At 48.0% G+C, this 71670-nt stretch overlaps 1 protein-coding gene and 1 non-coding gene across 2 annotated transcripts; one reads left to right on the top strand and one right to left on the bottom strand.

Moving 5' to 3' along the window:
- Positions 1-47870: 47870 nt before the first annotated feature.
- On the top strand, positions 47871-47996 carry LOC142832072 (U6atac minor spliceosomal RNA). Its single transcript, XR_012907163.1, has one exon. It is a non-coding gene; the product is annotated as a U6atac minor spliceosomal RNA (small nuclear RNA).
- Positions 47997-59612: 11616 nt separating this feature from the next.
- On the bottom strand, positions 59613-67252 carry Aipl1 (AIP like 1 HSP90 co-chaperone). The gene is made up of 6 exons (XM_075942387.1): positions 67157-67252; positions 66400-66579; positions 61884-62072; positions 60883-61059; positions 60668-60809; positions 59613-59815 (listed from the first exon to the last, which is right to left on the bottom strand). Exons 1-6 carry the CDS (start codon positions 67250-67252, stop codon positions 59613-59615), a joined length of 987 nt encoding a protein of 328 aa, XP_075798502.1.
- Positions 67253-71670: the final 4418 nt, after the last annotated feature.

The following is a 71670-nucleotide window of genomic DNA, read 5'->3' as shown; positions in this document are numbered from 1 at the left end:
GAGAGAGAGAGAGAGAGAGAGAGAGAGAGAGAGAGAGAGAGAGAGAGAGCACTGCAGTCCACCAGCCTGGGAAAGTCATAACACGTAGCTGAGGTTTCACTTCCTGATATCCTCTACAGACTAGCCCCTTGCTTTGCCTGGCTCCCCACTACACCCCAGCTATAGTCTTGGAGACTGAAGGGGGGACCCTTGTACTACTGCTACATCTCAGCTTAGAATGTTTGCCACCCTCCACAGGCTGGATGAAGCCTGCTTGTCTGTTAGCACTGAGATGGCATGTTACATTCTCCAGGCAACCGTCACTGATCCCTGCCAAGACCCGAATGGGTACCACACCTCTGCTCACCAATAGCGCCCCAAAGGGACCCACGCTTCTCAGTGCTGCCTTGTAGCTCGAGTGCTTATCTCCCCACTAAACCGCAGATTCCATAGGTACAGATCGCCAGGCTCCTCTAGAATCCCAGGCCTGTGCACCATGCCCAGTACATACTCAGATACTGAGGACTTCCCAGCATGTGGCTAGAGGAAGACATGTAGAGCGTACACTATCACCACAAAGAGAGCTTGGCAAGGACCATGTGTGCCAGCTGTCCACTTCCTGCAGTGTTTAGTCCATCCTCCAGCTCCTGAGCACTCCACTTTCTGCCTTAGGCTGTGACTTTTTACATTTACTGCGTTTTTATTTTCAGTTATATGTTCGTACACAGGGACAGGAGTTATACACGTGAGTGCAATAGAAGTGGGGGCCATCATCTCCTCTGAAGCTGGGGTTTTATGAGCACCTGTCAGACACCAACTCTGGTACTGAGAATCAAACCCTGGTTCTCTTAACCTCTGAGCCTAATCGCCAACCCTGAGTTTTGACTTTCATACCCTTGAACAAAAGACTGCTTCAAAGGCCTTAAGGCTGACGTTGGCCCTAATCCCCTGGCTGCCAGGCCCTCAGTCAAACTCAGATCTGTCTGATCCAGGACCCAGAGCGAACTTGTAAGTGCCCACCTCCGTCTCAGATGTGCACGGCCTGAGGTGCAGAAAGAACTCCAGGGACCCTCGCTCGTTGTCAATTGTAATTGCTCGCTGCAACTGTAAAGTAGCCTTTCTTGGGTACATCTCATCACTGGCTACTTGCACCCCAGCTTCTCACCAGATGGGTCCTGTGTAGAGGTTTGTACGCCCAGCCCTGTTAGAGCCCAGCTTAAGGATCTGGTTGTCCAAAGCAGACTGATAGGAGCTGCCAGGATGAGAATATTCGGATACTTCACCACCTTCCCTGCTCTGTGTGTCACAAACTGCCTCCTGTCGAAAGAGGAGCTCCGCATCCTCTGCTCTCGAGACACATGAACTCCAAACACCACATCGTAAGCAGTTGGACCCACTCTGCCCATGACACAAGAGACCACCAGGCCGGAAAGGTCTCCTGTCCAGCCTTCACTTCTCTGTTTGCTTGTGGCACTCAGCCCGCCTCCCATTTTCCGATTGTGGCAGTGGGGGGGAAAATCTTCAATTCAGACTATAAACGCTGGTTTCTCTCTGCTTCTAACATTCTACCCGAAAATGAACCATAATTTGAAACACGCAGTAAAATGTAATCTTGGCTTTTTAGCAGTCAGACTCCTTCATTTTCAAAGAAAGCCAATGGCTGGGAGATTGGATTTTGTTTTTGCCAATTATACATTTTTGCCTCGAAAGCTGCCAGCAGTACAAAAAAAGAAGTGAGGGCGTCCATGCTTTGAAGATGAATCATGTTCAAAGCTGGCGTTAGAACCCGCGGTGTTCACAACCCCGGTCTTGAGACAAATGCACTAGTCATTACTGGGAGCGCGAGAGACAGCGTGGAGTTATGACTAGCACTTGCTCACCGCAGTAAAGAATGTCCTCTATTAATGACAACAGCTGTCGGTTTAATAACCCCAGAAAAGATCATTACATTCCTTCACATTTCCCAGACACAGATGGAAGAATGGCAAAGAAGGTCCAAGCATATGGGAAAGCAGGTTGGATTCAGCGGCTCCAAAGAGCAACCAGAAATCCCATCTTCACTGGGTCATTCTGGCCACCTGACCCGTGGGTGCCCAAGAGGAAGCAGGTGTGCTCCTGGCATTGTGGGGGACATGAAACATGATGGGAGTGGTGGGGAGACAGGCGAGCCCTCAGTAAGCCAGGCCAGGCTGCAGAATGGCTGCCGGGGTTGTCAGGTTCTAGTGAAGGCTAAGGACAGCTGTGGCCAGCAGCTGTGACCTGCCCCTCAGTGACTTCTGGTGGCACCGTCTACTAACAGAATATCGCTACAGCCACTCCCCTTAGCATGTTCTCGCCACACATTCATTCCAGTATGGGTAGACATGCCTGGGATGTCCTTGGCCCTTTCCCATGCCTGTACAGGCACACTCCTGGGACTTGCATCAATTCGCTTACTCCCCTGAAGTGACCACTCATGACCCAAGCCTGGCTCTGCTCTTAGATTCACAGTCAGGAGTACCTGTCCCCTTCACAGTCAGCACAAGAAGGCATTTCCGGACCTCCAAGCAATTGTCCTGATGATTTAGATATGTCCATCTACAAAGAGAGATGGGGCTTACCCAAGGAGTAAATCCAGAATGAGAAAGAAACTTTCAAATTGATAAATAAACAAACGTGAAGGGCAAAGGCTGTAAGGCCTGATCGTTTTACTGGTGATTTCTTTTAGATTTTCCTCAGAATGATTAATTCGTATGCTGTGAGAACTGTTCCCATGCATAAGCAAGTACAGAAATCTAAGCTACATAGTGTATAAAGAAACCATACAATAAAACCTTTAGTTTAAAACAAAAATGAAAGACCAAGTTCACTTAAGAACATAGATATAAATCCTGTATATTTAACAGCAACACAAATTTTAAATTATACTAGTGGATAAGTAATAAGTTTGAGAGGATGGTTTGATTTAAGAGAATGGTTTAATGTTACAAAATTAATTACTTTAAAACACATATATATTCAATAATAAAAACACTGAAAAGATTTCTGTATTATAATTCTCAAAATAATTAATGGCTGTGATTAACTGATAGGTTGAACCTGACACCCCGTGCACACCCACACTCAAAAATTTATAGAGCGTACATTTCTTCTCTCTAGAACTCAGAATGTGACCATATTTGAAAATGGATGCTGCAGATACAGTATGTGAAAACGAGGTCATACTGGAGTAAGGTGACCCATGTCCTTACAAGGTGACTATCTGAAGACACAGGCACAAGGAGAAGACCACCTGAGGACAGACACCAGGAGCTGAGCAGCAGAGCTTCAGACGAGGACACCACAGGAAGCCAGAAGTCCGCCATAAGCTAGAAAGAAGCGAGGGAGGCCTCCCCGCTGTTCTATAGGGAGCTCTGGTGCTGCAGATGCTGTGGCCTCAGACTTCTTGCCTCTAGAACGGTGGAACAATAAAGCTGTGTTGTTTTAAGTTGCCATTTGTGAGTCTTTCTCCCAACAGTCCTTAGCAACAAGGCCCAGCAACCTTTGACTTGTCCACAATTCAGTCTGCAGATGCTCGCTACAGCCAGTGAACTAAGAAGCTTTTTTTAATCTACTTTACAAAGGTAAACAGAGAGGCAAAGGAAAGGAGGGGACAGAGATTCATCAAGAAGAGCAAGCCAGTAAGCATCACTCCTCCATGGCCTCTTCTTCCGTTCTTGCCTCCAGGATCCTCCCTGATTTCCCCAGATGATGGAGTGTAAGCTATAAAATAAACCATTTCCACCCCAAGTCGTGGTGTTTTATCACAGCAATAGGAACCTAACTAAAATACACTGCGAGATTTTCAAGCCAAGACTAACATAATTAAAGGAGGGGTGGACTGAGAAAAGCTCTGGCTGCAGGTCTGTGGGATAAGAGGCAGCATTCTTACACGGGCTTGTTTGGAATAATGAAGTTTATATAAGAACAGAAATAATTGTTTAAATGCTGGGGAAATTTGCAATGTGAGAGTAAAAATTCCTGGATCATTATGCCATGTGTAAGAATAAATACTGAGCTGACTTGAAAAGCTAGATATTAAAAAAATGAAATCATTTAAAAGTCTGGGAGAGAATATGTAGAAATATGTAAGTGAGTGCTGAACAGAAAAGAGCTATCCAAGCAGAAAAAGGATGGACGAAAGAGGAAAGTAATGTGAGATCTGATGACAACATTCCAAACTCCTGAACTTCAAAAGAAATGGGAACCAAGACGAAACGTCAGCAAGAGGCCAACAAAAACCTAACTACAACAACGGACAAATCACCATCATATACAGCAAAAGATCAATAAGAAAAACACAATGACTTCAATAGGAAAATAAGCAGACAATCTAATAACTCATAGATGATGTAGAATTGTTGACAGAATATGTAAGAAATAGCACACACCAGTAATAAAAATTACATATTGCAAAATGAATTATCATGGTTGGTGGGAGGGGGGTTTCCTGGTTAGTTGGGGGTTTGTCTGTTTGTCTGTTTGTTTGTTGCCAACTTGGCTCTTGACATAAATCAGGGCTACCTGAGAAGAGAGAATTTCAGTTGAGAAAATGTCTGCATTAGACTGGCCTATAGGTAGGTCTGTAGGACATTTTCTTGGTAATTGATTCATGTGGGAGGGCCCAGACCACTGGAGATGGGTGCCAGCCCTAGGTAGATGGTCCTAAGTGATTTAAGAAAGCTTTCTGAGCAAGCCAGGGAACAACCATCCTTCCTGGTCTCTGCCTCTGTCTCTAGGTTCCTGCCTTGAGTTCCTACCTCCAGGTTCCTGCTTTGAGTTCCTGTCCCAATTTACCTTCATGCTGGGCTGTACCACCTGTATTGTTTGCCAAATAGCCATTCCTGTTCCTACTCTTATTGTTTTCGGTCATGATGTATTATCACAACAATATAAAGCAAACCAAGGCAGGAATCTTTGTTTTTTCCTTAATTAAAAAAAATATTTCTAATTGGCACATAGTCATGCATACTTGTGGGCGTGATGTGAAGTTTCCACAAACAACATATTGTGTAAATTTTAGCATATCCATTGCCTCATACATTAACTGTTTCATTGTAATGGAATAATCAAGATAATTTCCAACCATTTAAAAATATTCAATATAGTATTGATCTATTGAATTGAATTAGCAATAAAACAAAAATGTGTGTTTGGCAATTAACAATCTTGGGTGTCATCCTTAAGAACTCTGTTCACCTCCTCTAAGACAGGCTCTCTCACTAGCCTGGAGTGCACCATTTAGCCTAGACTGGTTGACCATTGAGCCTCCGGGACCTGCCAATCACTGCCACTGCATTCACATGTCACCATACCTGGCATTCTCATGCGGGGTCTGGGGATAGACTAGGGTGCTGATACTTAGAAAACAAGTGTTTTATCTAAGGAGCCATCTCCCCAGCCCTGAACTGACAAAATTTAATAAGGTCTAAGCACTCTGTTATGTAGAGTCCTTGGAGACTTTTATGCACACGGTAGAAATCTAAAGGAACAATCCCTCTTGACACCAATTTTGCATGCAATCCTGTCTGTCTTTCTACAGCACATGTTTCTGCAATGAGAACAAGGTCATACATAATGGGCACAAGAAAGAAAGGCATCAAAGAGGCCAGAGGATCATTGTCCATTGTGCTTCCTGAAGTCTGTGTTCTAAGTCTGTGTTCTGTGAATCAAGACCTCATACAGAGCTACAAAACTGAATGGGACTGGGCATTAAAAACTGGGCAATGGTAAAAATTTCCTGAACGCCCCAGAATCAAGTCAAAATCCAACACATAATGAATCAAAGTATTTTCAGCAGTACTTGTCTGTTGTATCTGCAATTTCACCGCAGGCTTGGTTCCGAGCATCCAACATGCATTGGGCCATGCTTGGCACTGTGCACACGGACAGGCTGTGAACTCCAGTACACAACATCTGAAACGCTTCACCTTGGGTTTGAGTCTGAGTTATGAGTACGTTCACGGTACATCCTTTTTTGCCCTTAAAGCCAAATAGTAGTCTAATTATAAAAAAAGCAGAGGTTTTTAAAGTATTTTCCTATTGACATTTCTTAGCTCATAAGTATCAGATTAGTAGATCTTAGGATCGTATTACATTAGACAAACAAACACACCCATCCAATAAGTTTGTCAGTTTTCTTTCATCTTTAATAAGAGGGAAAGTTGTGTGTATATCAAAGAAGTATTTTAAAATATACTTTTTCATGGTTTATTACTGTAGTAAACATTTGGTTTTATACATAAATGCCCAGGGTCACATAAAATTTTCTCTAGAAAAGTCTAGCAAATTGATGAGCAGAAACAGCCACGTTCTACCAAGGATGACAACTTCAATTAAAGCCCAGGACCCACGTGGTGGAAGGACAGAGCCAACATGCGCACACACTGAGTAAATAAATAAATGTAATATTTTTAATTTTTCCAGCAAAAAGGCTCATGAGTAGAAAAATGTTTAGGAAGTGCCATTCTAAGCCACCAGGTAGCAGGTGCTGAATCTGAACCCCATTTCCGACGGCCTCCTCAGCATGATCTGACCTCAGTGGCTCAGCTTCTAGCTCTGCCTTGAAGGCTCTTGCTGCTGACTGCCCACCACTCTATAGACCTGCCCTTCATTTTTCTGCACCACCTTCTGGGAAGAGTCTCGTCATCAACCCTTTCTTCTACCTGTCCCAGAAAGCCACCTGCAAATGTAAAAGGCCAATAATTAGTAACGTAGTTACTTGATTTATTATGAATATAATTAATTTTTAAATAACATTTTTATTAGGACTCTTATTTTTTATTTGTGCCATGGTCACAATCTAACATAAATTTTGAGTGATCTGCCTCAAACACATTTTCCCATGAGCCATGTTATTTGTATTGCATGGGTTTTCAAAATGTAATATTTCTAACGTTTATGTGACATATACACATATACTTCACATTATTGTAGAATACATTACTTTGATTATCAAAAACCTAAAAATGAGCCAACAAATTCATTTATAGAAATACATACACAGGGAAAAAATCAAACTCAAACAGCAAAAATAATATCCATGGAGACATTTATCAAAGACTTATTTATAAAACTGGAATAACTGGAAGACATCCAAATGCATGATACAATTGAATACCTAATATTCCACATACAGAATCTATGAGCCATTAAAAATAATCTGTTCAAAAAATATTTTCAAAGATACTTAGAATAATAAAAATTATGTAATAGATCATTAAGTGGGGAAAGAGTAATCTCTAAAAACCATGTCACATAATATCATCCAAATTTTATAATACAAAGTACTGAATTATGTTTTTACTATTTTACCTACAACAAATAACATAACTGCACACAGCAAAATATAAATAATGGATTAAATACTGGTAGATGGGATTGTGTTTTTCTATGTTTTCTGTCATGAATTTTAATTTATATTACATCCATATATATAAGAAAAACAAACATTATTTTCTAAGAAATAAAATATTTAATGGGCGCTTTAACGAAAAGGAAAGCAGATAGGCACAGTGGTACACACTATGACCTCAGTACTCAGGAGGCTGAGACAGAAGGATCATGTGTTTGAGGTCAGCCTGGGCTACATAAGTAGACAGAAAAAAAGGAAAAAGAATAAAGGGAGGGAGGGAGGAAGGGAGGGAGGGAGGGAGGAAAAGTTGGAGGGAAGGAAGGGAGGGAAGAGAGGGAGGGAGGGAAGGAGGAAGGGAGGAAGGAAGGAAGGAAGGAAGGAAGGAAGGAAGGAAGGAAGGAAGGAAGGGAGGGAGGGAGGGAGGGGGAAAAAAAGGGAAGTGGAAAAAAGAGCCAGAAATAAGGGGAAGACAAATAGGGGGAGACTCCCTGCCCCTCTAGAAATTAGTTCCTACATATCCTTGGATTAAGCCCATAAGTCCTTTAATACTGCATCTTGGGGCTCAGGTGTAGCTCAAGAGGCAAGATCTTACCCCAGAATACAGATGATCAAGGCCAGGTCCCACAACAGAGCTACTGGAGGGGTCCATTCCTGTAGCCTACCCTATCTCTGTGATTTAGGGAGGAAGTTGGAGATCCAGGCCATAGTGAATGGTACTGAAACCATTGGGCATAGCATTAACCACAGAGAAGAAGCTGGTTCCCATGTCTCTGGACAGATGGATGGACTGTATCTACCTGTGCCACATGCAGAAATGAGAGTCTGATCAATACACACTGCTCCCACACCCATGCCCTGACATGGCAAAGCTGCTACCCATTCCTGACAGGGAAAAAAGAGAAATCCTGACTGACACAGGTGGAGCTGGTGATAATTTTAATAAATTAAGTTATAAAGAATGACCCAATGGCCTGTTTCCAACCACAGGGTTGGATTTGATATGATTTGATCCCTCTATGGGGCCTTCTGGGGTAAAACAACTAAGGAATTGTATAAAACATGTTTTAACTCTGCTTAAATACATTACTGACCTGCACAGAAGAAAGCCGTGCAGAGCTCTCAAACCAAGAAAAGTAAGACTTTGGAAAGGAAGATGAATGTTAAGGCTTCCTTCTCCCAGATTGCTTCTGTTAGGCCCTCCAATCCTTGAGATCTTTATCTGAGATCACCTGAGATATGGGGAAAAGAGGGCGACCTCAGTCACTGACCAGTGTCCCAAGGCCGGAAGCAAGACTTGAAATCTTCACATAAAGCAGAGAACTAGAGGACCCACGTCTGCTCAGTGTGACCACAAAATATATCTGGGCCCCCACAAACAGGGAGAGGGTTTGGTTGGTGTAACCCTGACCTTGGCTGAATTAAGGCTAAGACACAGCTTGCTTCTGACACTATTTTGAGAATTAGGCACATTGTGAGGCCCATGAAAACCTTGGGTTGAAACCTTGGGTAGTGTCCCTAATCTCTGCAGAAGTAAAACCGAAATCTCTCTGGCAAAAACAAAATCATGAACAAGGCCCCAAGATTCCTGCGAGGTACAACCTAAAGGTAATAAACAGCTTATAGCCCCCAAATATCAAACACATGAAGAAATAAAGAATACCAGGTATGAATTTTCAGAAAACAATATAGACTCACAAGAGCGTCAGATACTGGAATCTTCAGATGTGAAATATAGGCTGTATACAAATGCCAGCTTGAGGAGCTGGAGGTTTGGCCAATAAAGTACTAACCTTACAAGCTTAAAAACCTGAGGTTGACTCCCCAGAACACACACTTTTGAAAAGCTGAGGATGATGGCATATGCTTGAAATCCTAACACTGGGAACACTGGAGACAGGAGGGTCCCCATGGCTTTCTGGTCAGCCAATCTAGTCCGCTTGTTAAGTTCCAAGCCAGAGAGAACCCTATCTCAAAAAAAAACAAGGTGGGCATTGCCAGCCCTGAGAAGCCTGCAGTCTATTCTCAGCACCATTAAAAGAGAAAAAAATTAGAGACTGTGAGGCAGTTGCCACCAAGTCTGATGATTTGACACCCAGAGCCCTTGTAACGGAGGAGAGGAGTGACTTCCATAAGCTTTCCTCTGAGCTCCATGTGCACACACACAAAATAAATAAATAAATGGAGAAACAATTTTTAACCAAGGAAATAGCAAATTCTTTGGGATGTATTCAAGGTACCTGTGATGGGTCCCCTCCTTAAGTCTACAGTCAGATCTAGGGCAGCCACTTGATTTCCACACTACACTTGTACCACAGGACATTTCCAGACCCCAGCTGGCTCATCCCAGCCACTCTGGATAGAATCTTACTCTAGCCAGGGCGAGGAAGTTGATCTTCCTCCCAGGTCACAGCCCCTCCTTGAAGCCATCTCAGAAGCCAGAAGAGACTCTGGTAATATAGTTTAGTTTAATTTTGTTTAGTTTCATTTAGGTTCCACCAGCTCAGAAGCCCCCAGAGCTATCAGCACTACAGAGACGTGAGAGTTCTCCATCCTAAGAAAAAGGGTATCATCTGGGGGCCCTTGTGAGAAAAGGCCTTCAGGAACACAGCTCTGGATGCCTGGTCCCTAGCAGAGTGCCTTGTCAGATTCCCACCAACCATCCTGCTAGAAGCAGGAGGGCCTCCCAGCTTTTGTACCAGCTCATTGAGTTCTTAGCAGAGCGTAAAATGAGCTCTCTGGGAAATTAGGAAAACATTCAACCTGCTGTCCGTCTACAGTACACAATGCCTGCCTGTCGGCAGGAGCTCCTGCTTCTGTGCTGCGGGCAGTGGCTCCAAGAGCTACTTCTCTGGCCACTGTAAGGCTCCCTGGAATGGCTCACAAAAAGAAACAGCACCCCTATAGTAGAGGGGCTCGAGGGGGACCACTCTGACCCCTGGAGAAAAAAACATCCTCACACATGTGAAAACAGAATCTGTCTTCAGATGTGGGGCTGAGATTGACCAGCTGCCACCTTCGAGACTGTAGCTACTTGTCCTTCGGTGCTCACCCCACCTTTGGCATTATGGGATGTAGAGACAAAGCCAGGGCTCAGTCATGCCTGTTATCAACACGATCATACACAGCTCAGCTGATTTCCTCCATAGAGCAGCTGTGGGTTGGAGAAGTTCTGCCCACTGGCCTGTGCACACCAGGAAATCAGGGCCCAGTCGTTCTCACTTTTCTTAGTGTTCTGAGTACCAGTCCTCAAGGGGAGTCGCCAAATGGATGCTATGAACTCATTTGTTGGATGGCTGGAGGAGATGCAGGCAGGCTTGGTCTTAGCCCCCGTCTACTTTCTGACCGAACTCTCTCCCTGTTTCTGTGCCTGTCCTCTGAGACTGAGAGAGATGGCTTCTACCAGTACACCTAGAAAAATGGATGAGAGTTACCCTCGGCTGGACAGGGAGGGAAACCCTTTGAGAACTGCACAGAAGGATTCTCTCCCTAGCAGATGTGTTCTCAGATGGCAGGAAGGTCAAAGATGGTCCAAGGAGAAACAGCGGCTGAGAAGGAGCAGGAACGGGGAAAAAGGACTGCAGCATCCTTGTGGATCCTGTGGAAACGGGTAGTTCAAGCACACTGAGAACAAGTGTGAGCCATGCATCATGAGGAACATAATGGCGGCCACTGGGGGCCGATGCCACTGGAGGCTGTGAGCCTGGGGACTGCTGCAGTCATTAGCAGTGAGATGAGGTGTCCTGAGCCCAGGAGTGAGGCTAAAGAGACAGGACCAGATCACACCCTTTCCCACCAACAAGGGGAAATCAGCAACGACACCTGAGGGACACAGTATCACTGCTAAGGTCCAGATTGGAACCCAGCACTGAGACTACACCCCCACCCCCACCCATATGAACCTCTTGAAACTCCACACCCCTGCCTCTTTATAGGATAATTATTGCCCAATGGGGCAGCTTCTGCCTCACCTCACATATACATGTTATACACATGAGAACAATGACTGTCCCGGGCTCAGACTTCCAGTCCCTCAGAGACCCCCAACACTGAATCCTCATCCTGGCTCTGCTCTTCATTCACCGTGAAACCAGGTAGGTGACGTCACTTCTTTGAGCCTCATTTGTCTCAGTCACAAAGAGGCAATAATGATTCTGACCATGAAGGTCTGTGACATGGCAACAATATCAACATTATCTATAAGGTTTCTAGAACACTTAGCACAAAGTTGGTGCTCAGGAAACAGTCTGAATGCTTGGGACCCTCCACGATCTTCTCATTCCCCAAGGCTCCTCTCCTCCAGGAAACATTCCTTGACCACCCAGGGTTGGTCACTCCTCTTCTTGGCTACAAAGATCCTCACAACTGCCTCATACTCACAGCCTCACCACTGAAAACTGATACCTCTCCACAAGCTGTCCTCATCCCTCTGGCACACAGAAAATTACCCAAGAGTAAAAACGCCTTCTCTCACTTCTGCCACGGTACAGGGCTAGGCATGCCGCAGCTGCTCCAGGAAGCAGGCATCGTTAGCTGGTTTGCCAAGAGTTGGAATTTCATCCTATGTGACAGAGGCACAGGAGAGTTATGAAGGCTCTGGAAAATGGGAAGAGAAGGGCCATTTGAGCGAACACTGAGCCACAGCCTGGATGTTCCCAGTCTGTTTCTGCTCTTCGCTCACCGAGGCCAGCAGTGTGTGAGGAATGTGCCAGGGGCCTGGCATTATTAATCATCTTAAAAGCAAACATTCATCTTGGTGCAGGGGTTTTACCTTTCTCTTCTAATAATGGATTAAAGCACCCAGATATTAATGGTCCAGATAATTTACGTTTTGCTTAAACAGAAAGAAATAAACCGTCAGACACTTTCGGCGACACCGCTTTCCGACAGATTGAGAGATAGGCCCGAGAAACAGCTCTTAAAATGCGCACACAGCACGCTCATTCACTGATTCACAAGAGTACACAAACATTTTTCCACAAGTGCTATGACTTCTGTACACAAATAATTATCATTTCCCCTGAAGGGTTTGCCGCTTGCTTCTCCTCCTTGCCTTCCCAATTGCTCAGGGCAATTAAACCCACAAATCCCCTGTGCTCCTGTTAAAACCTCTGACCTCAGTCCCCAGCAAATCAGTCCCTGGAGAGAACAAGTCATGGGGTATAAGCCGGGACATGTGGGTGCCGCACCCCACGCCCCGCGCCCCCGTGTTTGCGCTCGGTGCGCTTGAACCCAGTTATCGAGCTTCGGGCAAGGGGCTGGAGGTTAAAATACACAAACACACCAGACAGAGAGACAGCGACACGGGTCATCCTTGAATTCCCCAAGAATGCCCCCTTTATTGTGTTCAGGGGCAGATTATATAGAGATAGCCACGCCACAGCCAAACCCATCAGAAACCACTCTCCTGCCCTCAGGAACTCCTGAAGGTCTCGTGTTCAGAGCAGCTGTAGGCACTCAGATCAGGGGATTACAAGAAATTCAGGATCTGGGGTCTCACTGCTCCCAACATGTGGGGCCACCAAGTGTCCTGCTCTGCTCTCCTAATGGGCTTCCTGAAGCTCTCTTCATCTCCATCCTCCCTGTTTGACTGCTGAAAAGTAAGGTTCCAGAGAGCACGTGACATAACTGCAGAAGGCCATGCAGGTGACTCACCCCTGCATACACTGAGAGTGTGACCTTGGCAGATTCTTAACTTCCTGGACTGCAGGTTCCCCACCTATCCAGTGAAGGGTTTGGTTCTGACAACCCTATCCTTTGCCATTTTGCAGTTAACTTCTGGGTGCTCCTGGACCAGAGCATCAAAAATTAGAGCTAATCCGTGGGGAAAAAAACCCACCTCCCAGCTCACCTAGGTGAGATACTCCCATACAAGCAACTGAGCAGCTCACTGGGCCTGCTCCATCCCCAAGAGAAACTACCTGAATGTGCTGAGTGCTGGGTGCACTAAACGTATCTAACCCCTAAGTGAGTTATAGATTTAATTTATTAAGTCTCCAGATGATTAAGACTCAGTTAAACTACCCACCAAGTTAGTGAAATCCTCAGGTGAGTGACTCAGGGAGCATGCTCAAACCCATCTGTATGTGCTGCCCCATGAGTGTGCACTGATCAAATGCCTACTGGTAAAATCATCAAATCCCTAAGGCAAAAAGGAGACCTTGTGTCCCAGAGTATTCAGTTCAAGCACAAGGCAATGACAGCCTCCTTTTTGGGGAAAGTTTTGCCTGTCTTCTTGTACTCCCCAGAATCAGAGCATCACACAGTAGGCCAGTAAGGACACAGTGAACTAAACAAGTCCGGGAGTTTTGGGCCAGGCTCCTTTTGCTAACCTGATGGTTTAGGTAGAAATGATTGTAGCAAATGGGGATCTCGGGTAAAAGTTATAACAAAATCTAAAACCATACAGAGAAATCTCTGGTCAGAATCTCCAAAACAGAGCCGCTGCCCCTCACATGTCCTGGAAAATTTGGACACTGTCCTCTAGACGACTTCATTGACATTTACAGATCAGTCCACCTAGCAGCAAAATTCACATCCCTTTCAAAGGCGCAGGAAACCCTCCCCAAGCAGGCCGTGTGCTTCTCAATAGAGCGGGTCTCAGCAAGTTTTTAACGATCAGAAATCATTCAAGTTATAGTCTCTAGTCGCATGGAATTAAATTTAAAAGGAACACACCAAGATTTGGGAAATTAAACAAACACTTCTAAGTAAACCAAGATCGATGAAGAAATTACAAAGGAAACTCGAAGGTACCTCAAACAAAAGGATAATGGAAACCAGACATTAAAATTTAAAAGGCACAGCTAGAGTGCTGAGCAGGAGGTTAGAGCCTCAAATGCCTAAACTGATGAAGAAGAAAGGACACTGGACCAGTTGTCTAAACTTCCACCTACGGGTGCAGAAAAAGAACAAAAAGAAAAGACAAGTCTGCATGAAGGTAGGAAATGGGAACTGATGGGAGCAGGAAGGGGGAAGTGGAAATGGGGAAATCGGTCCAAGTTGCTTTGAAAAGATTACAATTAAGTGGGTACCCCAAAACTATGGATCTGTTCATGAAGAGAGAAAACACATACTGTCAATATTATGGAGGATTATCACTCCAGACTCTGCCTATTTTTAAAAATGAAAATATTCTGAACAACTTTGATATGAAATGTCCTTCTGTACATGTATTGGTTTTTGTTTCATTTTGTTTTTTGGTTAATGAATAAAGCTGTTTTAGCCAATGGCTTAGCAGAGTAAATCCAGGTGGGAAATCTGAACCGAGATTGTAGAGAGAATAGGCAGAGTCGAAGAGACATCATGTAGCTACCGAAGGAGAAAGATGCCAGAACATTAGTGATAAGCTATAGCCTCATGACAATATATAAATGAATACAAATGGGTTAATTCAAGATGTAAGCGCTATCTAGGAATATGTCTGAGCCACTGGTCAGTGTTGTAATTAACATAGTTTCTATGTGTTTATTCGGGTCTGGGCTGCCGGGAAGAGAAAACATGGTCTCCATTTACACAACTTTAAGTCATGAAGTTGACAACTAAGCAAACTGTGCAAGTTCATTGGAAAATAACTCACCCAGATAAACAAACCATAAAATTTAATTATTTTATTTTATTTTGTATTTAAATAACATTTTTTCATTTGCTTTACATACTGACTGCAGTTTCTCCTCCCTCCTCTCCTCCCAGCCTTCCCATCCCACAAAGAATAAAATTTTTAATCTAGATTGACCTATATTTGCTCACTTCTGATTTTTAGCAAAATTTTTTCTACAAAGAGAGCTTGAAGCCCATGAGATTTTATGAACTTTGTCGAAAACTTTATGAAGGAATAATGCCAATATTAAACAGACTCCCAAAAAATCAAGCTGAGAAATTATTTTCTCAACTCATTTAATGAAGCAAGAATAACCCAGTGCCACAGCTGACAAAGACTAGATAGATTTTTTTTAATCCTAAGGAAATATTATCAACAAGTCTTGACTAAGTGTCCGAGGATGCAACAGGGGTACAGGATTGAATAATTGAACATTAGAAATGTTGGGGGAAAGGTCAAGTGAAAAATTGCAGTCTGTAGCACTCACAAAATCAATCACACGAAGGAGAAATTCATCTCTGAATAAGGAAAGGTCATGTTACTGTGACAAAATGCTGTTGTTGGTGATTGGTAGTCCCTGATATATCCTAGAGATAAGTCTCTTATTAGATGCTTCTACTCTGATTTTTTTAATGTAATGATGACATATGTTAAGTGCCTGATAATATCTTACCTCAGGCGAAAACTTCAGAGCGTCTTAAAAACTAACAACATTGAGTTTTTATGGGGTTTGGGGTGTGTAAATCACACACGTGTACAGAAACACACACATTCATTGTGCTCTTTCTAAGTTTCTTTTTGTTGTTGCTTGTAAGTTTGTTAATTTTTCTTTATTATTGTTTGTCTTTTTATTGAACTATTTGTATTCTTATTCTTTTTTCTTTTCTTTTTTCTTTTTTTTTTTTTTGGTTTTTTGAGACAGGGTTTTTCTGTAGCTATGTAGCTTTGTAGGCTTACAGCCTGTCCTGAAACTCACTCTGTAGACCAGGCTGGCCTCAGATTCACAGCGATCCACCTGTCTCTGCCTCCTCCCACGGGCTGGGATTAAAGGCATGCACCACCACTGCCCAGCCCTGTGTGTTCTTAAAAGAGAGAGAAAGAAGGTGTAGAGTTGGAAGGGTGGAGAGGTGGGGGAGATATTGGTGGAGATGAGGAAGATAAGATGATCTGAATATATTATATAAAACTAACTTTATTTCCAATTTAAAAAAAAAAGAAGTGGCCTGGAAATCTTCCAGATATCATATTTAAAGTATCAAGGACGGGGCTGGAGAGATGGCTCAGAGGGTAAGAACGTTGCCTGCTCTTCCAAAGGTCCTGAGTTCAATTCCCAGCAACCACATGGTGGCTCACAACCATCTGTAATGAGGTCTGGTGCCCTCTTCTGGCCTGCAGGCATACACACAGACAGAATATTGTATACATAATAAATAAATATTTTTAAAAAGAAATAAATAAAGTATCAAGGAAATCACAAAAAAAAGTGATGACAAAGGCATTATTTTAAACATTATACTAGGTACATAAGACCATAAAACAAGACAAGAAAAATAAGTCATAAATATTAGAAGTTAAAAAATAAAACAATGACCAGCAATGTAGCTATGAACACAAAATTTTTCACAGAATCTCCAAGAATATACCAGAATTGAATTGATAAGTCTTGCACGTCATTATCCAAAAATCAATTCTTGTCTTACCTATTAGCAAAAACATATTGAATAAAAACTTCTAAAATTATCATGGGCAATAGAATTTTTTATTACTTAGAAATGAATCAATTTTAAAGTTGTGAATCTGCTGTACTGAGAACTGCAATTCAGTACTGAAGGAGAAGATCTAAATATGTACAAAGGCATTCTTCACTCGTGCACAAAACTGGATACTGCTAAGATTTCAGTTCCTGTTAAACTAGCCTGCCACTGGCAAACCCAAATCCTAATAGGGGATTTGTAAAACAAAAAATACTGAAAGATGTGAACTACTAGCTTCAAATCATTCCATAGCCATCGAGTGAAGAGCAGTTTGGGTACAGATATAGGAAGACTACAATATTCATACCCACAACAATAGATCTCTTTCTGAAGCACTAGAGATTAAATCCAGGGCCTTGTGCTTGCTAAGTAAGAACTCTTGAGCTATACTGAGCTCCCAGCCCTTGGGTTTTTGAGACAATATTTCACAATCTAGCACAGATTTGGGTTTAAACTTGTGATCCCCTTGCCTTCACTCTCTCAAATGCTGAGATTACTAAGATTATGGGTGTGTGACGTTACACAAACCTTCAGATGTGCTTTTAAATGACAGAGAAAGGGCACAAGGAGAAATTGATGGGAATAGCCTAAAACTAGACAGTTGCCCAACTAAATACATTTGCCGCCGCTGAACTCTGCCTCTGAATAGGTAAGTTTCGTATCTACGTTATTTCTCAGTACACTCACACGACGTTGCTGAAAGCATAAATCACGAGACAGACTTCAAAGGTGAACCTGAATTGTAAAGAGAAGCGCTTGAAGAATGATAAGCACAAAATTCAGGACAGAAACGATCTACGAGAGCAGATGGGAGTGATAGGCTGAAGGAGGGTGCTGAAGGCTGTTGGCAGTCTCCTTTCTCACGGCCCTGACTGGCGAGCATGGCGGCTTCAATGAGAAATGCTTCTCCCACAGACTTGGTTCCCAGGGGGTTGCACTTTTGGGGGTGAGGGTGGAACCTTCGGGAGGTAGAGCTTCGCTGGAGGAAGCATGTCTCTGGGGTGGGATTTGTGGGTTCTTGGCCTCTCTTTTCTCATTTGGTCACCCCCCACACACACACTTCCTGTATGGAAAAGTGATCAGTCAGCATGCCTTGCCTTCCCTGATATTATGGACTCCAGACCTCGGCAACCACGAGCCAAAAACAAGCTCTTTCTTCTTTAACTTGCTGGGGGTCATGATCTTTAATCCCCTCAACAGAAAAGTAACTAATGCAGAGATATATTTTATCCCTAAGATTTTTTATTATTGACAGGTGACAGATCTGCACCACAGTAACAAAGTACCCAGTGGGAAGTTGATGTGCTGAACCTCAGCCTTGTTTAGAAACATGACAGTCCCATAGGAAGGCAGAGTTAGAAGGCAATCCCTGAGAGATGAAACAGCGGAGAGCCACAGAAAGCAGCAGGCAGGAGTGGTGATGGTAAGGGGATGGACAGTACCAAAGAAGAAAATCACGGCGGCCTGACGGTATCTCCTCTTTGAATGGAAGGGGAGCAGAAACTGCACCAAGTGCTCCCAGGCCCTGCCCGGTGCTGTTTAGATGCCAGTCCATGAATTTTCAGTTACAACATGTGCAGACCTTCCTTGGAGTTCCTTGTCCTGTCTGGCTTGTTCAAAAAAGGAAACTTAGAGCCATAGAAGAGTGGCGAAGGGCAGTGGTCCTCCAATCCATGCCAGAACTCACTGGACACTACTCCGTAAAGCACAGAATCTGTACACTGTATAATTAATAAGTTCTAGAGTAGGCTAGGCTGCCATAACAAATAGGCCTACAAGGCCAGATGTGGTGGCTCATGCCTTTAATTCCAGCACTTGGGAGGCAGATTAAGGCAGAACTCTGAGTTTGAGTACAGCCTGATCTACAGAGCTAGCTCCAGAACAGCCAGAGCTACCCAGGGAAACCAGGTGTTGAAAACAAACAAATAGATATTCAAAAGCTAACGGCTCAGTTATAATTGGCATCCATTCCTACCTCAGGCTTTTTCAGTCCGAAGACATAGTCCTAACATTCCCTCATGCTGTAACTAGGTCCCAGGTGCCAGACACCTTTCGTCTTATGGTTTTTCTGCTCCCAATGTGTTAGTTAGTGTTACCTGTTTCTGAAAGTCAGAGAGGATGGTATTATGGGAGGTCCTTCTGTCTATGTGTTGCTTTTATTGGTTAATGAATAAAAAAACTGCCTTGGCCTGTATAGGGCAGAACTTAGGTAGGAGGGGAAAACTGGACTGAATGCTGGGAGAAGGAAGGTGGAGGGAGAAAGAGACACCAAGATCCACCGCCGGAGATAGACATGCTAAAACTTTGCTGGTAAGCCATGACCTCGTGGTTGATACACAGATTAATAGGAATGGGTTAAATTAATATTTAAGAGTTTCCAAATAAGAAGCTAGAGCTAATGGGCCAAGCAGTGGTTTAGTTAATACAGTATCTGTGTGGTTATTTCAGGGCTGGGCAGCTGGGAACCAACAAGCGGCTTCCTCCAACAGGATGGAGCAAGGAGGCAAAAAAGAATACATCTATTTTTGTGTAAACTGTTGGCTCAGTGACCTTGAAGGAAAGCTATCTAAGACAGGACATCCCAACATCAAATCATCAAGGAAAATGTCAGTGGTCCATAAGCTGGACTGCATAGAAATAAGCACTGCTCCATTTCAATGGACTCTACTAACAGAATGAGAGGACAAGCCACAAAGAAAGCCTTTTGTCAGGCATATATCTTGCAGAAGCTTTGCATCCAACATATATTAAAAACTCAATAATATACTCAGAAAGCAGAAGCAGGCAGATTTCTGAGTTCAAGGCCAGCCTGGTCTACAAGAGCTGGTTCCAGGACAAGCTCCAAAGCTACAGAGAAACCCTGTCTTAAAAAAAAAATTTAAAAAACTCAATAATAAGAAGACCAAAATAATTGAAATGGGCAAGTTTTTAGAGTATTTACAAAAGTGCATACTCAAGTGGCCAAGAAACACATTGAAGATACTTGAAGAATTGGTGATCAAGAAAAAATGCAAATTAAACCACAATGAATACCATGATACACACACCAATAGGGCTAAAACTAAAAGGACTGGAGTTACCAAGCGTTAGTGATGGTGTGGAATGCTGTAACTCTCCCAGGTTGCTGACTGGACTGGAACAATCACTGCAGGAAATAGCTTAGCACTTTCTTGCAGTTAAATATGCACTTGTGTGACTCAGCAATTTCATTACTAGGGAGCAGAAGTATAGATTCCCGTGGAAACTGGACTCAGGTATGCCTAGCTTTAGCCACTGCAGTCAAAATCTCAAGCAAGCCATACGTCTATCACAGACTGTAGCGTATTCATACAATGGAAGACTACTCAACGGAAATAGGGGAATCTACAGATCCAAACAGTATGGATAAGTTTTCAAATAATGTAAAGCAAAAACGCCCAGCCAAATACTGCATGTCACGTGAATCCATGTAGACAGCATCCTAGAACTCATCGGTTTCTGCCCACCACTAATTGGGGTGTGAGAGAGTCATTGCAAAAGCATGAGAAGGCACTTTGGGGTGATTCTGAGGTGGCTGTGGTGTTACATGAGCTGATAGTGAGGCTATATATCAACCACATGGTATATGAGTTATCCTTCCAATATCATGGGGAGTAGTTGTTAAAGGATGTGGATCTTAGCCCAGAAGGCATGTGTATAGTATCTGCTCTCTTCTTATGGGGCATCTCAAAGGCTACCCAACTAGAAGAGAGTCTGGGACATAAGGCCCAGCTGAGCGGCCATCCAGGAAGAAGAGGGAAATCATTTTGGTAAATTGATTTGTCTTTATTGTCAATTTTCCTGGATTTTGGAATCACTCTGGAGATACTTCTGTGTATGCATGAGACTGTTTTCAGAGAAGTATAGCTGATGAGAGCAGACCCGCCCTGAATACAGGTAGTGCCCTCCCAAGAGCTGGAGTCCTGTACTGAAAAAAAAACAGAAAACAAAGGAGAAAGGGAGAGAACATGAACACCGGCATTCATCTCTCAGCTTCCTGTCTGTGGACACAACGTGACTAACCATCACTCACCGCTGCCCCAGTGATGGAAGTCGCTCCTCAACCTGTAAGTCAAATTAAGTTTGTTTTCCTTTAAGTTGCTTTTGTATTGTAAGCTGCTTCAGTATTTTATTGCAACAACAAGAAGAATGGACGTTATAGTGAAGAATAGCACTGTGGCCTTAGGCAACTGTCTGCCACCCACAGGGTCACTGGAGACCCCTTCCCAGGCAGCTTAGTTAGGTATACTAGTTCATCCTGCACTGTTTTAATAAAATGTCTGATGCTAGGTACTTTGTTTTGACTTTCTTTTTATTTATTCTTTGTGTCTTCCACATCATGCATCTTGATCCCATTCATTTCCCCAGTGTGCACAGTGAGTCATGCAATAAACCCTTTTATCCAAGTGTTCATTGCAAACAGTCATTGGTCTGGTTTGAGGCCTCTGGTTTCTGCTACACTGTCGATGCTGGGGCCTCACTAGGACTCCTCTTAGATGTTGTTGCCCTGTGTCATGGAGGTCCTGCAGCTTTGGATCTGCAGGACTGGCCCCTTCACATGTTCCAGTAGATCATAGACGGAGTGAATGTTGGGGTAGGCCAACTTATAACCCTGGTTCTGGGCCTGGATAGTTGTCAGTATGCCAGCTCTCCTCCATCTTCACCACCAGGGTGAGATCTCCAACATTGCCCTGGCTAGTCTACCCCTTACAGCAATGGGCAAGGAAAGAGGCCAGTTCTTCTGCTTTCATGCCCTCAGGGTCAGCTCTACTATGTTGCCCAGGTGAGGTTCAGAGTATACTTTCCCAAGTGCTGCAGCTGGTAACCAGGAGGGTCAGCTCCCTCACCCACCACAGGTGGCAGGGGCAAGGGGAGATGGGCATAATTCCCTTGCCCTCAACCACCACATGGCAAATGGGGGAGGGGTGGCCAGCTAGCCCACTGTCACCCCCTCAGGAGTTAGCTCACCACACCTCTGCCAGTAGGGCAGCTATAGATGGAAGTTCTGTCCTGCCTGGTCCCACAGCCATGCAATCCCAAAGAAACACACAGAGGCTTATACTAATCATAAACTGTTTATCCTATTAGCTCAGGCTTATTATTAACTAGCTCTTATAACTTAAATTAACCCATATTTCTTACCTATGCTTAGCCACGTGACTTGGTACCTCTTCTTAGTGAAGCATTTTCATCTTGTTTCCTCTGTGTCTAGGTGACAACTGCAGACTGAGCTTTCCTCTTCCCAGAATTCTCCTAGTCTGGCCACCCCACCTACACTTCCTGCCTGGCTACTGGCCAGTCAGTGTTTTATTAACCAATATGAGTGACAAATCTTTACAGGGTACAAGAGCATTATCCCTCAGCACTTTACCTTTTTTTTTCTTTTCAAAATAAGAACTTTGAATCTAATCTCCTTTGTTTAGCTTTTTTCAGTAACAACTTGTAACCAACACTCTCAACAAAGACAAACATTTATAAATTTATTTTTTGGTAATGTGGGTGTAATTTTCTAGGCTACTTCCTGCTGACTGAGGGTACTGATAATTTTATGGGGACCTAAAGAAAATTTAAGATTATGATCAAATCCTGACTGGAGCATTCTGTGAGGCTGGATCATCTCAGTCAGCAGTCTTGAAGCTGTTCTAGATGTAGAGCCCAGAGGAAACTGAAACTGAGGTGCTCTGAAACATTGGATCAACTGGGCCATCCACTCCCATTGGAGATTTTTCAGAGGGTCTTCCTTGATCAAACCTTATTTTTCTTAACCCAGAATGAATTCACAGCCTCTCATTTTCTGTGGAAACAAAAGCAAAACCTCTTCTCCAAAGTAATATTACACTTAATGCAGAGTGCTGTGTGGATAAAGCTCTTGTATCCTGTAAAGATTTATCACTTGTATTGGTTTAATAAAATGTGGAATGGTCAGTAGCCAGGCAGAAAGCATAGGTGGGGCAACCAGACTAGAAGACTGGTGGCAAAGGTGACAATCTCTGAAGTCTGCCACGAGGGGCTAAGAAGCAGGGACTGTATCCCGCAAACCCTAAGAACTCTGGAAAGGCTTACGGGGAGTTCAGGCTTTTACGGGGGCAACGTATCTATTTCCCTACCCTATGTAGACCCCCATTTAGTTCCATCCCATGCACTTGAGAGTAGGGTAGATATGCCTTCAGAGCAGCCCAAAGGCTGGAGGCAGCCTCTGAGCAGGAGAACCTGAGAAAAGTCCCAAGTGGTAACTAACGCTGCACTCCAGGATGCAGGAAGATGGAGGAGTGAGCAGCAGAGGCAGGAAGTCATTTATGGCTGGAGCCTACTCCCATCTGAGTCACAACAAGGCAAAGGCTGCTGTTGCCCGGCAACAGAAGTCCCAGCTCCTGGCTTGGATTCCAGCTTGCTAACCCTTCCCCTCCCAAGGTGGCCGATCTGGTCTCCAACTACCATATGTCAAAGGCTTGAACTCACCTGCATCAAGCTACCTGCCATCCAGCCTGTCCCAGAAAGCAACAGCTTGAGAAGGAGGACACAGAGTCCACTGCACCCTTGCTCCCTATCATACTAAGAAAACCAAAGCTCAGGGCCTCACCCAAGCGTGTACAGCTAACAATAGGCAGAACCAAGCTGGGAGCTACAGGTTTCTGGCTTCTTCCTTTTGTATAGGAAACCTCTTTATCCATTAGGTGCAAGCTGGAAGTCCTTAGGGCAGAAACACTGAAGTCCTAAGGAAGAAGGATTAGCTCCAAAAGATGAAAAAAGCTGAAAAATCAAATAGAATAAAATGTCTAACCGTTATAAAGTTGGCCATTGCACTGGCTTCGTGAATTGGAGACGTTTATAATGTGTATTTGAATTGGTCTCTCCTGACCAAATCATTTCAAAAGCAAATTTATTTAAAATCCTTTGATTTGTTATAGCAAAGAAAAAAACCTTAATGAGAGATAAATGTTATATATGATGAGAGAAACTTCCAGAAGTAAGATGGTGACAACTCAGTGGATACTCTACATGGCATTAACTGGACCATCCTCTGGTAAACAGGGCTTTGAACTAGAGCTGCAGCCTGGTTTAAGGCTGTCCAGGAGCAGAGTGGTCCTGCAGAACTCCCCTGAATACAAAAGCTTAGTGTGTAGTTAGCTCAGCTGCAACCTCAGCAACAGTGGCTTCCCACCCCAGCTGAGCACGCTCACTGCAGCTCCCCACACCCTGCAGAAGCCACTGATCCTATTAGCGATAAGGGGCCAGGAAAAAGCCCAGTCTCCTGTTCCAAACAGATTATGTTGATGGAAACAAGATAGAGGCTGGGTGCTCAGCTGTATCGGGGTGCCTGGGAGAGGACTCCCTACAGTCAAAAGTAGAATACCCGTGCTGCCTGGGAAAACAGGAGGTGAACGGTGCTGTAATCTCATTTTTGAGCGAGATGATCTCCACACTCCTGGAGATCCAGCTCCCAATCCCCACCCCCACCATCTTCACAAGGCTTCTGGAGAGAAGTTTAGGGAGGTAGCTATGGGGTAGAAGACACAGGCTCAGGACCTGGAGATCTGGGTTCTACTCTTGGATATAGTCAAGCTAGCTGACTTCAGCCGAGAAATAGTTAACCCCTCTGAACCTCCATTTCTTCATGTATAAGATGTAAGGGGGAAGAGAGGGCCAATTCAAAGCTGACCTCCAGCTCTAATAGGCCATGAAGGTCAGCTTCTCTCTGCAGTCATGTAGTTCCTGTTCTGACCTCTGGGAGACCCCACCCACACTCTGGGTCTCTGCCCCTTGTTGATCTATGTTTATTGGGGCTGCTGGTCCTATCCGAGATTCCATCATTTCAATTGACCAGATACCTGGACATCAGTGATGTTGGGGACCCCGAGAGTTTTTCCTCTTAACACAAGAATCTTTCAGGGTGTGATTTTGCTGGCCTACTGCGCCTCCATGCAGCTCAGGCCACACAGCCTCCTTTGCCTGGCTTTGTAATCCTCAATGCAATAGTATATATTTTCCTTGATATAGTCATTCCTCTTTCCAGGACGTATTCAAACAGAAAGATAACACTGATTTTTTTCCCTGTTTCATCTCATCTCACCATTGCTGGTGCCCTCACTCTTTCTCTCCTATCGGAGTTGCTGTCTGATGTTGTCTCTGCTTATCTTGAAGAATTTCCCTCAGCATTTTGTGTTGAGTGTGTCTGCTCAGCTTTTGCTCATCTGAAACAGCCTGATGACGCCTTCGTTTTGATACGAGATGGATATTTTTTACTGGATGCAGAATTTGGCGTTGGCTGCTTGGGCTGTTTGTTTTGTATTTCACCATGCGAGCAACACCACTCTGTTGTCTCGGGATCTCTGCTGTTTGGGTGAGAAATCCATTAACACTCATATCAATCTGCATTGCCCTGGATGTAAAGCTTGCTTGACTCTGCTGTCAGTGTCTCCCTCTCTTAGCTGTTTGGTTGGTTGGTTTGGTTTGGTTTATTTGTGTGTTGTTTGTTTTGTTTTGGTGGTTTGATGTTGATACACCCAGGTATCATCTTTGCATTTATCTAACTGTGGGGTTTCCTGGGTTTCTTAGAGCTATAGATTTGTGTTTTCACAAAACTGGAGACCATTTGAGACTCTGTTCTTTACATTTCTCTGCCTGGTTCTCCCTTCTGGTCTTCGAGTTCATCGTCATCCGACAGTCCACTCTGTGCCACTGAGTCCATGTTCGGCTTTATCCCGACCATTTTTTTCTTCTTCACAAACTGGATAATTTCTTTGGTCTATCTTCAATTGCACGCATCTGTTCAATTTCACTACCATCCCCTATTTGCAATTAAGCCCATTAGCAAACATTTTTTTTCAACTTCTCATTTCATTTTAGATTCTGGAATTTCTATTTGGTTCTCACATTTCCCTCTTCTTTCTGTGTATTTAGCATGGTGATTGGGTTCATTTGGGTTTTTTATTTTTAGATTTATTTATTTTCATTTCTTTCTATGCATGAATGTCTTGCCTCTGGCCTTCACGGGCACCATACACATAACTCAGAATAAAAATATTTTTAAACTGGAAATCAATCCAAAGGATTTTTATTTTATAACTGAGATTCTTTCTTAAAAAAAAAAACAAAAATAAGGACAGTATCCATCATAGGAGAAATCAGAACCTTCTGGGACTGGTTTATATTTATGTTAGAATTTGGTATTTCTTTACTATAAACTTGTCAATGCCTGTTACGATTTGAAACTGGAATGTTCCCCCATGGGCTCATTTTGAACACTCAGTCCCCGGCTTGTGGTACAATATTAAAGACTGTGCAGGCTTTAGGAGATAGAAGTAGGCCCCTAATGGGCAGGCCTACGAAGATGAGACATGAGCCTGGTTCTGGTACTCTGCAAGTACCCCAAGTACTCTGCTTCATGACTGTCATCCCGGAACCAAGCCTCTGCCTCCTACTCCCTCTGCCTCAGATGGAGTGAGTGTACCACCCTGCCTTCTTCACCAAGACAAACTAAGATCCCCTAAAACCATGCCCCTAAACAGCCCTTTCTTACCTTCAGCTCTTTCTGCCAGGTGTTTCTGTTGCAATGACAGGAAAGTAACCAGTTGGCAACCCAAGGAAGGACGCTTTACTCCACCCTGCTCGTCAGCACAAGGCCACCAGACTCTGAGGCCTACAGCCGGAGAGCTGGTAGTGTGGTGACTTGACGGAAGGTGGCCCTGTCTCACCCTGGTTCCCTGGCCTGAGAGCCTCCTCTGCCTGACAGAAGGTGGCCCTGCCTCACCCTGGTCCCCTGGCCCGAGAGCCTCTTCTACCTGACAGAAGGTGGCCCTGCCTCACCCTGGTCCCCTGGCCTGAGAGCCTCCTCTGCCTGACAGAAGGTGGCCCTGCCTCACCCTGGTCCCCTGGCCCGAGAGCCTCTTCTACCTGACAGAAGGTGGCCCTGCCTCACCCTGGTCCCCTGGCCCGAGATCCTCTTCTACCTGAAGGAAGGTGGCCCTGCCTCACCCTGGTCCCCTGGCCCGAGATCCTCTTCTACCTGAAGGAAGGTGGCCCTGCCTCACCCTGGTCCCCTGGCCCGAGATCCTCTTCTACCTGAAGGAAGGTGGCCCTGCCTCACCCTGGTCCCCTGGCCCGAGAGCCTCTTCTATCTGACAGAAGGTGGCCCTGTCTCACCCTGGTCCCCTGGCCTGAGAGCCTCTTCTGCCTGACAGAAGGTGGCCCAGCCTCACCCTGGTCCCCTGGCCTGAGAGCCTCTTCTGCCTGACAGAAGGTGGCCCTGCCTCACTCTGGTCCCCTGGCCTGAGAGCCTCTTCTGCCTGAAGGAAGGTGGCCCTGCCTCACCCTGGTCCCCTGGCCTGAGAGCCTCTTCTACCTGACAGAAGGTGGCCCTGCCTCACTCTGGTCCCCTGGCCTGAGAGCCTCTTCTGCCTGAAGGAAGGTGGCCCTGCCTCACCCTGGTCCCCTAGCCTGAGAGCCTCTTCTGCCTGAAGGAAGGTGGCCCTGCCTCACCCTGGTCCCCTGGCCTGAGAGCCTCTTCTGCCTGAAGGAAGGTGGCCCTGCCTCACCCTGGTCCCCTGGCCTGGAAGCCTCTTCTGCCTGAAGGAAGGTGGCCCTGCCTCACCCTGGTCCCCTGGCCTGGAAGCCTCTTCTGCCTGACGGAAGGTGGCCCTGTCTCACCCTGGCCCCCTGGCCTGAGATCCTCTTCTACCTGACAGAAGGTGGCCCTGCCTCACACTGGTCCCCTGGCCTGAGAGCCTCTTCTGCCTGAAGGAAGGTGGCCCTGTCTCACCCTGGTCCCCTGGCCTGAGAGCCTCTTCTGCCTGAAGGAAGGTGGCCCTGTCTCACCCTGGTCCCCTGGCCTGAGAGCCTCTTCTACCTGACAGAAGGTGGCCCTGTCTCACCCTGGTCCCCTGGCCTGAGAGCCTCTTCTGCCTGACAGAAGGTAGTCCTGTCTCACCCTGGTCCCCTGGCCCGAGATCCTCTTCTACCTGAAGGAAGGTGGCCCTGCCTCACACTGGTCCCCTGGCCTGAGAGCCTCTTCTGCCTGAAGGAAGGTGGCCCTGCCTCACCCTGGTCCCCTGGCCTGAGAGCCTCTTCTGCCTGAAGGAAGGTGGCCCTGTCTCACCCTGGTCCCCTGGCCTGAGAGCCTCTTCTACCTGACAGAAGGTGGCCCTGTCTCACCCTGGTCCCCTGGCCTGAGAGCCTCTTCTGCCTGAAGGAAGGTGGCCCTGCCTCACCCTGGTCCCCTGGCCTGAGAGCCTCTTCTGCCTGAAGGAAGGTGGTCCTGCCTCACCCTGGTCCCCTGGCCCGAGATCCTCTTCTACCTGAAGGAAGGTGGCCCTGCCTCACCCTGGTCCCCTGGCCTGAGAGCCTCTTCTGCCTGAAGGAAGGTGGCCCTGCCTCACCCTGGTCCCCTAGCCTGAGAGCCTCTTCTACCTGACAGAAGGTGGCCCTGCCTCACCCTGGTCCCCTGGCCTGAGAGCCTCTTCTGCCTGAAGGAAGGTGGCCCTGCCTCACCCTGGTCCCCTGGCCTGAGAGCCTCTTCTGCCTGAAGGAAGGTGGCCCTGCCTCACCCTGGTCCCCTGGCCTGAGAGCCTCTTCTGCCTTGATCTTGTGTCCTAGTTACTGTGATAGCCTCTGCATTATCCCAAAGCCAAGGCCTTTCGTGGCTATCGGTTCTAACAGCAGCAGGGTTCAGTATTCTTCCCTTGGACACAAACTCCATCCTCAAAACCACATCTGCCAGTCTCTGCCACATGATGCTCTGTCCAGTATACAGCTGGGGCTCGATATATATTGATTTGACTTGACCGGTGGCTCCCAACCTTTTCTTACAGCCAAATATTTTTGTAAAGCTCTTATATTAGTTAATTACTAGTATAACTAGTATATAACAAGCCAGTACTAACTTAATGGCCTAAAAATAATTTATTATTTTTCATGCTTCTTTAGCTGACTGGGTCATGATTCTGCTAGGTTCCCTGTGCACCTGCAAAAGCTAAAACGTTAGCTGGGACAGGAGCTGTGGGGTGGCTTTGTTCTCATGTCTGGCAATCAGCCTGGCTGAAAGCAGATGTCCTCAGTTCACCTCCACCCTCCTTCAGACTTGTCCATCTTCTTTGCCTGATGGGCAGTCCCAAGATGGACTTACAAGAGGATCCGCACAGAAGCATGGAGGTCTCGAATCTCATAGGATTCTTTCAATGGTTCATTTTACCCATCAAGTTGACTGAACTATACGGTGCCCAGATATTTGGCCAAGTGCTCGTTGGAGTATTTTTGTCAGAATGGTAATTTATTGGAATGACCTGCAGACTGTAGTCCAGCTAATCCAACAATGGCTGGCTGTGAATGGAGAGTCTAAGAATCCAACAGTTGTTCAGTTTTCCAGGCTGGGTGTCTCAGCTGTCTTCAGGATGTGTTCAAGTCCCAAAGCAGACTCTAATGTCAATGAAGAGTGGATGTGCGAGCAAGGCGAGGACAAGCAGACAAAGAGCAAACGCTTCCTTCTTCTGCATCCTTATACAGACCTCCAGCAGAAGGTATGGCCCAGACTAAGGGCATGTCTTACTGTTTCAATATCCAGATCAAAGGTGTGTATCTTCCTGGCTCTAAAGTCTGGACCATAAATGCATTCACCTACTTCAAACAAAGCAAAGCATCTCTCACAGGTTTGCCTTCCACTTCTGGATTAGTTCATTCCAGGTGTAGTCAAACTGACAACCAAGACTAGCCATCACAGAGGCTAGTGTTGATCCACTGAACAAAACACAATGCCTTTCCCAAAGTAAGTGAATCCCATTTAAAAAGCAGACAGTCTCACTAGACTAAAAAGATTGACCTGCCTACAAGTTTAAGGGGAGTCATACCTGGAAGGAGGCATTTCCGAGCCATTACACACTCCACTGGGACACTTTACACTACCCTCAAGATGAAAGTGCAGAAAATGGAAGTCACCCTACAGGAAAAAGTTTGAAGCCAAAAAAATGAAAGTAATTCATTACACCCCATATAAGATATTCAGAAAAGAGAAGCACTCTGTAATAAAAGCAATATGCATTTCGGTATGTAAATGCCTGGGCTTCGTTGCACTGGGAGACATCATGATGTAATCAGCCTTGTGTGTTTATATGCAGAGTAGCACGTGTGGGGTGACACGGGAGGGTCACACTGATGACTCAGACATTATGAGCATCCTTGCCTTCAGCGATGATTTCAAAATGGGGACCAACTGCTGGAAACATTCCGAACAGAGTCAAACCTAAAATTCCCCTCATTTACATGGCTGTGGCCTCCACTAATTAACAGAAACTGAAAACTAGACCGAAGAGCTTGGCTTCCAGATTCAGACAACTGCAAACAAGTTCTGCACCCACAAGGATGTCTAGCTGGATGTTTGCAGTCCAGCAAGACAAAAAGGAAAACTTGTGGAGGCCATCACAGAACTAGGCACTCTCTGTCTTAACTGCACACCGAGGTTAGAGGTGGCCCCTAGGGGGTGCTAGTGACAGCTGAGAACAACAGTCAGGGACGGTTACACCAGGGCTGTATACCGCAGACCCATTCTATGGAAAGGGGATGCATAGACAATGCATCACCCAGTAGAATCAGCTGTGAGGTTCCGGGGAGAAAAAGAAGTGTCTCCAAGGAGGTTGTCAGGAAAAACAAGGAAAGAAGCAGCTGTAGCCCCCAGAAGATCCATGGAGAAGTGTTAGTGTTCCCCAGACCTCTCATAGTGAAGAGGGACACTCAATGTGGCCCCTTACAGACAGGGCAAGTTATGTTATGGAGGTGGCACATAGGCTTCACCATGAGGCCATCAAAGTGACAGGTGGGCAGATGTTAGACCCTCTCCTGGGGAACCTGCCCTAGATAGAAGGGAGAAGAAATCTGGTTATTTCTGCCAAGAAAGTCTAGCCTGGGAATTACCTTGAGATTAAGCTTTGGAAGCTTTCCCCCCAAATTTTATTTGAGCAACAAGAGACCGTCGCAGCTTGATCTGATGGCTGTGAATGATGTTCCCAGGTCCCCACAGTCACAGGGAGACAGCCAAGGCCCTGCTGGTGTCTGCATGTGGCAGGCGCACTCCCGGTGTGATCTATGGGTTGTGGAGTCATTTCTGTTAATTAAACTCCTTAATATAATTTTGAGGTAAGAGAACTTGGCCCGTGTTCCAGACAGTCCCTGGAGGCCTGGGGAAGTGGGAGAACATGCCATCTGGCAAAATACCACCAAGTTTAATCACCTGGGAAAAATCCGAGAAAGCAGAGCTGGGGGAGGAGGGAGAGGCAGATGGGCAGGTGGAATTCTCTGTGCTCTGCTCACTGGCCCTGGTGGCAGCTGAGAGTGGGCCTGTGTGTCCCAGCTGCTACCCTCCCCAGGCCAGCTTCTGACTGCTCCTGAACCACTGGGAAGCTGCGCTTCTCCTCTAGCAGGTAGCTCGGTCCTGTGCAGTCTGACTTTCCCCACCTCAACCAAACCCTCTTATTCCTCAGATTGTGTTTGTGTAGGGCCGCAAACTCCGCATTCACCCACAGCTGTGCATCTTCGGAAGGAAATCAATACATAATTAGGTGTTCTGTCTGTTGCGCCGCTCAGAGCCAAGCAGCTCAGGAATTAGCTAGAGCGGCAAGTGAACAGAGTGACCAGGCATGGCCCAGCAGGTGCACTCCAACTGAAGGGAGGAAGCTGGGGACAGGGACCAACTGCAGGTCGTCTCTGTCTCAACTGCACTTCACACAAACATGTCCTCCAATGAGTTCAGACAGTGCCGCTGGCTGTCTGGCTTCTCCTCACCAGAATTCACAGATGCACCTGAAGCAGCCTCCTCACCTGCCTCCAGCCTCCAATCTCTACCAAACTCAGACACCCCTCACGCAAATCACCTTTCCAAAGTGCTAATCGGATTGTGTCACCACCCACTGAGGTCATTCTCACTGGCAGCTTGAGGCTTAAAGCACCTTGCATGAAGTCACAAAGGCCCAGGTTTGACGTGTCTGGGCCAGTAAGATGCCAGTCTAGTCAGTGGACCCTATGAGAAGTAGAAAACATAAGAATCCTGACTTCCGACACTGTGAGGGTTCTGAGAGATAACGTGGAGCAAGCACTTCTTCCCAGGCTGGCGCACTGCAGGCACCATGTAGCCGGCAGTCATCTCTTCGGCTTTCGCCATTATCACTCTTCACAGCTCCCGAAGCCAGCACCCCCTCCTTCTCCACAGACCTCCTTCATGCATTTTCCAGAACAGCGCTTAGAATGCGGGGACCCTCCAGCATCTTCTCCCCACCTACAGAGGCTCCAAGGCTTATGGGCCCAGAACCAGGATGCAAGTCACATCTTGGGGTCGGGGAGCCATTTCACTTTGGGGACATGATGATGGCAGACGCATGGGGGAACGTGTAGACAGAGGTGGCTGCAGCTAGCTCGTGGCTCAGATGATGCAAAGCTCCATCCAAGTCTGGCATCTGGTCCAAGCCTAGAACTCAGTCCATGTATGAGAAGTATTGTTAGCAGAATCACAACCTGCAACCAGAATCACAGCCTAGGCTGGGGCCAGTGTAACTCTTGGCCCAAGAATAGGGAACAGCGATTCCTGACATTAGGCTTCTTGGGTCCTGATATTGGTCTTCTTTGGTTGAAAGACTTCTGTGAACACAGGCCTTGGCTAAGGCTCTGTGGACTTGCAGTGATAGCTGGGCTACAGCTGAAATGCAATGTTTCCCTGAATGACGTCACTGCATCTTCTAAGCCTCATGCAACAGGAATGCAGCTTTAAAAGCAGATGGCTGATAACTGGTCATGTGTCTCTCACAAAGAATGTGGATTCATTCTGCCACTGCCACACACACACACACACACACACACACACACACACAAAGCACCCTCAATAGATTTCCCTCTGTTCTCTTTGGTCAAGATGGACGGAAGGAACACAAAAGTCTTCCCTTGACTATGTCCAATGAGACAGGGGTTGGGGCCCTCTGAATGGAATATCCCACCCAAGTGAGAAGGGGAGCCCCCACATGGCTCAGTTGGTAAAGCACTTGGACCCTGAGTTTAACCCAAGACCCATATTTAAGAAGCCAGGCATAGTGGCATGCTCCTGTAACCCCAGCACGAACGGGATTACTAGCAGGCAGATCTCTCAGACTTTCAGGCCAGCCAGCCCCACCTCTTGGTGAGCTCTAGACCAATGAGAGCCCCTGTTTCAAAAAAAAAAAAGCAAATAGTTCCTGGGTAATGACACTGGAGGTTGTCCTTTGACCTACATGTGTACATGAACACACAGAGAGACAAGGGGTTACTATCTATAACCAGAGCGATATCCAGAGTGTATGATTCTCAGGACCAAAGGCACAAACCAGGAAGACCAGAATACAGTTGAACATAAACCACAGAGTATAGGAAAAAGCCTGCGAGGTGACCCAAAGGGATTTATGAGTGTGGTCAGCATTATCTTCCTCTTTGCTAGGGTTGAGAGTTGAGATGGAAGGACTAAAGACCAGGCAGGAGCAGATTAGTGCGCCAGTACCCACCTCCACACAAGCAATTCCAGATTCTAACCAGTCCCACTTAGCCCTTTGTCCCCTTTCCCTGCAGGGTGTCTAGACTTCCCCACCACATCCCTTTTGCTTTTTTGTTTTGCTTTGTTTTTGACAGCGTTTCACTGTGTAGAGCGATCTGCCCTGGAACTCACTATGTAGATCAGGCTGGCCACAAGTTCCCAGAGATCTTCTGCCTCTGTCTCTGGAGCGCTGGGATTAAACATGTGCACCACCATGCCAGACTTTTTATCCACTTCTCTCTTCCAGGCTTTGATATCTCCAGCACTCTGTAGGCCTGAGTCTCTATTTCATCTGCAGATTATTTTTACCAAAATGGTTCCAGAAGGCAAATTTTTCCACAGCATTAAAAAGTAATTTATAGAAATAATGTTCCTTTAATAAAAGCCACACAGAATTATACAATTTTTATAGTGCATGACAGAATACGAAAGGTCCAAGCTCTTGTAGAGACGAAGGTCTCCAGCTGCAGTGTTCTTCCAGTGCGGCTACTCCCTCGGGCTAGTATAACGTACCGATTGGAAGGCCCACCACTCATCCTGCTGCCCAAACCTCATCCAAAGACAGTTCCTCTCAGCCTGGCTCTTAGAATGGGAACAGGAAGAACGAGCTCACTCTGGCTGTATCTTCTGTTTCTGCTTTTTTAAAATATATAATTAAACAGTTAGTGGCTAAATTGCATTGTAATTGATTGCAAAATTGCTTTTTTAATGAGATTTAGACACTAGGAAATAGCTCCCCCCCGCCTTCACTGTGCCCAAAGTGAACTTGGTCATTTTAACAACAAACTGTCTCCCTGGTTGTCTTCTAGACCCATATAACTCTGAGGTTAGTAGAGAGGAGGGGGCTCGGCTGCCTCGGAAAGAGAGGACCAGAGCCAGGAGTCCCTCCCCTACCCCAGCAGGTTTGGCACCTTTGAGATACTTTCTTCCCAGAACTCTCAGAGCAGCCCATCCCACCCCACCCCAAGTTCCCTGAACTGTCAGAATGAGGGACAGTTCCCAAATCATACCATCCGGGCTTTTGTTTCCCAGCTCTGGTTGCTGGAGTGTCTCCTCTACCTCAGTTCATCCTGCCCTGTGCCTGTCCACCTCAGGGAGACATGAGGCACGAGACACACATGTACCCCACCATGAGCGTGTGTGGCAGACTAACACCCTCACACACAGCTGCAGAATCTCAGGCTTTCCGGAATCTCATGCAGAAGTTCTCACATGCAGTTGCTGAAAACATACATGCTCTTTACACGCTCCTGGAAAAGCCAGAGCTGGGACTCTGGTGGTTTTAACAACAGTTCCACTATGCACCTAGCCAGGCATTGATTTGTCAATGTTCTACGGGATCCCTGGAATCTGGGGGCGTTGAGACGGGGCTGACAAAGGGAAAGGGTAGACAAAGCTTCCTAACAACACACACACACACACACACACACACACACACACACACACACACACGGTTATATCTGTTTAAAAATTGGGCTTCCAAGCTGGGCAGTGGTGGCGCACGCCTTTAATCCCAGCACTTGGGAGGCAGAGGCAGGCGGATCTTTGTGAGTTTGAGACCAGCCTGGTCTACAAGAGCTAGTTCCAGGACAGGCTCCAAAACCACAGAGAAACCCTGTCTCGGAAAAAAAAAAAAATTGGGCTTCCATTCAAGAGATTGTGGGAAAGGTTCTAGTGGGGTGAGGCTGCGACTTGATGATTGAGCACTTAGATAGCAAAAGGGGTTTTGGCTAGAAGATCGACTACTTAGCATAAGGGGTGTGGCTTACGATAGAGTACTTAGCTAGCACGCAGGACACCCTACGCTTGACCCTCCAGAACTACCAAAAAAAAAGGCAAGATCCTTAGAAACGTAGCCCAGGAGAAGCTCTGGCGGCTGTGTTTTGCCACCAATGCTCAGATGGTCGGGAGCACAGAGAGGCAGGGACAGCAGAGCAAAGGCTGAGCAGACGAGTAGCAGCGGACGCAGCCCCATCCGGGCCCTGCAGGAGCTGAGCTCTGCGGCATAGATGACACCCAGAGTCAGCCCCACCAAGATATAAAGCAGGGGTGTCTTAGATCCCAGCTGTAGCCCTGCTATGTGGGGGCAGCACAGCTGCAAGGCAAGGGAGGACACTCAAGCCAGACTTTCCTGTAAACGACCAGGCATTTCCAGGCTGTGCTGTGTGGACCACACAGCCTCTGTTTCAAGGATTCGCTATTGTTCTGCAAATTTAGCTACAGAAAAGACAGAGATAAGTGGAAGTTGCTGTGCCCTAGCAATTCTTTATTTACCAGAATGCTGTTTATGTACAAGAACATCTAGACACAGCAGTCCTCTCCTGGGGGCCCAGCATTCAGAAGGGAAATAAGGGAGAATAGCTTGAACACAGGAGTTAGAGACTAACCTATTTAAATACCCCACTTAAAAAAATAAAAAAAAAGCAAACTGAGCATGGTAGGGGTACACCTTGCAGCTTTAATCCCAGCATGCTAGAGACAGACACAGGTGGACCTCTGAGAGTTCAAGGCCAGCCTGGTGTACATAGTGAATTCCAGGCTGGTTATAGATACATAGTAAGACTTAGTTCACGGAGGAGGAGGGGGAGAGGGAGTGGGCATGGGGAGGAAGAAGAAGGGAGAGGTGGAAGAGGAAGGAAGGATGGGAGAATGGGAGAGAGGGAGGGAGGGAGGGAGGGAGAGATGGAGGGAGGAAGGAAGGGAGGGAGGAAGGAAGGGAGGGAGAGAGATATGGAGAAAAGGAAAGAAAAGAAAAACAAACAAACAAAAAGCCACGCTGCTCTGGAGGAGGAAAGTATAAAACAGTCAGAGAGGGCAGGCTTTTGGCCATCAAAAGAAGATGTTTACTCTGCCAGTGAGGGCTCTGAGGCAGTGAGGCATCAACTGGTTTGTACCTGGAAGGGATATCACCCTGGATTTTGCTAGGATCTGGTTCAGTCTGTGTGATATCCGAATATCAAGAGAGGATTGAAACTTTGGTCCATCAGGTAGACTCTGGATCTGCCTGGGGAACTCTAGTCCTCTTGAGAGCTGAGAGACCTAACTCTAAGACCTGTGGCAACAGCCCCAGGGTAATTGCATGTGATTCTTCATTGCTTGCCCGTGTGTCTGTGGTCATAAACTCAGATGAGCTCATGACCCCTCATAGATGACGCAAGGTAGACCAGGCTAGTCCTCTGTGCCGCTGCTTCCATGTGGCTGGGACCACGATACCTGACAGAGATGATGAAATGACTTCAGATTCACGGTGTCAAAGTTCATCCTGAAAGCAAAAGCATGGTGAAATTAGTGGTGGAGGGCGGGGGCTGTGCAGTCTAGTTCTGTCAGCTTAACATAAGCACAAGCTACAGCCATCTGGGAAGGAGGAACTTCACTTGAGAAAATACCCCCACTAGCTTGGCCTGTGGGCAAGCCTATGCTGCATTTTCTTAATTGATGATTGATGTGGGTGGACCCAGCTCACTGACAGGGTGCCACCCCTAGACGATGGTCCTGGGCAAGTTTATAAACAGTGTCCCTCCATGACCTTTGCATCAGTCCCTGCCTCCAGGTTGCTTCCTTGAGTTCCTGCCTTGACTTTATTGGATGATGGACTGTGAACTGGAGGATGTAGTAAACCCTTTCCTCCCCAAGCTACTTTTGGTCATTTTTGAAAATGAAATACAGAGTAGACATCCTAGCTAAGCTGGGGACAGAGACTCCTCACATACAAGCCAGGAAGCAGAGCATGCAGAGGGGCCCCAGAGGCGAATGTGATCTCCAAAGACCTGTCCCTAGAGGTCTGCTTCCACCAGGTAGCCCCTCCCATCCCAAAGACTCCACAACAGCGACACCATCAGGGGAACTAGTGTCTGCACACGTGGGGACCCTTCCCATTCAAACCAAGGCACCCACTCTCTTCATACTGAGGAACCAGACTGCAGACCTGAGAAGTGAAGTGACCCCTCAAGACCACACAACCAGAAGATGCTTGAACCAGACCTAGAGATGGGAGCTCATTTTGAAATCAGCAAGAGTTCGGCTTTCTCCCAGCCTGTGGTTCTAACTTGAGGACATTGTAGCCGTTCAGTATGCATTTACTGATATTTAATGCACGTTGAGCCAGCTTGTATCTTCTCTAAAGAAACATGATAGGAGGTATGTATGTATTGCAAATAAAAAAGTAGCTTCAATTTTTCAAGGTTTATGAAATGAAGCAGCCCGAGGCATGTCTTGCAATGAGGTCGGATTTACACAAAACAAGCTGCAGGAGCCAGGCAATGCTCTCTTATTCCCTGACCTCTGGCAAGTCCCTTCCTCACCCAACAGTTTATTCTCAGCTGTTACACACCAGAGTGGGATCAATGCTCACTGGAGTCTCTCTCCACTCGAAGAAAAATGCTTTAATCAATTAGGTCTGGGCATTAGGCCAACATTTTCACATTCTCACCATAAACCATTCTGTAAGCTGAAAGAGGAGGCAGAGGTATTTGGGGTTCGCTGAAGGGAGGCTGAGGTGATCTCCCTCTAGGCCATGGAGCCTCTAGATTTCAAGGCCAGCAGGAGGCAAATGATGGGCAGGCCACTTCTTTAACTTTTCAGGTAGCCAAAAGCACCCCCCCCAAAACATATATACACACACACACACAGACACACACACACATTTCTCAGAACTACAGTCTAGGGACTACTGATCCCAACCCACCATTTCTCAAGGGCACTGGCCCTGGACAGCATCTCTCTTCCTTATCTTCAGGAAGAGATCACAAATGAGATGATGAGCAGCTAATACAAACTTCCATGAGCAGCTGGGGAGATGACTCCATGGGCAAAGCACAAGTGTGAAGACCTGGGTTTGAATCTCCAGAATCCACATCAACTCCAGGAGTGGTGGGTCACATCAGTAATCCCAGCACTCCTACAATGAGATGGTCGTGGAGACAGTTGTATCTTCAGAAGCTGGAGGACCAGCTAGCCTGGAACAAGCAGCAGGGAAGAGCAAAAGAGAAACCTTGTCGCAAACAAGATAGAAAGCAAAGACCTAGACCAGAGGTTATCCTCCAGCCTCCACACATGTGCTGTGGCAAACGTGCACCTGTAGCTTTTAAAAACCAAGAAGTAGAAATCTTGACTCCTGCACGCCCCTCATTACTATTCAGAACAAACCAGGGAACTCCATCAAATGCTTGCTTCCCCGCACATGCCCTGAAATTCCCATCAGCCCCAATTCTGACCCACTTCCTCCCCGCCCCCTTCAGCCCGGTGACTCTACCATGCGCTCACATGGGTGTGCGCACCCACAAACACACAAAGTAAATAAATAAATAAACAAGGCAAAAATGAAAAACTGTGAGCTGGAGGAGCCAGAGCAACCCCATGCATATCCATCACTCCTTGAGGGACGCTCAGCAGCCAGTCCCTCACCAACACTGGGTCCCCAGCTCATCCAGCATCCATCCTGCGTGGTGATGCTCTGAGCCTGGGAATGAAAGCAGGTCAGGAATGGGGCTGGTGGGAATTTCAGAGCATGTGCGGGGAAGCAAGCGTTTGATGGAACTTCCTGGTTCGTTCTGAATAGTAATGAGTGGCATGCAGAAGTCAAGATTTTTATTTCTTGTTTCTCAAAAGCCACATTGATGGGAGCAGGCTCACAATACAAACAGTGGTGATTGCAATCACTTGCTGTTCCCATGGCAACAGACAAGATTAAAAGGGCAAACAACGGAGCTGGAACTCTCTTCAGATTAAACTCTCCCGATTTTAATTGCCAGGCAGCAGGCTGACACACGAAATCCCAGACTCTGTTTAACAAAATCAAAACCTCCCCTTCGCTACTGACGGGACTAACTCAGGCTGACCAGCCTCGTCCTCACTCTCCCCATTCAAGACCTCAAGCATCACAAAAAGTCAAACCTTACAGCCCTCCATCTCTGGAGCATTCATTGCCTGCAGCAGAGATTACCCCATGCTGAATCCATGGCTAGTCTCCATCCAGGACCTCTCCCTCTCACAGACACCAGCACCAAGCACAAATCTTGTGCTTCCTGCTTTGCAGGGCTGCAACTTGGAGAGATTAGGGTTAAAGTCATGTGCTAGAAGGCGCAGAACCAAATATGACACTCAGTACCGTCCCTTCCGTTCCCATATCCCAGGTACTTTGCCAGCCCTCCGCCCCTGGAGGGAAGGATGGAAAAGCGTGGAGATGGTTGGCTTGCAGGCGTGGCACAAGAATAGGCAGGCTGGGGACCCCTAGACGGTGGACACCTGGTCCTGATCAAAATGTGCTCTGCTAGCCCCGTCCCTCCGTCCCTCCCCAGAGAAGCTGCAGTTCTGAGTGAGGGCTCAGCTCTACCTCAGTGCCACACAGCAGGGTGGCGTTGCTGCTGTAATATTCTTGGGTTTTCTTCATTCCAGGGGAACCTGCTTTCCCGGCTCGAGCTTCTTCCTCCCCTGAGTGGTGAGCTTCTGCCTCACACAGCTGCTCCGAGTTTGATCAGCCTGGTTCAAAGCCACCTGCATAAGCCTAGGAAGGAGCAGCCCTTCAGAAAAACAGCACTGAGATAAAATAACAAAGAATTCACTGGGAAATGATTGAACAAGCCACGCGGGGCATCTGGTCTCCAGCCCCAGAAAAACAAACTCTATCTCTAACCCACACAGCCAGACATTAGTGGCCCCACAACTTCTTACTGGGCACCTACTGTACTCAAAAGAAAACTGCTACATCATTCAGTGCAGGGGCAGGCAGCCAGGTGCTGCTGCCAGCAACCACAGAGCAAGATACAGAGTAGCACATGATGCTAGACCACTGGTGCTGAGACGAAATCCTGGGATGCGCAGGAAAGGAGCCTTTCCATCACCCACTCAGAGCCGCAACTCAGTGCGCACAGTCGCTGTGAGTGCCGGATGATTCCTACAGCCTGGAGAAAACAGTGGAAGATGAAACACACCTCATGCCACCCCCGGATTCCCTGATGGGGCAAGAGGAAGGGAAATAAAGCACAGAAACTGATCTTGGGAATAATGCCTGGGTTGAGATGGGAGGAAGGAGTTAGGAGAGAGAGTTACTGAGGCTGAGGGAGTCTCCCTTGAAAACAAATGACCCAAGCCAGGCAAGTCAACCAGTTGAAGTAGACTAAAATGCTGCCCTGTAAGAAAGCTCTGATTCCTTACCCCTGTGGGCTACATGGCCTATGCATCCCAGCTCACAGGCTTGGTTAGTTGGCCGGAACCCTGGGAGAAGGTGAGGATATTATTGGAGATAGGACGGTGTGTGTGTCAATCACGCAGCCACAGCAACGCTTGGCATGCTGTTCAGCTAAATGCACACAGAGATGATGCTTCTTCCATGGCCTGAAATCTCCACTATGCCCACAGTGAAGCAATTAAATTGGAATTAATGTTTGAGTATCTGTTTATAGAGCTGCTTCGGGTTTAAACACACCTTTTCTTTTATTACAGGCTAATTGCCAGGTAGGATACTTTAGAAAGAAATACAGGCTTTTTTTTTCTGCAGTTCTGCACATTTTCAAGAACAAATGCTTCTTTTGACTCTCTGACTCTCTCTCTCTCTCTCTCTCGCTGTGTGTGTGTGTGTGTGTGCGCGCGCGCGCACGCGCGCGCGCGCGCGCATTTGTGCACACGAATTTGCCGTCAACTATGGGTTTTTCCCTCTGTTGGTTCCCATCTTATTTTTTGAAGAAGGGTCTCTCACTGAACCTGGAACTTAACAATCCAGTTAGACTGGCTGGTCAAAAACCCTCAGCAATCCTCCTGTCTCCACCTGCCCAGCACTGGGGTTACCGACACATGCTGTCACTCATGGCTGACAAGTGGGTTCCAAGGCTTGAACTTAGGTCCTCACACTTACACAGCGAATACTTTACCTGCTGGGCCATCCCTCCAGCCCCTAAATCTAGAAACAGTTTTAATAAACAAATGTTATAACTACCTCTTACAAAAATAGTGTTATGACTCAGATCCTCATTCAGACAAGGGGCCCTGTGTAGCTTCAGGTTCAACCATCCTAAAGTGTGCATTGCAGGAGACACAGACCTGTGATCTGCCAAGCTGCAATGATTATCAGGTAACCAGATTCCTTCCCTCTGTTCCCAGCCTCACACCTCTCTAAATGGTTTGTGCTACACTTAGTCATTTTAGTTTTTCTTCACACAAAACACAAATCTACATTCCTTCCCGAGTGGATTTTCAACATAGCTGCAGCAAACTGAGAGGGGGGAAGAAAAAAACACTGTTAGCGGATGCTCCCTTCAGTGAGACTGAAGCCAAAACTGAAAATCAAGGGCTGATCTTTGTGCACCTTTCAAATGGATGTGTTTTTAAGTTGGCAGTATGAAAAAATCAGTTTGAACAACACAGTGCAAAGGGGGAACAGGCTGGGGGCACCATTATAATTCTAATGAGATGCTTCCTCCCCCTCTATTCGGATTTACTTACAGAACAATCCTGGTTTTAATGGGAAGATGCCCTTGCTTCTTCTCTAGATTCTCTTCCTGCTGAGCCATCCCTCCAGCCCCCAAAGCTACCAACAGTTTTAATAAACAAACTCTAAAACTACCCAAGGCGAAAAAGCTGTTGTGGCTCTGACCTTCACTTAAACAGGGGACTGTGATTGCTGCTGTGGAATTTTGCTCACCTTGGGGTGGACTGCAAGGCCCCGGAGAGCACGAACTCAGAGGGGCCAAGACAGGGTCGCTGGCTCTTGCTACTAAGCAGAACTGCTGACCCAACACAGCAGAATTCCCAGAGAAACACAATGGCTGTTTTGTTTCTCTATTTCAAACGTCCTGAGTGCTCTGAAGACAAATGGAAATTAAGGTTTTACACTATCGAGGTTCCCTGAAAGAACATGGAGGGCAGGCAGTACCACAGCAGCTGGTCTTCTGTGGCTCGTGTAACAATTCTCCATAGCCAGTGGCTTAAAACAAAACATATTTATAATCTTACAGTTCTAGGGGTCAGAAGTCCAAGATGGGACCCACTGGGCTGGACTGGCAGATCGGGGTTCCTGCTGGTAGCCGGGTGTGCTGGAGTGAATGCACTCTACCCTTGGTTGAGCAGCATCTGGAGCCTGGCTACACCCCTTCTCCTTCTTCAAAGCCAAGTCCTTCCATGCCACCCTGTGACTATCTCTCCCTTCCCTCTTCCATTTTAAAGACTCTCCATGCATATAGGGTGCAGACAGAAGACTCAGGGTAATATTCCTATTTTTAAATCAGCTCATTAGCAACCCAATACCCTTTTTCTTACAAGTATTCATTTCACAGGTATTAGGATGTGAACAATGGCTGGGTCTTATTTGTGCTCACCTTAGAGAGTGTCTTAGTTAGGGCTTCTATTTCTGCAAAGAGATGCCATGACCTCGGCTACTCTTATAAAGGAAAACATTTAATTGGGGCTGGCTTACAGTTCAGAGGTTTTAGTCCATTGTCATGATGGTGGGAAGTGTGGTAGCTCACAGACAGTCTTGGTGCCAGAGAAGGAGCCAAGATATGCTATATGTGGATCGGCAGGCAGCAGGAAGAGAGAGTGACACTGGCCTGGCTCAAACATTTGAAACCTCAAACCCTACCCCCAGTGACACACTTCCTCCAACAAAACCACAGCTCTCTAACAAGGCCACACCTCCTAATAGTGTCCCTCCCTGTGAGCCTAAGGGGGCCATTTTCATCCAAACCACCATAGTGAGTTTCACTATTCCTGAATTATGGGGTCTGAACCCCCAAGAAAGAACTGACCAAGCCAGATACTAAGAGAGGAGAGGGTTTCCAGCAGCAGATACTAGAGGCACTTCCAGTACGGAGGGAATGACGACGAAGGGACTAACCACTGCACGAGGAGAGGAGCATCTCAGAAAGTCAGCCCAGGGCAGGCCAGGCAGCTCAGTGGGTTAAAGCCCTGGCCACCCCTGCCTGACTACTCCGAACCCACAGAAAAGGTGAGCATGGAAGCACACACTGTAACCTCCCTGCTCACATGGTACGATGGAGGTCGGAATAAGAGAATCACCCAGAAGCTCACAGGTGAGCAACTGTTTCGCCGTCAGTAGGTCCCTTTCATCAATGACTAGTGATCAGATCACTTGGGTGTGCTCTTCCCCACCCTTTTGTCCTTCCCCCATTCCCCTGCCTCCCTTTCCTCCCCAGCAAGCAAATTTACCCCTCAAAGTATCTGGCTTCCCTAAGAGCTACCCTTCCCCGTGGACAGGTATGCACAAACCCACGGCCTCCAATTCCCCTTATCAGCATTTGTCTCCTAAATGATCTACCACTCTGACATTGATACAGATCACTCGCACACCCTGTCCAGAGGACCCGGATGACCCTTACACTCCCTGGCTTCTTGTATGAGTTCTGATTTTGGTTTTGCCATGTCTCCCAGGCTGACTTCAAGCTTCCAGTCGCCTTAGCCTTGTCCTTTGATGGCTGAGGTACCTGGCTGTCTCACTAACTTTTCCATGTGTTTGGCTTCATATAGAGCCACCTTCCCCTCCAAGTGAGAACCTGTTGGGCTGTTCACGCGACCAGATCCCCCCTGGGACCAAGAGACAGTCCTACTCCTTCTCACCTGATACACCGAAGGCCTCAGCACCTAGACCATAGCAGGCTCTAAATATTACATTAAATAGGAGCTGCATACATAATTCAGGGGATACAGAGCTTACCAAACATGCAAAAAGCCCTGGGCTCAATCGTGCACTGCATTTGACTACATAGCACATTTGAGGCCAGTGTGAGCTACATTGACCAGGTGCTTTAAAAATAAATAAAGACCTAACAAGGCATCCTTTCATAAACTCAGCCCTCCCCATAGCGGCTTGTCTCTGGAGCCCCACTGAGATCCCTTTGGGAAAATGTGCTGCTAGTGAGAAATCACTACACCCTGGGGAGGAGGACCAGTCCATCAAGTCCTCTAGGCCCAAGCTTTTCTTCTGAAAGCCTCACAATGAGGGAGGAGGTTGAAAAGTCTCAAACTCTGGGACAAATAGCCGGAGGAGCCTATTTAACATATCAAAGCGGACCTGGCAGCCAGGTTCTCCCAGCATCCCTCAGTTCCCACCTGTCACAGGAGGGCTGCCATACCTGCCCTCTACTCCCTATCTCTCCAGCCCTTCTCCCAGAGGCTCTTCCCTACTAATCCAGACATTTTGGTTACCAGCCCTCTTGGCTGCTGCACCTGGTTACCCTCTCTTCCGTCTCCCTTCCCCTCCTCTTCTCCCCACACAGCCCAGCTCAGTCAAGGTCATGGCCACTCTGGGCTCTCCCAGATATCCCTGTCTCTGCCTATGTTCTCCCTTTTATCTGCAATAAACTTTCTCTTCCACTATGCCTAGGAACAGTCATGTCCTTCCCTTCTTATATCTTTTATTCAGTCAGAGGTCACTGTGGAAAGGGAGGTTAAAACATTAGGGCACACTTTTGGCCCCCAAAGAGGTGTCACACGGACCTGGAAAAGGCCCCTCCCCACAGGGCCTCAGTCTCCAGCCCATTTGACTCTGTGGTTTTCCTAACAGAGTGGGTGTGAGTTTGTCATAAGAAACCTCATCTTGGGCTGGAGAGATGGCTCAGTGGTTAAGAGCACTGGCTGCTCTTCCAGAGGCTCTGAGTTCAATTCCCAGCAACCACATGGTGGCTCACAGCCATCTGTAATGAGATCTGGCGCCCTCTTCTGGCCTGCAGGCATACATCTGGCGCCCTCTTCTGGCCTGCAGGCATACATGGAGGCAGAATGTTGTATACATAATAAATAAATAAAATCTTTAAAAAAAAAAAAAAGAAAAGAAACCTCATCTTGCAGGGCGGTGGTGGCGCACGCCTTTAATCCCAGCACTCGGGAGGCAGAGGCAGGCGGATCTCTGTGAGTTCGAGACCAGCCTGGTCTACAAGAGCTAGTTCCAGGACAGGCTCCAAAACCATAGAGAAACCCTGTCTCGAAAAACCAAAAAAAAAAAAAAAGAAACCTCATCTCATCACAGACCCTGATGCCCTGATGAAGGATCCAGGAGAGTGTCCTCACACTGGAGGAGTACCGGGTTTCCAACTTCATCCATCTTGCTCCCTTCTGAGGGCTAACAAAGAGAAGGCCTCCCAGCCCTGGGTTCCAACGAGTGAATTTGGATGCTATAAACTGTGTTGAGATGGTGGCATTCCAGCCTCTGACTCAGTCCCTCCACCAGTTAAATCTGCATCTAATTTTAACCCAAGTCACTTAAGAACATCACATCCTTCCATGATGGGGACTCCCGCTTCCCCTCAGCCCCCAGTTATTTTGGTGTGAATTCACATGAGGAAGCGTAGTTGACGTGGTGAGGGGTGTGGAGTCTGCAGGACTCTGATTCCAACTGCACGGTGTTGTGAGGTGTTTGTCTGACTCTGAGGGGCCCCCTTGCATCTGTGCAAACTCACTGCGCCTGAAGTGGTTGGACGCATCCCCTCAGGATCCAGGCAGTGACACTGAATAGCAATATGATAGCCCTCAGAGGCGGGACCCCCCACAGGTAAGACGATCCTGACAGTGGGACTCTCCAGGCTGGAATCAGATGTCCCTCTAGAAGAGCTTGACAGGGAATCATCCCTTTTGTCCCCGTATGAGGACAATGTTCCTTCTGGAGGACACAACGCTCAAGCCACTATTTTCAAAAAGGAGACAGGATCTTCACAGACAGCCAACACCCTGACTTTAGACCTTCCAGCCTCCAGAATGGAGAAGGAAAAATGTCCACTCCTTCATAAGTCACCCAGTCTGTGGTATTTATATAGTAGCAAACACAGACGTGCTGGCTAGTTTCGTGTCAACTTGACACAGGCTAGAGTCGTCTAAGGGGGGGAACCTCGATTGAGAAAATGCTTCCATAAGATCCAGCTGTAGGCAAGCCTGGAGGGTATTTTCTTAATTAGTGGTTGATGGAGAAGGTCCAGTCCATTGTGGATGGTGCCATTCCTGGGCTGATGGTCCTGGGTGCTGGAAGAAAGAAGGTTGAGCATGCCATGAAGAGCAAGCCAGTAAGCAGCACCCCTCCATGACCTCTGCATCAGCTCCTGCCTCCAGGTTCCTGCTCTGTGTGAGTTCTCGCCCTTGTTGCTTGAGAGGATGAACTGTTATACGGAACTGTGAGTAAAATAAACCATCTCCTCCTACATTGCTTTGTTCATGGTGTTTCATCACAGCAATAAAAATTCTAACTAAGAAAACAGGCTGAAAACACCAGGATGTCCTCAAATAAAAGACTTGAAGGAGATCTGGAATTGCTGGGACAAAGGCATCACTGGCTTACACCTAATCATGTGACTGCATGAATCACCTTTCAGTCCTGGTTCCCTGTGCACCAGGAACCCCATCTCCACAGGAGCCTCTCAGCCACTGGCTCCTCTTCTGTGAGCAGAGAGGAAGTCTCGAGAAGCACAAGGGTTCTCTGGGCCAAGGCTGGAAGTGGTCTGGAAGCCTCCACCCTGTTCCATCAGCTGGGATGAAGGCCATGAGGGTGGAAGCATAGGGCAGATGCCAGAGGTCAGGGGAACAGCCTTGTGAACAGCCATCTACTCGGCTTGCCGTGGGTTTCTCTCCTTCAGAGTTCTAGGTTCTCAATTTGCTTTTAACTCTCCCAGAATAACCAAGTTCACTTACTCGACCTTGATAATGGAGGCTCTCACCAAGGGAGGAAAACGTCTTTGTAACATAGACTAAGGATTCCCTACCTTCCTGTACCGTCTACCCCATAGTCAGGCTCAGTTTCCCACTGAGGGCAAGGCTGGGTGGGATGGAAGAAGCAACTGTAGGGACCGCTGCAGCTTCAATGGATATGAGGGGAAGCCCCCGCAGCTGCCACCACCCTCCTCCACCCAGCCTCCTACTGCTGCAGGGCAAAAAGATGTCTTTCATGATCTTCCCTCTGAACTTGGGCCATTTGCACATCCCAGCAGCCAGGGAGCTCGTGTGAAGTCAGGAAGGGTCAGCCAGAGCTAGGACTTCCCAGAAGCTCTCCCGAAACAGTGGCTTTCCTCGGAGACAGATGTGAAGTTACTAACGGGATGAATACCAAGCTAGGAGTCCATGTCGCTTGGCACGCTTTAAATTCCCCAAAGCAAATCCTTAAAAGAAGCTGCGCAAGAGCTGAAGACTCTGAGGCGGCCCCTGGGAATATTCATCCCAGAAAAGGGACAATAATGAAAAGCTGCACACTGGCAGAGGAGGCGGCAGCGCCTTCCGAGGCCACCATGTGACAGTCGGCAGCAGCTTCCGAGGGCATGATGCCAGATACCCCTCTCTCTGGAGCTGGCAGAGCAGGGAAGCTGCAATATTCACTCCCACCTGAGTCTAGAGAACCTGAGAAGACAGAAGACTAGGGATGCTAGGGGTGGCGGGGTGAGCTCACAGGTGAGCCCAGGTATTGTGCATAAAAGTCACTTTAACAGAAGCAGATGCTGTGTACCACAACGGTTGGCCTATCAAGGTACCTCAGTGAGATCTCAAAGATTATGGACCCCCAATCTACAGATGAAGAAACAGAAGCTCAGAGACGCTAAACAAATTATGTAAAATCACACAGCTGATTGTAATGTAAATTTGTGTAACCATTATGGAAGTCAATATGGAAGTTTCAGGGGGACTAAAAAATGTGTGTTGTTTGAAAGGAGAGAAGATCAGCAGGCCCCTTGACAAGGATGGAAGACGCCCTTGGCCTAGTAATATGCATAACGGTTAAGGCATTGCCAACTGCTCTGCAGCAGGTAACCATTGTCTTTTGGAAGGAGGGAAGCAACTCCTGCAAGTTGTCCTGACCTCCCCATGTGCTGTGGCAAATCCCCTCTCCCACCTTAAATGAATACATGTTTTTAAAAAAGAAAAAAAAATAGAACTACAGTATGGCCCAGCTATGCCACTGGGTAAACACATACGACAGAACACACCATTCGTGTTCCGTGCTGCTCATTCAAAACATGGAACCCACCCAAATGTGCCCCGGCAGATGACTGGGTAGAGATAAGGCGGCCTGTGTGCACGGTGGAATTTTATTCAGCTGCTAAGAAAAATGAAATCATGACATTTTCAAGAAAATGGATGGAACTAGAGGTCATTATTTAAGCAAAAGAAGTCAGACAAACATCAACTGTCATGTCCTTTCATCTGCAAAATCTAGACTTCAAACTGTGTATGTGTGTGTGGTTGTGTATGTGTGTGTGGTTGTGTATGTGTGTTTCTATGTGTGTGTGTGTATGTATTGTGTGTGTGTGTGTGTGTGGTTGTATATGTGAACAGCCATGCAGCTAGGAAATGTCCAGACCTGGTTAGGAACCCTGCTTTGTTTGACTGTCCCTTGGTCTTAGCCTCCATCCTATCCTGGCCCCAGATGTGGAGGCAGGACACAAATCTCTGAGAGGGTCTCTGAGGGGACCCCTGACTGTCATTCTCAGCAGTCAATGTAACACAGACTTCAACAGTGACCCTGTGCCAGAGGAAAGGGACAGCCAGGGAAACAAAAGAGGAACTGTCACTTAGAGTTTTGTCGTTTTGTTTGTTTTGTTTTGTTTGTTTTTTAAGTCACCACACAGAGGGGAAATCCCACAGGTCTAGCTGTGAGAGGCGGGAACACCAGGAATGGCAGCCAGGTCTGGAGCCAGAGAACCTATCTGCTGTAAACCCTAGCTCTGGACATGTTACCCTCAAATTCTCTAACCATAAAGTGGGAGATACGTTGTAAAAAAAAATGCTTAAAAGATTAAATCAACTGAGCAGGAATAATCTAGGCTTCTTGGAGGTCCAAAACTCCAACAAGCAACAGTGCCCTCTGCGGGCAACTTGAGGAATGTCGGGGACAGGGCTCAGCGAAAAGTTAATCTCAGGATCATCCCATTAGCAAACAAGCTGACGAAAAGGATATATCTTCTCCAAAAAGGAGACCTGACAGACCCATAACTACTGAAAATGTGTTTCGCGTCCTCGGCCATTAGGAAAATAATAACTAAAACTGCCTTGAGAATCCTCCTTGCCCCAGACAGGATGACTCTCAACAAGAAAACAATGACAACCAAAGCAGGAAAAGATGTGGAGAAAGGGGAGCCCTTACTCACTGTTGGTGGGAGTTAAGCCTTTGCCCACACTACAGAAATCAGCATCAAGGTCCATAAAAACAATCTAGAAAGAGAACTTTCGTAAGACTCAGCTATGCCACTCCTGGCCATATTCCAAAGGACTCTAAGTCAACACATTACAGAGATGCTTGCCTATCCATAGTTATTGCTGCACTGTTCATAATAACTAGAAAACGGAGCCAGCCTATACGTTCATCAAGATATGAATAAAGACAGTGCATAAGATAGATAGACACACAGATGATGATCGATAGATAGATAGACAGATTAGATAGATAGATAGATAGATAGATAGATAGATAGATAGATAGATAGATAGATAGATAGATAGATCTTATTAGATCATGACATTTTCAGGAAAATAGATGAATCCATAAATTGTTATATTAAGCAAAATAAGACTGACTTAGAAAGACAGAACAGCACACACTCTCCCTCACACGCAGAACTTGAATTTAAATGTGCATGTATACGATTGACATGAAAGTAGAAAGGGAGCCATGAGAGGGAAGAAAGAGATCGTAAGAAAAGGTACTAGAACACATGGGGCGTGAAAGAACAGGGCACTGTCTAGAGGAAGGAAGAGAATGGGGGGCGTGGGACACATGTGTGAATGTGGCATAAGGAAACCCATGCTAACTCAAAAAATTAAAAACTAAAAATCAGAAAGAAGATATGCTAGAGTGGTGAGGGCGGGATGCAAGAGGTCACAGGAAACAGGTGAGCACCCTGAGACTAACAACAGCCGGGGCCATTGACACCCCAGGAAGGAGGGGAGAGATGTTTCCCAGACAACATGTGTGCACCGCAGCATGAGGTAAAGAGACTTGCTGTTGCCACTAAGTCAGGAATCTTAAGATGGAGGATTTGTCCCTCTATTTCCCAGATAGACCAGAGTCGTGCTAAGTGTCCCTCCAAGAGAGGGACACGGAGAGAAGAGAAAGATGGGTGATAACGAAAACAAAGGTTGGAGGTGACCTTGAGCCAAGGGATTTGGGTGACCTATAGAAGTCAGGAAGTTTCCCTATGAGCCTCCGAGGGAACGAGGTGCTGCCCAGCCTTCGGCAGCTGCCCACAAAACCCCTTGCAGACTTCTGAACTCAAGACAGCTCATTAGTAAAACCAAGAGAGTGTTGGTGCCCTGTTACAGCAGCGGTGAAACGCCACCCCAGCTCTAGCTGCACGCATAGGACCTTGCAGGTGCAAGCAAGGGACTGCCCTCCCCTGCCTGGAAAGCAAGCTGATCTTGGCTTCTCCACTAGGGCACAGGTTGAAGAAATGAACTGGAAGCCAGGGAGAGACACAAAATGTGCGCATGGCTGAGCCACTTCGGAAAGAGCAGAGGGTTGATGAAGAGGCAGGCAGGGGCAGTCAGCACGTGGGTAACTGGGCCAGACTCTTCAGGCTCAGGCCTTCCATTAGAGTACAGGACTAGCAGCTGTGATGAACACCTGGAGGCTCAGGAGTTCAAGGCCAGCCTCTGCTACGTAACGGGATATGAGGTTGACTCAGAGAGACACATGACAGAGAAGCAGGAAGCCTGTGCTCCTGTTGAGAGGTTAGACTCAGCTTCGTCTTCAAGACAGAACCCCAGGAAGCCTTGACAGTATGTGTCTGTCTAAAGCACCAAGAACTAAAATCCCTCCAAATAGTTAGAGTGACCAGCCCAGAGGACACTGCCCTCATTCTACCTTAACCAGGAACCCCTAACCCCAGTCCCACGATGATTGGCTGGAGAGAAAGGCACAGGGTCCCAGCATCAGTTAGCTGTCACGACCAGTTTGGGATCAGCCCCTTGGTGCCGTCTAGAGTCAAAGCTGGATGTCTTCAAGCCCTGCCCTTCAAAACTAAAATCCATGGGCCAACTGAGCGGATTCTGACCCAGCCGGTATGGGAACTGTGCAAGTTAGACCAAGGTGCCTTCTTCAATCTCTCTCCTGCCATCTACTGGGAACTGGCAAGCACTGCACGTAACTAAGGTTGATGCAAGGAGGTTAAGGGTAGGGGGGCTGGAATTTTTCAGGGTATGGTATCCACAACCACAATAGTTCTTTCCTAGCGTCTCTACCATCTTAGCTGCACCCACGGCACTGGTCTCTTTCACAAGGCCCCTCCTCTTCTCCAACTCTGTTTCTTGCCTAAACTACTGCAGGACTTTCCAAGCTGGCCTCCGTTTCAATACAACCTCCAACTTGCCACAGGAAGATCTTTCTAGAAAGCTAATTTGATCCTGCCCCCTTCCTGTGGGTGTTCCTTGGATATGCCTGATCCCCCCCTCCTTCCCTTGGCTTTTTTCCTAAGATATCCTGATCTATATAGGTTCCCCCAATCCTTACCAAACAGCCCATAGATTGTCCCCATGTCCAATCTTACCTCTCCCATCCTGTACCAGGCAGAATGAAAAGCAATGCCTTGTCTGGTGACAATAACGCCCTCCCGAGTGAGGGCCTGAGAATGCCATAAAAGGGAAGTGTGGAGACAGAGATGGCTCTACAACCCAAGGCAACTGGGGAGAGGAAGCAAACAATGGCTGTCTGGAGTCAGGCCCGGGACAGACAAGCCTCAGAAGGAACCACCCACTGACACCTTGATATGTAGCATCTGCTCTCCAGAACTGACAGGTGGCATTCTTTTATCAAGTTAAGTGAGCCTTCAGGCGCCCAGGAGTTTGGTGGCCATTATCCCTGGCATGCACGTGAGGGCATGTGGGATGGTTTGGAGTTTGAATCAGCCAACTGAGTGCAGCAGATTGTCTTCCTCCTGTGGGAGGGTCACAGGCAATTAGCCGAAGGTCTGCCTAGACCAAGAAAGCTCACTTTCCCCCTTGCAGAAGGTCCTCCTGCCTGGCTGCCTCGGGTGTAGAGCATAGAACTTACATATCAGCCATACTGGCTACCAGAAATGTAAACTTGGAACAGACCTAGACACCTGGCTCTCCTGAGCCCCAAGTTTGCCCACTTCATCATGAAGAGGGTCCTGGAACATCACCAAGACAACTCTTTCTTCTTTGGTGACAGAAAAACTGGGGAGAGGATACGCTCAACATAGACGGTCAGAAAAGAGGCATGGCCACGTCTCAGCCTCCGCCTCAGGCTGTCTGCAAGCTGGCCTATGATGACCCATGGTGAAGGACACCTCCAACCCTACAGCTCAGAACCCAGTTTAACACAGATCAAGGCACAGTAAGCAAAGCTCCTGGCTGTCTGATCCTGGTACCTGCATCCTCCTGAGGATGGTTAGACAATTAAGTCCACACCATTTTTTTCCCTAATGAACATGAACACATCTGTGAAGAGAAACAGCTCACAAACTGGCTGAGCAGATGCAGAAAATATGTTTACAGACATCGGCCGCAAGAGGGTGCTAGCAGGCTCTTTCCACCACCAAGGGTTGTGTATCTCAATTACCCAAACCTCTACCTTCCCTCCCTTGAGGCTGGACAGAGTCTGCATGTTTCTTCAGTTACACCAGAAGGAGCTGACAGGTCTGGGGTCGTAACTCCAGCAAGGTAGGAGCTGTGTCTCCCTTCCCTTCCCAGGGGAGGCTAGTAACTGGGGAGCTGACTGCCAAGCAACCTGTCCTGGGAGGTTACAACCCAGAGGCTCGTAAGAAATGAGAGGAAGGGTCTGGAGAGACGGTTCAGCATTTCTCTTATAGAGGATATGAGTTCAGTTCCCAGAACCCATGAGGCAACTGACAACCATCTGTAACTCCAGTTCCAGGTGACTCAATGCCTTCTTCTGGCCTCTCTGAGTACCAGGCACAAATATGGCACACAGACTTATACACAGGCACAAATGCACAAATATGGTACATAGACATATACATAGGCGAGCATCTAAATGTTGTAAGAGTCCACTTGTTTGTTCCTGGCTGCTCAGCCCTGAAATAATCACACAGAAACCATAATATATGCAATACTGTTTGGCCAATAACTTAAGCCTATTTCTGGCTAACTCATAACTTAAATTAACCCATATCCATTAATCTATGTATCGCCATGAGGCTGTGGCATACCAGGTAAAGTTCCAGCATCTGTCTCCGGCGGAGCAGCTTCTCACTGATTCTGCCTTCTTTCTCCCAGCATTCAGTTTAGTTTTCCCTGCCTAACTCTACTCTGCCCTATCACAAGCCAAGCCAGTTTCTTTATTCATTAACCAACAAAAGCAACACATAGACAAAAGGATCTCCCACACCATCTATACACATAAAATAAAAATAATTTTAAAAAAGAAAAATAAATGAGAGGAAAGGGGAAAATAGGGGCAATGGTTTTAAGAGAAGAAGAAATTAAGACAGAATAAAGTTTAAAAGCGGAGCTTGAGAGATGGCTCAGCAGTCAGGATCATATACTGCTCTTCCTGAGGACTCAAGTTTGGTCCCCAGAACCCATGTCAAGAAGCTCACAATTGCCTGTAACTCCAACTCCAGGAGGTCTGATGCCTCTGACTTTCAAGGGTACCTGCACTCATGTGCACATACCCCCACATAGACGACACATAACTATAAGCAAATAATTTTTAAAAAGAAAGAGAAAGTTCAGGCCAGCGAGATGGCTCTGTATGCAAAGGCCCCTGACACCAAGCCTGACAACCTGAGTTCGATTCCCCAGGCCCCACATGGTAGAAGGAGAGAACTAACTCCCACGAGTTGTCCTCTGACCTCCACGCATAGTATCGCAGGCATACACAAATAACAACAACAACAATAACAATAGGAGAAAGTTCTCTAATGAGACATGGCGGGGGTGGGGCAAGGGCTGCAAGAGAGAGAAGATGGCAAGGCTATTGCTACCAACAGTGGACCGGTCACCTAGTGTGCACAAGGGCCTGGATTTTCATCCCCAATACTGCAAGAACAAAACAAGGACAACATTCACAGCCTAAATAAAATGTTTAAAAGAGAGAGGTTTAAAAGAAAGAGAGAGGGGAAGGGGGAGGGAGGAAGGAAGGGAGGGAGGGAGACAGAGAGAAACAAACTAGCTCGCAGGTGAGTTGACAGAGGTGACAATGACAGACCAGAAGCCAGTAAATGCCCCAGGCTGTCCTGCTGGACTTCCTGCTTCCACCTTAACCTTGACCCCTGTTGCTGGGCTTCCATATTCCTCTCTGCACAGCATGGTGTCACACTAGGAAGTTTCTAAGAGTCTTTGGAGCAGGCAGCAGCATGGACAGGAGTCTTTCAAGGGTGCCCATGGCTCTCCCCAGGAGGAGACATTTCAGTGACCTCTGTCCTGAAGAAGCACTGACAGAGGGGTCACCAGCTCTGATACTGCGAGGAAACTCAACCCCTGAGGCTCATCCTCAGATGATATTTTTATTGGTGGTGAGAGGGAAGGTGAGATCCCTTGTTCATCATAGTCTCTCACTTATGAAAACAGCAGAAGGAATGGAACAGACAAAATTAGGCCAGGAGCTGCGCAGACTCAGGGCATGGAAGCAAGTGTGGGGGCTTGCCTTCAAGGATGAGGTAGGAGGGGGAAAGCAGAACTCCAAATGCCCCCTCCGCCAAGCAGAATGATGCCACCACTCAGACCAGTGGATCAAGGTGAAGTTCAACATGGCAAATCCAGCTATAAAACCTGGCAAGTCCAGGGAGGGAGAGTCCAGATGCTGGCTGTCAGAGAAAGCAATGCTGGACACCAGCCTCCTGAAGACTGTTATGAGCTGGGTGATGCCAGGATTTCCTGACTTGGCACTGGAAGGATCTAGTGCTCAGAGGAAAAGTCCAAGCATGCCACGTGTGTTCTGTGTGTGTGTGTGTGTGTGTGTGTGTGTGTGTGTGATGGCTTCCCAGGTTGGATGGGACCAATGCCATCTTGAATCAGAATTGGGACCTTCCCAAGACTGAAATTGCAAACAAGCACCAGGCATGAATACGTCCAGTTGCCAAGTCCCACCTGCAATGACATGGACCCTGAGACTGTGTTTCTGGCAAACAGTTCTTCACTTGAAGCCATCAGATGATGTCAACTAAGCGAAGTTCTTGTGAGGGCTGATGTGGGACAATGGTCTTATTCCCTGTAAAGTTTTGTAAGTTGTACTGGTTTAATAAGATACTGATTGGCCAGTAGCCAGGCAGGAAGTATAGGCGGGGTGACCAGAAGAGGAAAATTCTAGGAAGAGGAAAGGCTCAGAGGCAGAGGAAGCAAGATGAGAATGCCTCACAGATAAAAGGTACCAAGCCACGTGGCTAACACAGACAAGAATTATGGGCTAATGTAAGTTGTAAGAGTTAATAAGAAGCCTGAACTAACAGGCCAACCAGTTTATGATTAACATAGACCTCTATGTGTTTCTTTGGGACTGATCGGCTGTGGGACCAGGAGGGACAGAAACCTCAGTCAACAGGGTGAGGATAGGATAAGACAGGAAAATGTCACCTCTGGTCCCCTTTGTGACTTCTGGGGCTGAACTCCAATCCTGGCTCTGCCCTGCCTGACTATACCACCTGAATATGTTGCTGGATCATTCTCAGCCCTGCCACTGCCTCTAGCCCAAGGGACACGTGACAGAAGACAGGTGCCATTTGAAGAACATGTGAGTGCCCAATGGAAGGAAAGAAGAAAAGTTGGAGGAAACACGGAATGGTGGACACCAGGAGCCTGGAGAGAGGGATCCATGACCATATGACAGCCTGCAGGGCATGTTACTGCCACTCTAGGGACATTAAGAGCTGAGGCCAGGCAGCCCTTGGGAGCGCAGGTCAAATATCACAACAGCTGCCCAGCAAGGAGGAACTTGGAAGAACAAGTTCTAAAATCTCTCTTCCACCTGAGGTTCCTAGAACCACCTGCTGGCCAAATCAGGTGTAGAACAAGTTGAAGGAGCCATGGTGGATACATCTACAGGACACAGCATGGCAGATGGTGACAATGGGGACCAGCTGACTGGTGAAATGAGGGAAGTCCCCCAGTGATGGCCATGACCCCATCTCCAGAGCCCACTTATGGCTTGTATGGTACCACAAAGACTGTGCAGATATGGTCAAGGCAAGAGTCCCAAGGTGGAAACAGTCTTCTGAGCTATCCATGTAGACCCAGAATCATCCTAAGGGTTCCATGAAAGGGAGACAGGAAGGTCAAAGGCACAGAAATGGTGACACACCAGGGGGACATAGAGACAGGAAGATACTCCCCTACTGGCTTGGAAATATGGAGGGGACCAAGAGCTGAGGAACATGAAGTCTTTAGAAGCTAGAAAAGGCAAGACAGATTCTCCCAGGAGAGTCTGGAGAGAGGACCACAGACTGGCCCATTCCAGAAGACCTACCCTCAGATCCAGAAAGGGTGCTATGTCAATTTCAGCCACTGTTTATCGTACCCTGCTGTAGGAGCTATAGGACTAACATACCTGCAAAGGATGGGAGAAACACACATGGCTCCCTGGTATCTGGATCTAGGTCTACTCCAGTTAGGACACAGTTCAAACAGCGGCTCACACCTGGCCCAAACGCCTTAACTAACATGTACTGACTCTAAGAGGGAGGGAGTGTGGCTAAGGAACCCACACAGGCCCTGTCTCGGCCTCTCTAACTGCTTCCATGCAGAGGCTACTACAAGGCCGGCTTACTTCATTACGTGAGCTTTACGTTTTTCTCCTTTCCTTTTTCATGCATCATTCCCAGCATGGATCAGCTGCTGAGCTGCCCAGAGTAGCCCACAAAGTCCCAGCCAGAAGTCTGAAGCCTGCGTGCTCATCTAGGATCTACCTTCCGTTTGAGCCTCGGGTTCCCAGACTGTACAAAGCTGGTGGGAACTAGGTTCCCTGAGTCCCTAGTCTCCCAGTGACCTCATTATAAGTGTCTCCTTGACTGTGACCACTCTGCAGGCATTAGGGGTGGTCAAGGGAGGTGGAGCATGCCATCAGACCACCAGGGACTTCAGGATGCTTGTTGTCTGCTGCCCCCTGCTGGCTAGAATCTGGGAAAGTAGTCTTCTGAAGGCTACCTGTGAGATCAGCCAGGACCTCATAGGAGATTGCTTCCAGAGCACAGAAGGAAATCAAGGCATGCACCAGAGCCCTGGATGGATAGTTGGGGGCATCTCTGCCACTTTCACATCACCCCCTCCTCACGAGTGAGCTAGGTATAAGATACAGTGGCTTCTGAACAGGACTTCCATGGCCCCATCATTATCTTTGGGTTCCAGTAGCATTAGGACTCTCTCTCCAGTGTGCCTCCCACCATAGTTCACAGGCGTCCTGAGCCACAGCTTTCTTGGTTCTTGGGCTTGCAAATTTCCTAGGGCATCAAAAGGGACGATCCCCACCTAGAAGGGTCAGACAGGACCAATCAGGGCCCGTAGATGCCTCGAGGTGTTGGTTGTGTAGGGGAGGCTGTGGGCTGTATACTGACTGACAAGTAAGGTGGGATCCTCTCTAACTGCAGAAGGAAAGGCCATGGAGGGGACACTGCACCCGGCAATCCCTGCACTTGGAAGCAAGAGAATTGCAAAGTTCCAGACCAGCCTGAGCTGCACAGTGAGACCCTGTCTCAAAACCAACACCGGGAAGCCCGAAGAAAGCCTAGAAAAAAAGGGAAAATAAAAGAAAGGAGGGGGGGGAGAAATGTGAGGGGAGGGGAAGGGAGGAAAGGGGGCGGTCTGGGGCCGTCATTCCTGGCCCTTCATTAAGGTCCCTTGCCAAGGTCCTCCTCTGCTCAGAGCCACACAGGTGCTTTGGCGGTGTGCACCATCCAGGGCTCTCCTGGGCAGCACGGCTGGAGGAGACAATGAAGGTCCTTATGCCCTCCCTCCCTGCTCCACAGCTCAGGACTCGGTGGCCTCAGCAGGTCACGATGTCCCTTCCTCTGTCCTCTCCTGCCTCCCGCTCCCTCCTCACCACGGACACAGGTGGTCTAGTAGACTCAGACACGAGTCAATTAAACATGAGCCACCTTTTCTCCTAGGCTAGGAGGGCTGACATGGAAACCCCTGGATGCCAGAGGTGTCCTTGTTCTGGCGACCTGGGGACTGAAGAATCAGGAGAGCTGCAGCGACGGCCCAGCAGGGAACACACTAGCACAGCCACCATCACGTCAAAGTTGTTCATTGATTTTCAGATTTTCCAGTCGACCTGAGTACAGATTCATTTGTTTGCTAAGCTCGGGCATGACGGAAAAGGAAGTCACCCCACCCTTGCGGAGAGAGTAGCACAGTGGATGCCGGCACTATCCGTCTTCCAGGAGTCCCCAGAGACACCAAGGTCAGTGGCAGTCTGAGGGGTTCTGTGTCTAGTGACTATAAAGTAATTTAAAAAAAAAAAAAAAGAACCAAGAGAATCAGAGGCCCAAAATATGGCTACCCAAACTCAGGAAAAGGTGGCGGGAGTCCTTTTTGTTATCAGCACTGAGAGAGGATACAGCAAGAGGCTGCAGCGGGCACTAACATGGGGACAGAGTGGGAGGAAAATAAAACTGGACATAACAGGAAGAGCAATGGGAGAATCGACAAAAACTACTTTCGCTTGAAAACACCATAATGAAAACCAATTGTGAGTGCTAATTAAAAACATTTTTTTTTCCTTTTGGGACTGGAGAGAAGGCTCAGCAGTCAAGAGCACTCACTGCTCTTCCAGGGGACCTGAGTTTGGCTCCCAGCACTCAGATAGGGCAGCTCACAACCACCCGCAACTCTAGCTTTATAGGATTGCGAGCCCTCTTCTGGCCTCCTTGGATACCCGTGTGCGCGTGGCATATCCACACAGAGACACATATATACATACAAATTAAAATTAATAAATCGTTTTTAAATATTTTAATTTAAAGTAAGGTTGATTACTACACCCGAGCTAAGGAAGGGGAGCTAGCCTGTGCCATTTATTAATTTTGGGGGGGGGGTGCTTTTGATTTTCATGAGCTCCTATGGACTTTGATCCCACAATATACATGTATTTATATGTATCTATTTATACTGGAGATCAAACTCAGGGCTCCAGGATTGCTAAACAAGCTCGCTACCACTGTGCTATATCCACAGCCCTCAGAAATTAGTCATAATATAATTTAGTATGAGTATATGCTAAAAAGCAACATCGAAGTCCTTGTTGATTGAACCAGGGATGCTCGGGCTATGCTTGCTGAATGTGGCCCACAGGCTGTGCGACCAACCGCAGAGGAGTCACTGACAGTCTCATGGCAACCAAGGACACCACCGCGTCCTGGGGCACCCTGCAGAGCAAGTGGGGCAGCGTGAGCTCAGTGCCCAGTCCACTGCCCCAGTCCTCAGACAGCAGCTCCTACCCTGGCCAGCCCAGCCCAGCCCAGCCCGTGCCTAGCCCAGCATATTCCGGCAGCGCTGCCGCTCCTCCTCCTGCTTGTCCGACAGACGATTCTCCAGCTGCCTCAGTTCCCTGAGCACCGCCTTGCGCATGGAAGGCTCCAGCTCCAGTACTTTCTCGAGGTCCGCCTTGGCCTCCTCAGCGTTCCACACCTCTGCGTGAGCACGTGCGCGCACATAGTAGGCCTTCACGATCCCTGCGGAGAGGAGCGAGCTGCACCCAACCGACCAGCCCCAGGGAGCCCTGGCATCAGACCTCCTGACCTCGATTTCTTCCAAGTGCTGTAACCAATTTCACCTTCAGAATTCTTGTATTGTTACCTCTGAGGACCCAAGCTTTGTCACCATTGGACCCTGTTATTGTGCCTGACCAATCCAAGTGATGGTGAGACTCAGTGCAATAATAAGGGTGGAGTACTTAGCGCCTGCAGCAAATGTTGTGCTATCCTGCTTAGTGTTAGTTGTAAACTCCTTCTCAAATACTACCAAAGTCAATTTCATATTTTTCTTTCAATGTCGATGCCATATTTTTCTCTCGATTGCTGGCCTCCTTTCAAAGCCTGGTTACTACTCCCAAACTAATGGAATAACAGCCACATGCACATTTGAAAAGCATAAAAATAAATAAGATTTTAAAAACCTTCTCCCTAAAGCCAATGATTGTGCACACCTGTAAAACCCAGAGCTCTAAAGGCTAAGGTAGGAGGATCACAAGTTCCCAGTGAGCCTGGGCTACATGGCCAGCCTCAGTCTGAAACAAACAGCTCCCACAATAAATATCACCCACCCAGAAGCACCGACAACGCAGTTGCAGGCTTGGAGAAGTCAACAGGTTGAAGACAAGCTTCTGTGCCTCTCACCACAGAAAGGGCCACGTGAGGCCAGTGCCAGTGGCTGTGACCTGGCTGTCTGTATCTCCCCCACCCCCACCTCCATCTCCAACACCCCTGCTCCTTTACCCTCACCCCCCCACTTCTCCACCCTCACTCCTACTCCCCCACTCCCACTGCTCCCTCACCCCTACCCCCTCACCCCTACCAGGGTTGCACCTGGGTGATGGCGCAGGATGTCGCTGGTATGCTCCAACACCTCGTAGTATTCCTCCTTCTTCAGCAGACACTGGCAGTAGTTGAGGATCAAGGTGTTGATCATCTTCTCCAACTTCAGCCACTCCACCTCCCAGGGCTTCTCCTGCAAGGCAGAAGCTCAGCCACCGGCTGCGTAAGGCTCATCCCAGCCCACTCAGCCAGCGGTCGCTCCCAACCTTAGTCTGAAGATTCCTCAGGCACACGATGGCCTCCTGGTACTTGGTGGCAGCCTGATCGTAGCGACCCAGCTTGTAAAGCCTGTTGCCTTCCCCGTGAAGGAGAGGCACGGCCTGCATCCTCTCTTCGTTGTTCAGATTCCACGTCTCCCTCTGGTACTCGCTCGGGGCCTCCACCTAGTCCAGGAGCTACATGTTAGCCAGGAAAGGACCAGCGAGATGACCCCAGCCTCCTTCTGAAGTAGTTTGCTATGTCCCACAGTGAGGCACCACACCAAGTGTCGGGTATGCTGGTCAAGACCTTGAGAACAGAGCAAGGAAGCAACGAGATCCAGCCCTGCCTTAAGCAAGTCGGTGCCTTTGGGGAAATTACAAAAAGGCTCCTTTCTTAAGGAAAGTTTACTTCCAGTAGTTGGAAGATTGTCATGAGTGCTCGCTGTGTTAGAACAAGACACTTTTATTGCCATCTGGAGAGAATTTGTCATCATAATAACACAAACGTGTAATGTCTACAAAGAGCGCTTTTGAAGGGATGTTCCCGCACAGTGCACAAACCACACAACTGTTCTTTTTTAGTTTTCCTTACCCATACAGCCCTCAGGTTGAGCTTCAACCTTAGTCATAAGCTGAGTCCTGACCTGGCCTCGACCTTGAGCCTGGCGCTTCTAACCCCATGCAGGCTCTCTTACTGTGCCAGACCCAAGTCCAAACCCACAAGTTACAGGAACCAAGAAGGAGGCTGCAACCCTCAATCTTGCAGAAATGGAAGCAGGCAGATGACCAATTACATAAAGATGCTTCAAAAATGAAATTAAATCCTGTTTTTCAAACGTTGTTTCCAAATGAGTGTTTTCCTTTGGAGGGGGTTTGCAACTTTCAATTCTGCTGGGGTCCCTGACCAGCCTCTCGTTTACTGGAGAAGCAAGTGACGTGGGCATGGGGTCAGGAGTCCTCAGGATCCCTCCTGACCTGGGCCAGCCCCTCCCACACCTGGCTCCCACCTGCAGCAGCTCAATCAGGAAGATGAGCGGCTGCGGCTCCTTCTGCAGTTCATCCAGGTCCTCGTAGCCCAGAGTATGGTATGCGAACATGTTGGCCAACCCGCACGTGTGCACATGCCAGCCAGTGGGGTCCTTGCCCTCAGCCACCTGCCGTAAACTGCGAGACAACATAGGGTAGACTCCTGTGTGCTGTAGGAAAGATGAAGGAGCATTGTCTTAGCTGTCTGTTCAGAGCTAGCCAGACCACACCCAGCCTGGGCTGGACCCTTCTCATGGGCACTGCCATCCCAGGACACCTACCAGAACAACTGTATTTCACAGTGTGCCCAACCGCTCTAAACCTGTTGGCACCTCTAACCCTAATGACCACCCAGCAAAAGAGTCACTGTGAATATCCCGGTGCTACAGCTGAAGAAAAGAAGCCCAGAAGGGTTAGACCTCAGAGCTACACAGTCAGGCATGACACAGACAGGATTTGAACCTGCCTCTCCAAGCTGTGCTTTTAGCCACACGTTGCCCCTTTATAGCCCTGTGGTCAGCATAATACATTCTTCCCCAAGGAGTCCTTGAGCCCCACAAGCCCAGGGCTTCCAGGATGCAGCAGTGAATGCAGCAGAGTCCTAAACCTGAGAGAGTCATTGAATGTACCAGTGCACGTGTATGTCTGGTCTGATCCAGCTGCATCCAGAGTTGGCCCTTGGGGTTCAGCAAGGCCTGCTCCATACTAGACCTCGACTCTTTGGTGGAGCCTCAGAACCACAGAGGTCAAGTTCAGATGGCCACGAAGCCACCCCTGTCCCTCCGCTGGTGGAAAGGACAGATGCTGAAGGCTGAAGGTCATTCTCCCCACCCCCACTGGCCCAGATTAGCCCAAATGCCCTGGGCTGACTTCTGAGAGGCACAGCCAGATGGCAGCTGTCTGAAGGATTAAGGCTAGAATAAGGGAGGAAGCATCCTCCTCCCACCAGCTTGGGGAGGAATCCACTGGGGCCATTTCAGCAGGACCTCAGACAAAGGCTGCATTCTACTAGATACCTGCCAACCTGGCAGGTCTGGTGCCCCAGCCCACGCCCAGGGTTATGGAGTGACATCAGGAGCAAGATAGAACCTAGAAGAAGGAACCAAGTTTGGGGACATTTTTCTAGCACCAATTTTGTGAAAGGGAGGGATCCTGGAGCCCTCCTACCAGGTTACAGGCTTTAGGAGCAGTCATTGCCACCCATGGGCTCTAGACATCTGAGGACTCGACCAATCAGGGAGCCCGTCATCATGGTTCCCTCTTTGCTCTGAGGGCAGTGCCTGGCTCAGGCCAAGGCCCTGTCTGGACCGGAGGCTGCCATCTGCAGTGTTACAGACCACATCCACTGACTCTCAATGTGTTGGGCTTGGTTGGGGCAGGGGGAGGGTCTGGTTTTTAAATTTATTGCCAGTGTTTAAGCACAAAGTATTAACAGAATATCGCAGACCCGTGATGGAATCCAGAACCCAGGTATCCTGCTGCGGCTGCTGCGGATACGGCTGCTAGCCCATTCCCTGCATGAAGTTAAAACAGCTGCCCCTACCCATTGGGCAACTGGGGACCCAGATCCTGTGGAATCAGAATGTGTTTCTCTGGCCTCACAAAACTGAGCACCAGCAACAGGTTCTAGGTGGAGACAGACGCTCGGAGGCAGACAGGGGGCCAGGAACTCTCACCCACCCTGTCCCTCCGTACTGGGGGGAGAGAGGGAGGAACCCCCATTCCTGCAAAGATGAAACTCCAAGCTGACTGAACAAGGACGGTCCAGGTAGAGTGCAGGACAGTAAGTGACACCCAATGACTGCTTAGTCAGGTCTTCTGGGGCCTGTGCCTGCCCTACTGGTGACTGAATCTACGTAGAACTCTGGCTCCTGAGTAGAGGCTGCCCACAGAGAAGGGGCTGACTAAACATAGTTACATATACTCTTCCTAGGGCAGGTATTTTAGTTTGGTTTCCATTACTGTGATAAAGCACCATGACCAAAAGCAACCTGAGGCAGACGGGATTTATTTCAGCTTACAGGCCCACCTCCCAATCCATCATCAAAGGCCCCAGGAACTGCTCCTGGAGTGAGCAGCAGCTTGTGGCTTTGCACAACAAATCAATCAACGAATCAAGACTGTATTGACAGCCTTCTGTGCATGAAGCCCACCATGTTAGCAAATATGCACCCTGAGCAGGTGAGGGGGCTCTTGCTGATGACAAAGGCTTGGAGACATAAAGCCTAAAGTAGATGCATAGGGGTCTTCCAAGCTCGGGGATGCCTCACTGAGAGCAAAGGCAGAAGGGGTGGTTCTAAACTCACACCACAGAATAAACCAACTGAATGAAGGCCTGAACTGACAGAAAGACATTGTTTAAGTTAAAGGAAATTAAGATTAAAATGATAACAACAAGAGTGTTGCGAAAATGCTGGGCTTTAGTATGCTGAGGAACACAGGGGAGTCGTGTAGTGTATGGCATCCCCTAGTGGTGGACGGTGGTACTGCAGTCTGGCTCTCTTAAAAGGTGCAGGTACTGGACAAGAAAGCTAAGGATCCCACTTGGATTTTGCCCCTCAGCTTGTTTGAACCAGAGCAGATTACTTCCTCTCTCAAAATCATATTTAGAGTAAGGCTCCTCAGTAAAACAAAGGAGTTAATCTTCAACATCCTTCTAGCTCAAAATAATAGCGTCTACCTTTTAATTGCCTTATGTGCACCATGACTTCCGCTCATTTATATCATATCCTGTGACTCCCAAAATAGCCCCAAACACGCCATTTGTTCATTTACAGATGAGGAGACAGAGTGGCAAGAGGAGAAAGAATCTCCCCAGGTCACTCCACACTAATAAAATACGTCTCAAATGCAATCCCTCTCTCTACCAAACTGCTCTTTCAAAAGGGTCATTAGCTCCCCACGAAATAAAGAGTATCTAACCACCATCCACTGTGAAGATCCAGGGGGAGCCTTGTGATAGACAGCTCAGCTTGTCAACACCTGAACTCACCCATCAATCTCAATCTTGCATGTGATAGGCAGGTACCGTCCAGCCCTCAGTGAGACGTTCACAGAGCTCTCCGTGACTTTAAAACAAAGACTGGGGGTGGGGAGGACTTGCCTGCCATGCTCAAATTCCCAGTCCCTAGTACTACATAAACCAGATGTGGTGGCACACACCTGTAATCCTCACACCTGGGTGGTAGAGGCAGAAGGATCAGAAGTTCAAGGTCATCCTCAGCTACATAGGGATTTTGAAGCCAGCCTGGGCTACATGAAACCCTGGACAAAAACAAATCAGTGAGAAGGAAAGAAGAAGAAAGAATGAAAGACTTTTCAAGATTTTAGACAAAAAGCTCATTTGTCAGAAATACAAGAAATAAAAGAATATATCAGACAATTACATTCAGAATCCAAATGTGCATATCTCTAGGACCACTAACTCCATGACCCGAAAGGCCAGGAAACCCAGGAAGACAGATACAGGGCCACAAAGGTAAAGCCTGACACACTGGTTTTGTTTGGATCCTGACTGCACACACAAGTGCCACTCATTTCTAAAGAGTAAATGAGCGACATGGGGGGGGGGGAGGGTGACCCAACAGGTAAGAGCATTTGCTGTTCTTTCAGAGGAATAGAGTGCAGTTCCCAGTACCCATGCCAGGCAGCTCACAACCATCTACAACTCCAGCTCCAGAGGATCCAACACCCTCTTCTGTACCCCGTGGACACCTGCACTCATGTGAACGGATCCACATAGATACACGCGTGCATAGACACACTTAAAAATAAAAATTAAATCTTGTAAAGGGACTAAGTGAGATGGTCAGAGAATCCTGTGTCAGGCAATTAGAGAGTGTGCAGGGGGTGTTTGGGTTCTCTGGAGATTTAACAACAGTGCTGTGGCTATGTTTTTCAAATGTCCAGTAGCTTCAGAGTCACCAAATCTAGTGTTCCCAAATGAATGGCTGGAATTTGCCCACGCGGCGTGGGATGAAGAAGGGAAGTGCCCGGGAGGTAAGAGGACTCAAGACAGGGTGGTGGGCTGATTGTGCCAGCCTAGGGGGCAGGTTCTTGATAGGCTTCTCCTGACTTTTGCAAGTTCGCAAGTTTCTCTAAGAAGCGCCTGTCTCTCCAAATCACAGAGCAAGACGTTGTAAAGATGACTTATGAGTGACGTAAACATGAACTGAGACATAGAGCTGGAAAGAATGGGGGAGGGCAAAAAAAGCCCAGTGACCACAGACTCTAGGACTTGCTTCACTGAGCAGAAAGAAAAGGTCAGGGGTGACCCTCTCCTACTCCAAGGTCCTCTCCAAAGCTCCCCAGCCACCCATACATTTTATGTCACTTTAAGGCCTGCTTTGCCTGAAGGTCATCACGTTTGTAATGACAGACAATGGGAATTCAGGCTAGAATAGAGAGACTTGTTTAGCCCTAACTTTCCTGAACCTTGACGGTTCCAGGAAGAGTGTGCGGGGACCAAGTGGGGAAAGAGCCATGCGGCCTACTTACGATGGTGTCGCACCAGAACTCGGCCACTTCCCCGAGCCGCATGGATGTCAGCAGCGTCTCCCACACCTCCAGCTTGAACATGTTGCCGAGGATGATGCTCATGGGCTGGCCCACCTGCCTGCTGTCATCTATCACTGTGTGCTCCTCGTCACACTTCATGGTTCGGAAATGAAACGTCACCTAGTCCCCAGAACAGAGGGGTCTGATGTAGACATACCTCCCGAATTCCAGCGGCGGCCACCCAGCCACCACAGGTTCCTAGGGCTGTCCTCAGAGTCAGTTCATCTATGCCTGGTAAGCTAAGGTGCATCAGACACACCCTGCAAGTGCCCACAAGGAACCCATTCCTTTCCAGCATAGCCTGTGCCCATCTCTCACGACCAAGAGTCAAGAATCCTTCCCCAATAAGCTCAAATGTCCAGGGATGTGTCCATCCACCCTGGGAGACCCATCAAACACAGGGGACAAACACCAGAACTCCCCAGATTCCTTCCTATTCACTTGACATTTGGAGCTCTGGAAAAATCCCCCACCCCCAACCCCTCAGTCCGCACTAACGCTACCCCAAAAACTACCCCCCAAAATAGCCTGTTTATAAACTCCAAAGCAGGGCAGCCTAGGTGCATAGGGTGGGCAATTTCAGAAAAGCCCTGCCTGGCTGGATTAGGGCTGAACCAAAAGCTATTTGCAATGCCCTGGGCACAGCTGGAACTCAGAAAGGGACCATGGGGGCTCTAGCTGGGGGAAGGTTACTCACCCGGGAGCCCGAGATGAAGTTAGGGAGTTCTCCCACTCCCCCATGCAGAATGGTCTTCTTAACACCCTCCACATTGAGGAGTAGAGAGACATCCATGCTGCAGGGATGGGAGAGGTTTGTGCTGACTTAGATAATCCTACTGACACCCAGTTATAGACTAACTAGATAATCCCCCACAGGAAAGGACGGTTAAGCAGTTGGCACCTGGAGGATTTCCTGGCAGGGAAGGGACACAGGAGGAAGGTAGGACGTCTGGCCACTACAGACTCCATTGAGTCTGACACCCACAGGCTTTGCTTTCTTTCAATCTCAGCAAAAGAGGTCAGCTGATGTTTCCGTGAGGAGGGAGTGGAGAAGGAAGGCAACAGGAGAGGCGTGGGACTACCCAAGGGGAGAGGAGTGGAGGCCCAAAGCCACCACTGTCTGTCCCTCCTGCACCTACAGTGCCAACCTTGTCCAGTCTCTGTCTCTTAGCACTTCCCTGGGAGCTGGGAAAAGTGACCAGAGGGCAGCAGCGGGGTTCTCACTTTGGGGTAACTAAGAGAGGTTGGAACAGTTCTGAGAGAAATTGAGGCACTCCTAGCACTAAGCTTCTGCCTCCACTCTAAGGTCTGGCTAGGCCTCAGTCCTGGGTCGTGCGAGACATTTAGGATCCCCCAGGACCCCCTTCGGAGACGAGAAGAAAAAAATGTAATGTGAAGACTTAGTGTTTGGCGCCACCTTGTGGTCAACTCGAATTCTCATACTTCTCTCAAAATCTTGAGGCTAATAACGGATTCCGAGCACCCCAAAATCAGTCTCTTCTGGACATTGACTCGTGACCAAGAGGCAGAACACTGACCTTGCAAAGGGGAGACATTATAACTTGTATAAAAGCCAACCAGAGATTCCTTCATCAGAGGAAGGCCTTACGTGTCTCCAATCCACCATTCCTCAATTCCCTTCTCCAGTAAGGCCTGGGTCCTGGGGTTCCCTATCTTCAGCACCCTCAAAAGTCTTGATTACCATAAAGAGTCCTTGCCTTAAGAACAAATCTAGGCAAACTGGTCAGACACAGAGGATGAAGCCTAGAATTCTAGAAAGCCCTCCCTGAGTGCCAGGTCCCCAACTCGGGACTTGTTTCCATCCCAGTCTTGGGGAGCAAGTAATACGGAAGGCGCAGAGGCCTTTTCCTCTTCCCCACCATCTTTCTCCAGCCATCTGACAGCCTAGAGGGGCATGTGTGTTGAGGGGGTAGAATGATCAGACAGGGACATCACTGCCATGACCATGGGGTGAGGGAGGAGAACCTAGGCCGTGATCATGGGGTGGGGGAGGAGAACCTAGGCCAGGACCATGGGGTGGGGGAGGAGAACCTAGGCCGTGATCATGGGGTGGGGGGAGGAGAACCTAGGCCATGGCCATGGGGTGGGGGAGGAGAACCTAGGCCATGATCATGGGGTGGGGGAGGAGAACCTAGGCCGTGATTATGGGGTGGGGGGAGGAGAACCTAGGCCATGGCCATGGGGTGGGGGAGGAGAACCTAGGCCGTGATCATGGGGTGGGGGAGGAGAACCTAGGCCGTGATCATGGGGTGGGGGAGGAGAACCTAGGCCATGGCCATGGGGTGGGGGGAGGAGAACCTAGGCCATGGACATGGGGTGGGGGAGGAGAACCTAGGCCGTGATCATGGGGTGGGGGGAGGAGAACCTAGGCCATGGCCATGGGGTGGGGGAGGAGAACCTAGGCCATGATCATGGGGTGGGGGAGGAGAACCTAGGCCGTGATTATGGGGTGGGGGAGGAGAACCTAGGCCATGGCCATGGGGTGGGGGGAGGAGAACCTAGGCCATGGACATGGGGTGGGGGAGGAGAACCTAGGCCGTGATCATGGGGTGGGGGGAGGAGAACCTAGGCCATGGACATGGGGTGGGGGAGGAGAACCTAGGCCGTGATCATGGAGTGGGGGGAGGAGAACCTAGGCCATGGACATGGGGTGGGGGAGGAGAACCTAGGCCGTGATCATGGGGTGGGGGAGGAGAACCTAGGCCATGGCCATGGGGTGGGGGAGGAGAACCTAGGCCAGGGCCATGGGGTGGGGGAGGAGAACCTAGGCCAGGGCCATGGGGTGGGGGAAGAGAACCTAGGCCAGGGCCCAGCACTGACCCTAAGCTCCCTGCAGTGCTCTCCCCTGCCGTGGAGGATGGCCTTGTGAGTTACTTTATGATGACTCTCTTCATAACACAGTTTCTTTGGGGCATTTCTCCCTCCTGATCAGACACACAATGGGAAAGAAGGACCCAGCCGTGCTTCTTTCCACGCTTGACACTTTGCTACTGTTTCCATTTGGTGCTTTGCAGGGAGACAAAAAGCCCACAGCAAAGGGAAGGGGCAAAGGGATTTGAGGGACCAGGTTTCACTGCTGGGTAGGGAGCGTCCATTGCTTGTTCAGGCCACAGACTCCAATCTTTTCAAAGTCTTTATTGGACCACAGTTCTGGTCACCTGCTCCTCTCTTCAAAGTCAGCTGACTTCCCACCCCGGATCTATGCTAACCTCCTGCCCTAACCTGGGTCTCTGCTCCTGACCCCTGACCCTGGACATGCCCTCTGCTTCTCTCAGCCTTAGTACAGTCAGTCCTGGAATGTGGCAAGGTTCTTGCATCCCGCTCCATCCAGTGCCTCAGCTAGAATGTCACATATTTGGAAAAGCCACCCACCCTTCCTGTGTCCTTTTCTCTTCCCATGGCCCCATAACTGCTGGATGTCAGTTTTCTTCTATGAGATGTGATCATTCCAGGGATGGGAATAGTGAGTGAAAGCCGGGGGAGAGGGGGCTGCTGGAGCACCCCTTCCCTACCTCCCTCCTCCAGAGGCTAAGCCCCACTTGAGCTCCTTGCTGCATTGTCCTCCTCCAGTGGAGCAGGAGACCCCGCACCCACCACTCATCAAAGAGATATGCCTGTGTGGAGCCCCCTCCAGCCACTCCCCATGCAAGGCTGAAGGGAGCAGCTTCCCATTCAGAAGAAAATACTTCTTCTGCCTTCTTGCGTTGCCATGGAGACTTCCCTTCATTAACCTGATCTGCCAGTTATGTCTCCGAGTGGTGAAAGGGGAGAGAGCAGCAGGCATTGAGAATACTCTCTACACACATGCACGCATGCACACACTCCAGATGCTCAGCAAGGATGTGTGACCCGAAGAGAGGAACACAGAGCCCAGAGTCACGAGACCTAGGGTCTCGCCTGTCTGAATCTCCAGTTTCGTCAGCGGTAATGGGAATAAAAATAGAGCCGACTTCCCAGAGCTGCAGCGAGAACGGAGAAGGAAGAACGTCGATGCACTCGGCTGAGTGTCCGACACGTGATAATGGCTCAGAAAATACAAGCTATTATGAATGCCTTGACACGCCAGGCACTGCGGGCAGGTGCTGACGAGATGAATGTGGCAAAACACTCTTTGAGAGATCCGTTCCCAGTGTTTCATCTTCATTGAGACGTCACCTCGCTTTGACCCCTGTCTTCACAGGAACCGCTCTCTTTCCCTCCGTCTGATTCACTGGGTGTATTTCTTGATTGTGATCACAAATGCAAGAGACACGAGCAGTCTGAGATTCCTGGTAAATAGTCCCAAGGAGGAGGGGCTGGTGGACAAAGACAACAGGCTCCTGAGGGCAGCAGCTTGCAAACCACAGCCTGCACCCATTGCTCATCGGGCCACAATAAAGCCTCTCAGCACATTATGCAGTCACAAGCCTTTCTCTGAAGACTTTATTTGGGGTTGCATATGTGTGTGTGTCAGGTTTCTTACAGAGAGTGGCCTTGAACATGATATGCCATGTGCAAACACCACAAACACACACTCGCAAAGACACACGTCTACAGACAGATGCAAACATACTCTCTGCGTGGCCAGCTCATGCCCTGGGTCTCAGGTTTAGATAATATGTGGTTCTCTGCCTGATTGTTGGAGTTGATCTGGAGGTGCTCATCTCTCCAGGCACGCTAACCTTGAGTCCTGTGGAAGTAAAAAATGGACATTTTGGGGCTGGAGAGATGGCTCAGCAGTTAAGAGCATTGCCTGCTCTTCCAAAGGTCCTGAGTTCAATTCCCAGCAACCACATGGTGGCTCACAACCATCTGTAATAAGGTCTGGTGCCCTCTTCTGGCCTGCAGGCATACACATAGAAAGAATGTTGTATACATAATAAATAAATAAATAAATAAATAATAAAAATAAGAAATGGGCCTTTTTCACGCTCCTTTTAGCACAGAGTTTAATAACTCACAAGTTCCCACCTGTAAGATTAGGAAGACCATGGCGGGGGGTGGGGGGGAGAGATCAGGAAAACCAGGGTGGCTCCAACTTGGGTTTGTTCCCTTTAAGTAACCAGCAGGAGGTGATAGGACCCAGGAGATTGCTGGCTTCGGGAGTCAGGGGAGAGATCCAGGCTGGGGAAGGAGGTGTGAGGGCTGAGAAGCATCAGTGAGGTGGTCAACCCTGGTCCACAGAAACTCTGCTCTTGCGTAGACAGTGTC

Source organism: Microtus pennsylvanicus, chromosome 11, assembly GCF_037038515.1.
Source record: "Microtus pennsylvanicus isolate mMicPen1 chromosome 11, mMicPen1.hap1, whole genome shotgun sequence".
NCBI classification, from domain to species: domain Eukaryota; kingdom Metazoa; phylum Chordata; class Mammalia; order Rodentia; family Cricetidae; genus Microtus; species Microtus pennsylvanicus.
The sequence above is the reverse complement of the archived record's forward strand: the minus strand, read 5'-3'. Positions and strand labels throughout refer to the sequence as shown.

Bases quoted from the DNA above. Each gene is read 5' to 3' on its own strand.
- Aipl1 (XM_075942387.1), bottom strand. From the start codon at position 67,252: ATGGATGTCTCTCTACTCCTCAATGTGGAGGGTGTTAAGAAGACCATT. The intron at 66,580-67,156 runs GTGAGTAACCTT...TCTGGGGACTAG, and splicing joins ACTTCATCTCGGGCTCCCGG to GTGACGTTTCATTTCCGAAC. The intron at 60,810-60,882 runs GTTGGGAGCGAC...TCTGCCTTGCAG, and splicing joins TGAGGAATCTTCAGACTAAG to GAGAAGCCCTGGGAGGTGGA.